The sequence below is a fragment of the Periophthalmus magnuspinnatus genome, chromosome 9 (assembly GCF_009829125.3).
Source record: "Periophthalmus magnuspinnatus isolate fPerMag1 chromosome 9, fPerMag1.2.pri, whole genome shotgun sequence".
NCBI lineage: Eukaryota > Metazoa > Chordata > Actinopteri > Gobiiformes > Gobiidae > Periophthalmus > Periophthalmus magnuspinnatus.
The window spans coordinates 30625284-30697372 of record NC_047134.1 but is presented as its reverse complement, the minus strand read 5'-3'; the positions used below and the strand labels follow the sequence as shown (position 1 = coordinate 30697372).

At 38.5% G+C, this 72089-nt stretch overlaps 1 protein-coding gene across 1 annotated transcript; it reads left to right on the top strand.

Moving 5' to 3' along the window:
• The first annotated feature begins 31724 nt into the window (after positions 1-31724).
• On the top strand, positions 31725-67758 carry htra4 (HtrA serine peptidase 4). The gene is made up of 9 exons (XM_033972602.1): positions 31725-32130; positions 46025-46124; positions 48958-49162; positions 57889-58083; positions 59531-59563; positions 61364-61478; positions 62174-62231; positions 62318-62413; positions 67587-67758. The coding sequence occupies exons 1-9, from the start codon at positions 31725-31727 to the stop codon at positions 67756-67758; spliced, it is 1380 nt and encodes a 459-aa protein (XP_033828493.1).
• Positions 67759-72089: the final 4331 nt, after the last annotated feature.

Here is a 72089-nt window from a genome sequence, read left to right as displayed (position 1 = left end):
TTTAAATTCCCAGAACAATGTCTTCCTTGTGCATAAATTGTCCCAGCATTTTGGATGGAATTTTCAGCTTGATGTCATGAGAAGAGGTATTCTGTTTAGTGTCTGACATTCTGTGCTTCTCTGACCACCATCAATTTCACAACAATTCAGTTTTGCTCTTTAATTGTTTTTTTTATTGCATGCTGCCAATATATCTAAAGGGGTTTCTATCTGATAGTTTATTCTCATATCAGCCTTCTGTCCACCATTTCACAGCATGGCATTAAGCAGTACCTATAACCATGGAGACACGTTTATTCTGTAAAGCACTTTGAATTACCTTGTGTACAAATTGCGCTATTTAAATAAATTTGCCTTTCCTAAGTTACATGTAAGATCTTGTGCAAGAAAAACAATTATAATTGAGTAAATGCAAGATAAAGTGTTTCTTGACATACAGTGGAACATTACTGGCACAGCAAATGTATATATTGTGGACATAAAAAGACGGCAGACCCACACCAGAAAAGTTACATACTGCACCGTTAAATATGCATAATGAGCTCATCTTATTCTCTTCTGACCCACACTCAGTAATGTTTGGGTCAGAACAGAACAATTTATAGGCAGTAAAAGTATACCTAACTTAACTCAAAATGCTTTGTTTCAGTTACACACTTTTACCTGTGATGTAACAATCCTGGAAAATTCAAACTTGCATATTTTTGACTGCTTAGAGGGCAGCTCCTTACTCAACAGGATTCATCAACCAGTGTAAATGAAGCAAACACAACTCCAGGTATGTTTTTCATATCATGGACACAAGATGGTGCGCACTATGAGAAAAATCACATATTGCAGCTTTAACGTACAAAATAGACTTATCTTTCAGCTAGGTACTCCCTTCTCAACTCAGTGGTGTCAAAGGTTTGTGAACAGAACTGATAGCACATTGTGGCCAGTAAAAGTATGACCCACCACAATAAAACAACGCTACGTTTCAGTATTACAGGAAATCTTTAGAGCGTCCGCAGCGGTTGTCTTCTGAAAATGCATCAAAAGTTGTGCATTCTAAATCTTCAATATATTACCCCATATGTATATAAAAGCATCTCCACTATCCTTAAAAGAACCCTGAGCTGTCCCAGAGGATTGTTGCAGAGAAAAATGAGTTTTAAAATCAGCCTGATTATCTTGGAGTGTCTGTATAATTCTGCAGTGGGCCGCGGTGCTTCAGATAGCAATAACACCCGTCGATCTTTGATGAGTGCGACACCATAATGGAGCTAGACTGTGTTTAAGGCTAGCTTATAATAAATCCTCTTCTCACTATACACCACTAAAAAAGAAAAGTACATTTATATGCAAATTGGTGCCGGGTGATAGCACACTGCCAACAGGTATTTGGAAATAAGGAGGTCTTAATGAAATGCCTTCTGCTTGCACTGGTCAATGCATTATAGGCTTATACTTTTACGCACAAAATGTTCAATTATACTTTTAATATTGCTTGCTCACCTTTGGCCAAACTGTTTCAAACTAAAACAGAAACACAAAACCTTGGGCTGACAGGGGACCAATGGAGGTTCAGGTAAGATTTTTACATTGGTGTTCAGGAGAAAAAAAGTTTGATATTGCTTAAACACGTCAAATGTAAAGTAGCTACTTGGAAATGTAATTTTAAACTTTAAATAAATTGGCATAATTATAAAGTTTAATGCGGAAAAGGTGGGATTTTGGATTAGAGAAACAAGAATCCCGTTATGTTCTCTGGGCTGGTACTTCAGAGGGTGTTGACATGTATGCATTTGGGATGTGGGTTAAATAAAGAGCAAATGTGTTAAATGCAACACCGATGTAGGTGTGAGTCAATTGATTAACACAAATGGAAGTTTGTCAGTTTACACTCAGCATGGGTTACATTTGCGAGGCTAGACTGTCATTTCCAAGTGCTGGGAAGTAACTAAATACATGTACAAAAATACATATTCAGAACACTAATTTTGAGTAACTGTATTCCGGTACAATTGCTTTTTGGTGGTATTCATAAAAGTTATTTTCCTTTAACCTCCTGAGACCTGGTGTCCTCATCTGTGGACAACACATTTTGGATTGTTTAGGCCACAGTGCAAATTTTTAGAAGAACAGCAACAAGAACATGTTCAATTTTGAATATTTCTAAGAGTTTAGAATATTAATTTTTTTGTTTATTTTTATTTAATTATTTTTATTTAATTATTTTATTTTTATTTGTTTTATTATTATTTTTATTGTATTTTTATTGTATTTTTTATTTACTTATTTTTTTTATTATTTTATTTGATTAAAGCTCGGGTCTCAGGAGGATAATGAAAGAAATACATTGTGTTGTACTTGATGACTTTAAAACTGCTTTAGTGCGTGGTGACTCCATATTTTATCCTACTCCAATTTGTGAAAAACAAGTGCGTTTTCACACTATTCCAGCGATGTCAACCAATTAACCCGAAGTTCAAAAGATTGATTCCCGCTCGAAGTTCTGTGTCCTTAGGCAAGACACTTCTGCAACCTTGCCTAGTATGAAAGTGGTGTGTGTGTGTGTGTGTGTGTGTGTGTGTGGGTGGGTGTTGTCGCGGTCAGAGGGGTCGATGGTGCAGATTGGCAGCCTCACCTTCGTCCGTCTACTCCAGGGCAGCAGTGGCTACAATAGTATCTTACCACCACCGAGTGTGAATGAAAATGCATTGAAAAGTGCTTTGGGTGTCTCGAAAGGCGCTATATAAATGAAACTTAAAGTAGAAGTATTTCAAGTGTTCAGAAATCCTTGTACCCCATCTACCTTTACCTCTTCAACAGACACATTGTTAGACATGGTTAGAGTCAGAAATGAAGTTTCTTGCCAGCCGTATTGTGTTATTGTGATAGGCAGCCTCATACTGACCTTCTAATGGCTGACCCACAGTCTTGGAACAGATCTTGATCAGATGTTTAAGTCCAGACCTTACTGATGTGGACAAGCAGCTGTACCACACAGCATTACAGTACTGCAGCACACTGAGGATAACAGCAGTATAGAACAGTAGGAGGATCTGACGAGTGGCTCCAAAAGATCGTAGGCGACGGAGAAAGTACAGTCTTTGTTTAGTTTTTTTTTACAGATGTAGTCTATATGATGTTTCCATGATAAAGTGGCATCAATCATAACACCAAGATATTTGTACGATTCTACCCGTTTGATAATTTCGTTGTTGATAATGGTGGGATTTGCAACTGTCAGTTTTGGGCTAAAGACAATTTCTTCAGTTTTCTTTGTGTTTATTTCCAGAGAGTTGTTTTTACTCCATGTGACTATTCTGTTAACTCCCTGTTGGTGTTTATGGTAACGCTCTGAAGGGAGAAGGGAAAAAAAGTGAAACTACAAAATGTTAATAGGTTAATTTCAGCAAATAAGCATTTTCAAACCAATAAAAGTTAACATGGTGATTTAAATATGTTATGTGTTAGCAGTTAATACCCCATAGAAGTAAAATACCCGTTCTTTAAAGAGTGCTCAAGAAATCACGGTTACCTTATTAAGCTGTAAAATGTGACATACCAGTGCTATTGGGTTGTTCAAAAGACCTTAATACGAATACCTATTTTTCAATTTTGTAAATTTTTCCTCACAGATTTCTTATTCACAAAGATTCACAATAATTATAACTGGTATGATGATTGGATAACCCAGATGTCAGTGGTTTACAGAATCGTGACTTGGTTCAAAATGGTTTGCAGAAAAGCACAACAGATGTTCTTCAACTTTTAACACCTCACAGAACCTGCTCAGTTCTGTCAATTTTAAACTGTTTACTTTCAAATACTTTGCACTCGGAACTGAGCCTTGAGCGGAAAAAAAAAACATTTGAGCAAAATTAATGATCACTGGAAATATGTAAATGTCAGCATGTATGTACAGCTGAAACCAGTAGTTTACATACACTATATCAAAAGACACATACTTTTTTTTTTCTCACTGTCTGACATTAAATCAGACTAAACTTTTCCTGTTTTAGGTTAAATAGGATTACCAGAATAATTTCTATTTGCCAAATGAATATTGAGAGATTTTCTTTTTCTTTTTTTTAACCATGTGTGTCTTTTTATATAGTAAATGTAGTGTATGTTTATGTATGTTTAGGCACGTTTGAGTAAATGAAGGATGGGAATGAAACAGGAAACTTGGTCATGGACAGGGAACAAACAAGTGTACAGCTGGCCTAGTTAATATTGGAGGCAAAGGCACAGTGGTAAAGGCCCTTGCCCCACAGCAAGAAGGTCCTGGCTTCAATTCACACCACATACACATTAATAACATGCACATCCCAGCAGGTCAGGATTCTTTCACTCCGAAGTAAACACTTTACTTATGTTTACTTTTAAATGTGCACTATGTAACTTTTTTCTGGTGGATGGTCTGCCACCAGCTTGTCTGCAAGGAGATGTCAATGCTGTGCCTGGAATGTTCCATAGTACGACATATAAGTTATCTATGTTACATTTAAGAAACTGACAATTCCAAGTGTTTTTATGTTCCAAAAATACTCAAGCATACAACATCTCCATGGAGACCTCCACCAGAAAAGTTGGTGTAAATTCCGAAAACCTTCTATTCCCCATGGAGATGATATCGATTTGCCTGGAATGTTCCAAAGTAATTTTCAGAGCAAAACCATACAAAGGAATATTCCAGGAAAACCAATAACACCTCGATGAGACAAGCAGGTGGTTTTCCATCAGAAAAGTTAGACTGACAAACTTTATTGATTCAGAAGGGAAATTACACCTAGATACTTGGTTTGTTTAAATATATCTATGAGCTTAGTATGCACCTGTTAAAAAGCAATTTGTACAATGTGTATTCGAGCTACAGAAACCATATTCATTACTGGATTTTTTATTTTTTTTTTACCATTCATATTTTAAACTCACTCCCATCCGTCTAAGCTTGGGGCAGGTGTGAATATATGATACCTACTGAGTGCCACTGGCCTTCCTGACTACATTACATTACCACATTTACTACTTAAACCAGTACAACAACCACTGAAGACAAAGTGAGAGAAGTATTTTGCCCAAAGACATGACAGCAGTAAGTAATTCAAAGATGTGGGAAAAACTGATTTACTTCGAAATGGAGGTAAACAGTTGCAATCACATTATCAACATGTCCAGTTTGCGTTTCCTTCGAGTTTATTCAATTTTTGTGAAGCAAAACATCTAAAAGTCTCTTTCCCGTCTCAGTTTTGGTGCAGCTCGTCCTTAGCCTTATGCAGTCATGTGATCTGGTATTAAATGTTCTGGTATCAATGATTAACAAGCAGGTGAGGTAGGCTTTTTTTTTTTTTTTTTTAAGTAGTCCCTTATAGATACACTGTCTGGCCAAAAAAAAAAAAAGTTGCCACCTGGATTTAACTAAGAAAATAAGTACGAGCCTCCTCCAGTTGGTCTGATCTAGGTTCAGCAACAGTCTGTGCTCAAAGAATGAGGTCAGCTGACACCTGAATATACTGAATGACCAGGTTATTACATCAATGGATTTTTTCTTCCCTGATGGCACGGGCATATTCAAAGATGACAATGCCAGGATTCATCGGGCTCAAATTGTGACAGAGTGGATCAGGAGCATGAGACATCATTTTCACACATGGATTGTCCACCACAGAGTCCAGACCTTAACCCCATTGAGAATCTTTGGGATGTGCTGGAGAAGCTTTGTGCAGCGTCAGACTCGACCAGCATCAATGCAACATGAAAAAATGTATGCAACACTGGATGGAAATAAATCTTGTGACATTGCAGAAGCGAAATCAAAACAATGCCACAGCGAATGTGTGCCGTAATCAAAGCTAAAGCTGTCCAACGAAATATTAGAGTGTGTGACCTTTTTTTTTTTTTTTTGGTCAGGCAGTGTACATTTCATACAGTGCTGTTCTCTTCTAATAGACAGTGATGGCTTACCAACTTTTTCACTTTAGAGAACACAGTGATGGGTTTCAAATCCACCACCTGCAATAAAACAAAGGGCCAAGTGAAATAGTGGATCCAACGGTTTCAAAGTCTGCTGAAGTCTGCATGTACAACACATCCCCATAATCCAGTACGGAAAGAATGCTCGCTTGTGCTATTTCTTTTCTGTAATTTATTGAGATACAATATTTGTGTCTGTAATAAAATGATCATTTTGATTTTAAACTGTTGCATAATAATAATTTCGAGATATGTTTTTTATAGGATACAATTACCATCTTAAATTCAGAAACTGTCTTCAAAATGGCTGCTCTGATTCTAACAGTTTTCCAGCTCTCCGCCTTTCACAGCTCCTCTCATTATTAAAGCAGGCAGGGGTCAGAGTGGAGGGGAGCAGACGGGAATAGCATTTTCATAATTCTGTTCAAAATAGTGTAATGACTAATAATAAAAGATAGATATGCATCTCCAACACCCACAGAAGCAAGGACCTCTCAGTTTTATTTAAAGCTCCTATATTAAGCAACATTGATATAATAATTTTGTATTCTCTTATGCTCAATTTTGATACTGAGGAATAGACTCGCTATTCAGTACAGATTCTGATACCACAGTAATAATAAAAACACTCACAACTCTTTACACAATAGACTGTGATTTTCAGCATTAAATGGTAGTACTTTCTTTTATATTACCATGTGGCCTTATGTCTGTGTACTCCCTCACTCGTCCAGGTAGGTCCCATAGTGGTCCATGTGCGTACACTAGTCTATGTGTCTTATACTTGTTCTGATACAGCTCAAGATCATTCTAAAGCTATTCAGGAAAAGTTAATTTCTGTTCTGCGAGTGTGACTGTTTTGGTATCGATACTTGCTGAAATGAGTATCTAGTTTCGATATATGGGCAAATATGAAAAGGGTGGGTATAAAATGAAAATAGTGGCGTCTGTGCAATGAGTGTAATGTGCAATTATGGGAACTGTGAAGTGAGTGGAATGTGCAATATTTTGGCTGGTGCAATAATGCGAACTGTGCAATGAGTGTAATGTGCAATGCGTGGGATGTGCAATGAGTGGAATGTGCAACTATGGCAAGTGTGCAGTTTTTATTTTGACCCCTCTGTGACCCCAGATCTTGGGACAACGGATGGAAATTAGCCTTTTCGTTCACGTCTGTCATGTCATGTCTGTTCATTAACATGCTTTGTCCAAACCAAATTAATTAAAAGTACAATACTAGTTTAGTTTCATCATTAATGACATTTCCGTGTTTCTAATCCATCATAATTGCTGTCTTTGCAACGGCCTCTACTTCTGACAAACAACAGACAAGGCGTAGACATAATATGCTAAGGTGCCAAGTCTGCCACATTTATAACTTATCGAGCTAATTGATGCTATCTGGGATGACGTATCTAACCATCTGCTAATACACGGTAGCACCATTACCATTTCCATCTCCTCCTCTTCCTCCAAACTTCAGTCATCCATCTTAATCTTGCTCATCATCACCGTGACACAAACATCACATGCTAATTATCAATGGGCGAGTCTGGCCAAACGATGTATGAGTGGACTCAGACATGACAGCTGGGAGCAAATGACTACTGTAAAAATGTGCTGAGGAAGAGATGGAAAGTACTGGAGCTCCATCTGTTATAGAAAAGAAGTATTCCAGCAAAAGATAAGAGATTTTTATGAGGGTATCTGGAGATTTGAAAAGACTTTAAAGAACGTCATATCCTTGTGGAATTGTTAACTTTTAAACAAGCTTTTCTCAAAATAATGTCTATGTTTGGAAAATATACTTAAACTACACTTCCCTGTCCAATGAATCATTTATGCATTGGGGCTCCCTCTGCTGTCAGTAACAGGAATGAACAATGGGAAAGTAAACAAAACGGTTTTAGGAAATGTGAATGCTATTCTAATAGAGGCATGTGTTTATAGTCAACACAATTTGACTACAGTATGAGTCCACTGATGTCTTATGGGCCCGATTTTTTACCTATGATACAACAATCTGGGCAAAATACAAACTGGATTTGGGTTAATGGATACATGAAACAATGCAAATACAACTTCATGCATGTATTTGATTAGGAAACAACAATATAATATAGTTAAGAGCTCAATAAGTACATTTTGCATAATATGTATCCTTTAATTTCAGATGAGACACTACAGGGAAAACTCTTACATCTCATTCATATAGTCACATGCAGCAGTGTACCACCTACAAATTTCATAAGTCATACTGAATGATTTATTGAACTTTTAACACAAACAATTATATATTTAATAAAATGCTCAAAATAACAATACAGAGGTGTTTGTAAGCCATAAAAGCTCTTTACTGGGAGCCACTCCAAAACAAACAAATCTAGGAAAAAAAAAACATTACTCGTGTAAAAAGGTACAAAGAAACAAAGTATTTCACTCAGATCACTCAGACACTCAGATCACCACAGGTTGCAAAACCAGGTGCTGTTCAAGACAATGAATTTTACTTGGATTTTCTTTTTTTTTTTCAATTTTCCTTGCAGAGATTGTGGTCTTTACTTGCAGTTATAATTTACAAGATTTGGTAGATGTACATCAGGATTTGGGCTAATCCATGGGCCAATCTGACCAACCAAAGTTTCAGACGTGTTTGTTACACAGCAGCAAAACACAAAGATCTTGAGTTATGAAGAACATTAAAGCCTTACTGAGTAACTTTGTAGCCAAAAATATACAAAAATAAAAGTCATTTTTTTCATTATCGATTTTTTTTCCAATGAAATAAGGAGAAAACATGTGTCCTTACTGTGAGAAGCCTTGCATCTCCACAAACCTTCCCCTTCTGTCTGCATGGAAATGTTCTTTTGGTTTTAAAAAGCACATACCATATTTTATGCACTATAAGTCGCACTTTTTTTCAAACTTTGTCCAGGGGTGCGACTTATACTCAGATGCGACTTATGTGTGAAAATATTAAAATATATAATTTCACTTCTAGAATTCAATGGATTAAGTGATTTGGAGTGAGATCGAGAGTTAAATTTGTTAGCTTGTTTTTTATGCTTTAGTTATCTGATTAACTGTTAATATGTTACGTTAACATATCAGACAGTTATTCAGTTTGTTGTCAATGCTTCATGTAGCTGAATAAATATAAATGTGTTATGTTAGCGTGCTGTACTGCTATTCAGCCTGTTGTTCTCTATTTTATTATTATAACTTGCTTTTATAGATAAAATGTCTGTTCTTAGTCTCCAAGTTTGTAAAATTAATTTCCCCCAAAAATGCGACTTATAGTCCAGTGCGACTTATAGATGTTTTTGTTTTGGTTTTTTTGTCATTATTACACTTTTTTTCGCTGGTGCAACTTATACTCCGGAACGATGTATAGTCCAGAAAATACAGTGGTATTCATTATTTCTTTTGTTATTAATCTTTAAAACAATGTTAAGCCAAGTCTTAAGTGCTAATACTTTAGAATGTCATGTTTTAGAAATTAAAATAATGACCAGATATCGAACCAAACATTACTTCTTAGCTTGGGCCTCCCAGTACTAGAATCTGGTGTAGGGCTCCATCTACCTGCAGCACAAGGAATAACCATAGGGAAAAACTAATTCTAGCTAATAATGAACATGCCTCGACATGTTAATGTAAGCATGCAGTTGTAAGGAATACTATTTGATGGCTGAAATACTTAGAACGAGTCATCCAGGGCTTTTACCTGTGACATCACACATATTTTCTGAGGCTCAGAAGTAAACTTTTTACAAAACATTACTGAAATAGGAAACAAAATATAACTCTGTGCATGAGTTTGGTAAAGGACCAGTTTTTTTTTTTTTTTTTAACACGGTTGAAAGCTCTAAAAAACTTTATTGCGCCTGTGCTTAAATATTCCACAGTGTGGCATAAAACCTTTGAATGCTCCCATGTATGGTTTTAACTTTCTGTTGCATGGAAATATGCAGGTGACGTGCCACCTCCAGAAAGTTATGCGCCATTGCTTTAAGTGAGTAGTAAATCTATTCCGATGTGGCTCGGTTCAGTCCCTGTTCTAGCTAATTCCTGATGACAGTAAACAGGGCGGCACATATGTTCTGTTCACACTGTAATGAAACACTGGCTCATACAGATGGGCTGTATAGGACCTCACATATGCACTGCTCTGCTTAGTTACATCTCAGACTTTAAATGTTCAGGGAAAAAGACATGATGCAGATATATGCTTTTTCATGTCTTTTTTAAACTATAATGTACGTTTATCATTATTATTATTATTATTATTATTATTATTATTATTATTATTATTATACGTTTTGTTCACTGCAATGTCGATTTAAAGTGCTGTACCCAATTTTTTCCATGTATTTGAGCTATATTTGTCTTGTCCTAGTACAAATATATTGTAAAAGTAGCTCTGAGGTCAAAGGGCCCCCTATGTCTACATCTAACTATAAAACCTTTTATTATCTGAGAATCAGGAAGTGCATTGTTAGCATAACAGTTGTTGGCAAAACTAAGCTCTTACTTCTGAAAGTTGTGAAAAAAGTTTTCTAAAAAAACATGAAAAACAAAACTAGTTCATTTTAAGCAGTTTGCAGCCGTCCAAAGTTATTTCTCACTTAAAGCGTGCTGTTAGCATGCTAGCTGTCGTTAACATTACTGTAAAGCAAAACTCCAATCTGGCCTCTGAATTTTTTTATTCTTTGAGGGTCAAGAAGTGTGCTGTTAGCATGCTAGCTGTCGTGAACATTAATGTAACGCAAAACTATGATTTGGCCTCTAAATGTTTTTTTATTCTTTGAGAGTCAGGAAATGCACTGTTAGCATGCTAGTTGTCGTTAACATTACTGTAATGCAAAACTCCGATCCTCACTTAGCTTATGCATTCCAAGTGTTCTAATTATTCACTACGATTAGCCTATACGCGCTTTTCGCAACTCCACCAGACCGACCAGAGTGGAGTTTTGCTGTGACAGTAAAGCAAAACAAATACAACAACTAGCATGCTAACGCGTACTTCGGACAATAAAACGTTATCTAATTCGAGGCAGACAGTATGCAGCGAACTTATTTTGACCTCAAGAGCTACTTTTGCGAGATATCTGTACTGAAAAACTTTGCTCAAATACACGGGAAGCCATGTACAGGCCCTTTTAATATGAATTGTCTCTCCCCATAAAACTGCCACATATTTTACATTTCCATCCAGCACTAGACACCTCCACTCATGTTCCTGTCAACCAGATCAAACCTTTCTCGGCTCAGATATCGTCCTATATGCCATGTTTCCTTAAATAGTTGACTTTGCGAAGCGTGCAAACTCCTGAGGATTTACTTGTAAGCTCCGAGCCCTCCCCGCCGAGCCCAGCAAGGCACATCTCTCTCTCCCTTACCTCTACCCGATCCCACGCTGCGAACGCTGGGGGCTCCCACTCTACGACACCCTGCCACGCTTTGGTGCCAAAAAACCCGCACCGCTTCTACCATATTTCTGCGGTATTTTCTTGCATCTTGTCGTCTCTTATTTACCATGTTATTGCTTCGAACAGCATGCTAGTTTTTGGTTGGGGATCAGGGACTTGGCGGTGTAGCTCTTCATGTATTAAGGTCTGGCTGGGGGATTTCTGACAATGTTTGGAGACAGGAATTTCCTCCCTCGGTGCTAGCGTCGTAGCATGGGGGAGCGGTAACTAGGGCTATTCTGCGCGAGAGGCCATAGAAGTTAAAGGTATGACTTATGAATTATGGATGAGTGTTCGTATGAGCTGAACCCCTTCTGGCAGCCTGTTGCAGTTGGATATAAGCCGCATTTCCAAGTCTAAGGGAGAAAAAGGTGTGACACTAAACAAGGAGGCCACAGCTGTCGGTTGCTTTGTCGGAGCATCGGACCCTTCACTAGCGAATAGAGATTTCAGGTGATGCTCTGGGTATAATGTGTACAATATAAAGATATAGATATACAGTGGTATATCTCATTTTCTGTTTGTAGTTGTAGTGAACTGAAGCAGCAGTGGCTTTTGTCAGGGTAGACACGTAATTTTAAAATGGCTGTCCCTGATTGTTTTTTTTTTTTTTTTGTGCCATCATTTTGTCTGTTGTGGAATTCCTAATAGTCAAAAGCCTTAAAGATATAAAAATTAACAGAGAAGTTGTAGAAGTACTGTAATGCAAAACTCTGATCTAGCTTCTGAAAGTTTTTATTTTATTTATTATTTTAGGGTCAGGAAACGCACTGTTAGCATGCTAGCTGTCATCAGCATTACTGGAACCCAAAACTCCAATCTGGCCTCTGAAAGTTTTTTTATTTATTAAAATGCGCTTTTAGCATGCTAGCTGTTGTTAGCATTAATGTAATACAAAACTCCGACCTGGCTCCTGACAGTTTTTATTCTTTGAGTGTAAGGAAATGTGCTGTTAGCATCCTAGCATCGTTAACATTACTGGAACACAAAACTCTGATCTGGCCTCTGAAAGTTTTTATTTTCTTTTAAAGTCAGGAAGTGCACTTTTAGCATGCTAGCTGTCGTTAACATTACTGTAAAGCAAACCTCCGATCTGGCCTCTGAAAGTTTTTTTTATTCTTAAAGAGTTAAGAAGTGTGCTGTTAGCATGCTAGCTGTCGTTAACATTACGGTAACGAAAAACTACAACCTGGCCTCTGAAAGGTGTTTTATTCTTTGAGGATCAGGAAGCGTGCTGTTAGCATGCTACCTGTTGTTAATATCACTGTAAAGGAAAACTCCAATCTGGCCTTTGAATTTTTTTTTTATTCTTTGAGGGTCAGGAAGCACACTATTAGCATGCTAGCTGTCGTTAACATTACTGTAACGCAAAACTCCGATCTGGCCTCTGAAAGTGTTTTTATTCTTTGAGTGTCAGGAAATGCACTTTTAGCATCCTAGCTGTTGTTAACATTACTGTAATGCAAATTCCGATCTGGCCTCTGAAAGTGTTTTTATTCTTTGAGAGTCAGGAAGGGCGCTCTTAGCATGCTAGCTGTCATTAACATGATTGTAATGCAAAACTCTGATCTGACCATTGAAAGTTTTTTTTTAATTCTTTGAGGGTCAGGAAGTGTGCTGTTAGCATGCTAGTTGTTTAGATTACTGTAACACAAAACTCTGATCTAGCCTCTGAAAGTTTTTTTATTCCTTGAGAGTCAGGAAACGTGCTGTTAGCATGCTAGCTGTCGTTAACATTACTCGAACGCAAAGGTCCGATCTGGCCTCTGGATTGTTGTTTTTTGTTTGTTGTTTTTTTACTCTTTGAGGGTCAGGAAATGGGGTGTTAGCATGCTAGCTGTCATTAACATTACTGTAACACAAAACTGTCCTCTGAAAGTTGCAAAATATGCTTATAAACTCATTGTGGTGAATAAGGACACGCATACTTCAATCAAAGGGATCAGTAGCTCAATCCAAAAGCTCCAAAACCAAACCCTAATCCCCAAATTCTTACTGAGAGGAGGAGACAGGATAACCACTCTGCAACAGGAGCATAGGGAGGACATGCACACCCCACTCAGGCAATATTTTAAATCCAACCTACAACTTCTTTACAGATAATTAAATCACTCTACTACCACCAACCTCATCTAGTGTTTTGTTTTAATAGACAATTTCTATCCCAGTCCCATAGAGGGCGCATATGCTGACTTGTCACCCGGTGTTGCTTTAATTGCCTCCCGCTGGTTGTGTTAATCCACAAACCGCGGTGTGACGTCCATATTTGAGGAGGGGGGTCGGCACGTCTTTACCACAGTCGGGCGGACATGACAGGTTGACTGGTGCCGCACAGATGGGCCTGAGACAAATGTGAGTTTTTCAGACAGATTGTGCAGTAAGTGCTCTCTGCATGTGGCCACTGGGAAAAGCAAATAATGCCAATTAAAAACACTTGTGTCTCATTCAGGGGACTTTATGAGAGTTAGTATCGGATATGACGTTCCATGTGTTTAAGAACAAACTTGTATTATGTTTGTTTTGTTCATTTCTGGTTTAATTATAGTATTAGGTTGTGGTGTTTAAGGTTCAATATTGCACAAAATGGATTCTTGTGGCTGTGGCTAGAGTGTGGAGTGAATGAATAATGCTACGTACAACACTGTAGATGTATCGAAAGGTGCTATACAAATCCAATACATTATAACTATTATACATACATCACGGAAAATAAACAATTGAGTTACACATTGGGGACATATCTTGCTTAAAATACCAAAGGGAATACTGCCTCCTTCATTTTGCAACAAGAACGCATCCAATTTGATGTTTTGGAATATAGATGTATACAGGTTCAATCATTTCAAACACTGTATCCAAGGGCAGGAGTGTCCAAACTACGGCTCAAGGGCCAACTGTGACCTCCAGACCTGCTGAAATGGCCCAATTGATCATATGCTGTACTTTTTCATGTATTTCTACAACTATAACCTCAATAACATCACATTGTATTGCAGATCTAAAATTAATGTTTCCTATTAAAGCCTTATTAAAGGTACAGCGGCTCTGTCAAACTTGTCAAACTAGCTGTATAGCGGTGAAAAAGTTTGGACACCCCTGGACAAGACACTTCACACTTTTACCTGTGTAATTACTCCTGCTACGTCTTAAGATTATGAAAAACAAAACTTTATTGGATCTAAACGAGCCATGCCTACACTCCGCGGCACTGTTTTGATTTTAATTAATGATTAACATAGAAATTAAATCAGTACATTTAACACATGACAAAGACAAATAAGAAAGTTCAAGTCACCGTAAACAACTCACGATATTATTCGAAATATAAGCTATAAAACATGTGTCAAAGTGTTTTTCAAAGCTTTGGATGCAGTTTTACACGGTCTTGACCTTTTTTTCTTTATTTATTCTTTATTTGTCAGGGATCATGTGCAAATGAATTAATCTTACAAAAGAAAAGATGATTTGTTAGCCATTGCGACTTAACGACTTAACACATTAATAATACACGTTTCATTAAAATTACATTATCAGACTATCAGTTCATCATTAACTTAAGCAGTAACATACAATAAAATGTCCCCATGTCCAGAATGCTATTTTTCCTACAGTCCATACTAATATAAAAATCATAATGTGCAGGTTTTTACAGTGAAACAGAACAGTACAAATTAATTAGACTGATGTCGACAAATTTGATTATGTAAAAATGTAGTTAAAGAAGACGTATCGGGCCGTACTTTTCCTGTTATATAGTTAGTATCAGTTTATATTTGTCCATTTTAAACTGGAATCTTCATCTAAAATAACTCAATAGTAGAAACTGATTGTTAATTTACAGGTTGAAATCTCTGGAGGCGATTTCTGCGAGCCCCTTTATGCTACATCACCACGTCTCCTTTAAAAAAAAGACCTGTTGTGCTTGTGTCTAAAAGTAGTTATAATCTACGACGCCCCCGGATCATTACGTTAGAATTTGGACATTTTAAATCACAACTTAATAAAACCGACGAGTCCGCTGACTTCCGCGTTAGAAAAATGCGGTGCCCGATGAGAGCTGACGTCGCCGTAAACATCGTCGCAACAAAGAGGCGTGTAGCTGTCGGCCCTTCCTATGGATAGATCACGCGAGCGAGCAGCATCGTTAAGAAAATAAAGCTGGAGAATGAAGTAAGTAGAGGAGTAGGTGTACACCAGATGGGCATCAGGGCTAAACAAAAAATCGACTAAATCACAATCTAGTTTGTTGCAGCGGTTGTGGCATCTCGTGACCAAAATTCAGATAATCCAAATTAAAAGAAAAACAAAAACATTTCATCTTTTAATCATGTTATAGTTGTTTCCTGCTCGATTTACCTTCTCAGGGTCGTATTTGGAGTGATTCACGCACGTTAGAGCAATCTTTAACCGCTTATTTTCAAGATATTGCTGATCAATCTACATTTTCATCGCCATTGCTTATTTCATTCTCCAATTTTATTTTCTTAATCAATGATACGTGTAGGATTCGACAGCACTGCGTAGTCATTTTGGTACAAATGGTTGTCGTGATGACGTTTACGGCGACGTCAACTCCCACTGGGCACTGCTTCGTTCTAACATGGAAATCAGCGGAATCGTTTCTTTCTTCTTTCTTCTTATTTTAGATGAATGTGCAAATTATAACTTAACGATCCGCGGGTGTTATAGGCTACGTTTGCACTGCAGGCCAAATCCGATTTTACCCATATGTCAGTGTGAACAGCTCAGTTTGGAGTTTTTCAAATCGACCCCGGCCTCGTTCGTATGTGTCATAAATCCCATATGTATCTAATATGACTGCAGTCTGAACGCTCATGTTGGATTCATGCCATTGACGTTTTGGCGTAAAAGTTGGGGAAAGGCGATCACGGATGTAAGTTATTAAACAAAGTCGATGTCAGTGAAGCGGCTCACATCAGTGTCCGGCGGCTCCGACTCCTCCCCCACACGCTCCTCCAAATGGAACTGGCAGAAAAGGCCCCACAGACGGACACAACCAAAATCTTGCCCTCTTCCTTCTTGATATGCGTCGCAAAATCACTCAGTTAAGTAAATGTTGGCTCCGGTTGCTCAAATAACCTGAAAAAAAACAAATGCACCAGGACTGAGACTAATCGGGGCCATTTTTATGTCCACAAATACAATGCGCTGCGTCTGACGTTGTGTGTTATCGTGTTCTGTCGTGTTTCTCGGCCGCATTCATTCACATCAGAGATAGATAGCAGTGACATTTTTGTTGGAATGTGACTGACCACATAAAAAAAAAGTCTGAATTGGGCCACATACCGTGCAGTGTGAGCGCAGCCATAGATAAATAACCAGACACAAGCGCAGATCTTCTTTGAATTTGTCAGTTGTAATTAACCTCCTGAGACCTGGTGTCCTCATCTGTGGACAACACATTTTGGATTGTTTAGGCCACAGTGCAAATTTTTAGAAGAACAGCAACAAGAACATGTTCAATTTTGAATATTTCTAAGAGTTTAGAATATTAATTTTTTTTGTTTATTTTTATTTTATTTTTTAATTTAATTATTTTATTTTTATTTGTTTTTATTATTATTTTTATTGTATTTTTATTGTATTTTTTATTTACTTATTTTTTTTATTATTTTATTTGATTAAAGCTCGGGTCTTAGGAGGTTAAACTGGCTTTTGACATTTAACTTTTCACTTTCCAACATTTTGACAAAACTGGCACATTTGAAAACATTGAACTTTATGAGCTAAAGTTGAGAAAGTTAAAAAAAGTTCCTTGTGTCATTCAGATCACAGTCATTTTCATCCCCAGCAGGACGCCGGCCGCACACAGTCAGTTTAGTCAGATATGGTGCAGCTTAAACTCCATTCAAATGTCCACTCCGATGAGCCAGACCCACATCAGAATGCCAGAATTTCGCACGCTATTTTGTTACTATTTTCCACAAAAATCCTGTTTACAGCTCAGAATGATGGTAAATATCCCCACTGAAGAAGATTTGAAATTTTCAGTGTGTTTACTTGATTCATGTGTTTGGTGAGATTGCTCAAAACATGACAGAAGGAAATGAAAAGCGTGAAAAGAAATAGTATACCTGCTAAGTTGAACATGATGTTAAGTATAGGGATTTTAGAAACACAGAGGAGCACTTACATATTCTCAAGGTTTAACATGTACTCATTTTTTCCCCATGTATTTGAGCACAATGTGTCTTGTCCCAGTACAGATATATTGCATAAACAGCTCTTGTCCACAAAATGCTGTCTGCTTCTAACTTTTTTGTTTTGCCTTTTATTGTTTGCGAATCAGGAAGTGCGCATTAGCATTAGGCATGAGACAATATTGCAATATGGTGTCACTATTATCCAGGACCAAATAATTGCTATTAAAGAATATATCACGATAATGATCAAAGTTGCTGAAAATTTAAACATGTTATGGAGATTAATACTTATAATTTTAATATTATGAATAGGTTCTGTATTTTAAAAAACAGTTTTCAGTTTCTGAAAACGCTCGGAAACTCAACGCAGTGAATGAAAAACTTTAGACCACTGCAAAACATTTCAAACAAACTATTTCTGTTTGTTTTTTTTGCGGTTTTAACCTCCTGAGACCCGAGCTCTTGCATGAGATACTTTATTAATTTCTCTTTGTTATTTGGGCTGACTGGAACCAGATGAGTCTAAATACAAAGAATTATCTTTTTACATTATGTAGTTTCTGAGAAAAAATTATGTAAATCAAATGTCCTCATATGTGGACATTTTCATCATTTTGATAAAACATTTGAATAATGATTTGCAAAAACTATTTATTAAGACCCTGAACACAGCAACATTTGTCCTGAATGTAAAAACAAAATGTGAAACAACAATTGTGCCTCTTGGAACAATGTGTCTCATGTGAAGAGCTGCAGACAGGAGCAGGAAGAAAAACAAAAAAATTAAAATAAAATATTCTAAACAATCTAAACTGTTAAAAAATGAATATATATTATATATTTGCATTGTTGTTGTTCTTGTATGTTGTTATTCTTCTTCTAAAAATTTGCATTGTGGCCTAGACAACCCAAAATGTGTTGTCCACATATGAGGATGCCAGGTCTCAAGATGTTAAGACAGTAAAAGTAATGTGCTAATGCCATACTTTGGAACATTCCAGGCAAAGCAACATCTGGAGGAAAAGAGATGTTTTTAGTAAAAATAAATAAATAAATAAAATAATAATGATGATGATGATGATGATAATAAGCTTTAAAGTTGCATAATCAATGGTAGTAGCCAATTAGTAAACAATTAATCACAGTAAATAATACAAAAAATACAAAATACTATAACTTATTCAAAAATGACCATAGTAAATGGAAGTACTACCTAACGCTGCTCCTTCATTTCAGATATAAATTCTTGTTAACAGGTCTTCCTTGTAAAATTTTATAACTGCATTGCTGAGTCGGAAGGTCATTGATTTCTATTGCCCAGCCCACATATCGCCTGAGGGAGAGGTCATATTTTTATTCATTCATACCTTCATAAATACAATCAGCATGTCGTATTATAAAGAATTCACGGTCCGGTGTCACATTGAGGCCAGCACCTTTCCACCGCATCAAGTTTTTATCTGCATGAGATTTTTAAATGCAGTCGTTATGATAGTAGCTTCCTCTGCTAGTGGCAGGTGAAAAAAGCAATAAGTTTTTAAGCAAGTATTTAAGTAAACTAAGAACACTGAATAATATCCTTCTACTACATACTACTTCTATTACTACATATCGCTATATTCTACTACAACTACATACCACAATACTCTACTACTACTACTGCTACATATCATTATATCCTACTATAACTACTACATACCAATATGTATATTCTACTACTACTACTACATATCATTATATTCTACAATTACTTCTACATACCACGATATTCTACTACTACTACTACTACATATCACTATGTTCTACTACTACTTCTGCTACATACCACTATATTCTACTATAACTACCCCATACCACTACATATATTATACTACTACTACTACATATCACTATATTCTACTACTACTACTATATACCACAATATTCTACTACTGCTACATACCATTATATTCTACTACTACTACTGCAACATACCACTATATTCTAGTACTACTACTACTACTACATACCACAATATTCTACTACTACTACTACTACTACATACGATTATATTCTACTACTACTAACAGTATGCTGCCGTTACTATGTACTATTACATACAACTATTTTCTACTACTACTACTACGTCCACTACCTACTGATGCTATCTACAACTATTAACCACCACTAAAAGTAGTAAAAAGTATCACCAGATACTTATTGAAACTTGCCAGGCAAATCCAGAATGATCTGTGTATTTTTTTACAGAGGGTTATCCGTCTGGTCCCCACTCCCTCCTCCTAAACACAGCCGTCTAATCAGATTTGTTTATTTCAGTGACACTTATGAAATTGGCCACCCGTCATTTTCAAGTAAGTGAAATTTTCTCTCACCTCAGATGAACAGAGTTTAGTGCTTCGCTCAGTGACGCAGAAATCTGCAATCCCCTGTGATATTTTTTCACATTATTTTTTCCTCGTGAGCAGCCATATTTGTTTTGACAAGGACGGACCATGCGTGTCTCTGATTGGCTGATTCACCTGTCAATCACACCCATGTGAACTCGAGCAGATTCACCAGTGACCACTGTTGGACAAGTGTGCATTCTGGATTCCAGGCAACGTCAATACTAAAACTAGTTTGAAATTTTAATATCATGACAACACTAAGTACTATGACTACTGCATATTACAGCATACTGCAGGACAACAATGGCACGGTTGGTCAAGCGGTCCATCCATAGGTGCAGGTAGGTTCTGGAGATCCAAAGACGGCCAGGCAAAACATTTTAATTACCACAGTAAAAAAAAAATAAAAATGAATCTACCAACTGGACAAAACATCTTCACTCCTACAACTTTTTGTCCATTTGAAACATTTGAATTCCTCTTCTTACTTGAGTAATTTCTTGGACCACTACTTTGTACTTCTACTCTATAATCCATCCTCAGACCCAAAGCAAGCAAAAGAAACAAAGAGAACAATAGTGCGAAGCCAGTAGGGCCATTAAAGGTTGAATAGGGCCATTAAAGCTGAAACTGGAGACAATAGCTGTTTACAGTTTCAGTGTAGTTAGCTCCTCAATTTAGACAGATTTAAAGCAGCGTCCACCAGCGATCTGACCAGAACTGAAGAAGCGGCTTGGATGAGCAGCGAAACGTCTTCACTCCCGCAACGTTTTGTCCAGTTGACAGATTTAACTTCGCTGTTGCTGTACTTCCACTCAAGAAGTATTATATTTGTCCTGCTCGAGTACAACTTTTGGCTACTCTACCCACCTCTGACGATGCCAAAGTGCATTGTTGGACCCTGCAGCCTGTCAGATAAACACCAAGGGCAAATGCGCTTAGTCATGGATCTTTGGCTCGCTCCCAGGCCACTCTTTGTGCTGGCTGATTGATGCTCCATAATCTATTAAGAGGATTTGAGCTGATTTGAAATTGCGGGCAGCAGAATTAGCCTTCTTAATGTCAGCGAACGGCGGACATCTTGGACAGGAGGTGAGGGCGACTGAAGTGCAGATCTGTCGTTAGCAGAGTGGTTAGCTCTTTCCGGCTGGACGTGTGCTGATAAGGGGTAAATAACCACCGCACGCTGCAAATTATCAAGTAGCATCAGGTCGACAAAGGATTAAAAGCATTAGCAGTGGTCTGGTGGACAAAGTCATGCTAACAACAACTAGGGCATTGCTAGATATGGAAGGGTAACATTTTGTCTTAATTGTACGCCTATAGATACCTGAGATCCAAAATATACATTACTTCACTGCTTTACAAACATATGAGTCTGGTCACTGGTGAATCGTGATGGGTGAAACAGTGGATTTCTGTAGAATCAGTGGGCAAAGCACTAAACTGTTCATTTGAGATGAGAGAAATTTGATTTTGTTTGTAAGTAATGGGCGGCCGGCTCCTTCATTTCACATGCATCACTGAAATGAGCATATCTGATTGCACAAACATGTTTGCTCTGGCTTAAGATGTGATGGAGAGCGTGAGGACCAGACTGATATCCCTCTGTATGAAAAAATATCATTCTGGCTTTGCGCGGCAATGTTAAAAAAACAGATAATTTCCTTACTTTGCATTTGTACTGAGGTTTTCAAGCGTGACAAGCCTCTCGAAGAGCTACACACGTTACAAAACTCATTCACTCCACACTACTAGTATAGCCATAGCTGTCCTGGGGTAGACTGACATAACCGAGGCTGCCAATCTGCACCATCGCACCAAGATCACGCACACACCACATTCATACATGCAAAGTGGGTGAAGTGCGTTGCCCAAAGACACAGCAGCAGCACGCACATGGCTTTATGAGTTCTATTCATAAATGCATTCATTACACAGATATCTGAGTTAGACTACCAATTATAAGATGTTTCAAAGTAACACAAACATGACTCTCTTAATTATGGGTTCAAAAAGATGGTGACGTTTTCTGTTCCTTTGAATTTGATAAATAGTTTGTGTAACCTTTGAAGTATAGACTACTCAACTTTAAATTAAAGTGAATTATTTATGAACCTCTGAAGATGAGGTAGACAAAATCTGAACGCTGTCCACCATATTTCATTCCCTCATAAGGTATATTTTAAAAAGAAAGGAAATGCTGACACTATATAAAATTCTAATTTCAGACCAGATTTAGTTCATCCACTGGTCCAAGGAGCAAACCTGATATTTGTGACGGAGCTTATCTGAAACTGTATAGCTGCACCCTACCACTATATTTACATCCCAACCACAACAACCCCGATGTAATAAGATCGCGTATAAATACACATTGCACTGAAGAAAAATGTCGGAACCTTCCTTTTACAATACCTCAGATACCTCATAGTCCAGTGGGGCCAATTATTCCATTTGACTTCCATTTTCAATTTGCCAATTAGCTTCAAAAGAGGAGGTGACATGGTTTTGTGGTCCGCCCCAGATGCCCTGGATATCTAAGATGACTGACCTTCCCAGCATGCATCTGGGCTTGGGACAGGAGCAGTGGAGCTTCATGTGCCCTCCCTGACACACTCTAGTCCTGAGCTAAAAGAGACAGGAGAAGAGACGAGAGTGGACCAAGAGGTAAGTGTGGATCTCTACTGCCCCCCGATGGCAGTGGAGGAACAAACAGTGAACCTCCACATTGAAAGACAGGCAAATATGGGGAGAGAAAGAGAGAGAGAGATGGGATTATTCTATTCAACTATATTGTATAACTAAGGGTCTTTGAGAGTTCAAGCCCAGATTTATAATTTTTTTTATTTGATAATTTCCAGAGCCTTTTAAAGAGGGGGTATTTTACTTGTATGGGGTATTAACTGCTAACAAGTAACATATTTAGATCACCATGTTACCTTTTATTGCTTTGAATCCGCAATCTTCCCCCAAAACATATTAACATATTTAATACGTTTCATTTTCATTTTGAATGCTCTGAGTCTTCCCTCCCTGTGCTCTCTGCTGCTGAGTCACCCCCCCTCAAGAGCACTATCACTACACAATCAGCGCGCATTACTGTGTGGGAGCGCGGATGACGAAGGCTTGTGGGCTGAGCATTGCACAGAATCTTACAGCCCAGGAGAGATCGCTAAATTATTCAGACATGCATGCAAAACCTCATCGCGGATGTTTTTCGATGTGTAAACAACGTTATAACATGGCGGAAAGCTAAAAAAAAATAATCGATTTTGCATTATTCCCCTCTTTAAAGAAGTGTTTTATTCACTTAAATCAATCAAACAACACATACATGCTAAAAAGGTCAAAATTATTATGTTGAAGTTAGTTAGGTATAGGTGGCTACTCACACTTCAGAGCAAGAAGGTTCCAGGTTGCCCGAACTTTTCTTTCGGTTCCCTCTATCTACCCAAAACATGCACAACACGTAAACTCCTCTTGCTAAGTTGGTCCTGATGAAGCCTTAGATCTTGAGATGAGTTCTCCAGGCACTGTTCTTCATAGGTGTGCTGTGCGTTAAACTATATGAGGATTAATAAAGTATACTTTGTCCTTGTTCATTCCTGCATTCAGTCTAAGCCTATTCAGCCTATATACACTTTTGAAGAAGTCTGAAAAAAGCTCGTAGAGTTATTTCTGGTTTTGTCCTTGTTTTATTCATCCAGAGACCTCAATCATTTAAATAAATAGCAAAAGCTTAAAAGGAGTAAGTATAAGTATGCTTTGTCAGGGCAGTTTGAGGAGAGTAATTTCCCTAAGGACAGAAGTTTTCCTCCTGTGACCTGTAGCCTGGAAAAAAAACAAAAACATTCTCTGTGACTGAATAGGCATACATTCTGTTTATTCAGTAGTTGATTCCAGAGGTTGTCTTGCATACCAACAAATCATAATCCACAACCACCCTGATGCCTTGTGGGTAATGATGAGAGAGGGGGGCCAGACAGAAAGTGGCATTAATGACAGCCTGTGTCAGAATTCAATTGGCTGATTATTTTGTTATGATTATAGTTGGAGAGTGTCCGCACGGTAAATGTATTACATTTAACACAAAGCGTTCTGGGTCCTACATCAGAGCCCTCAGTAATGACCTGACATTTCCATAATGGACACTGTAACTACCACCCTCGTTATTCTACTTTTTTTCTTTTTTCACATCCATATAGCTCTTGTCATTCTAGCAGCTCCCTCGTTCGCTGTACAAATCCACCGGAAAACTCATAATTCATAAGCTCATTACAAAGGGTGAGAATTAAAAAGATCGCTTGTGTTCTTTGTGCAATTTCCGGATGGGGAGCAGCTTACTTATGAAAGTCAAGAGCAGTTTGAGCTCAGAAGTGATTGTTCTTGTTCGTAACTTTGAACATTTTTCTCCCAGTGACTTTGAGGAGATGTTGTCCTTCAGTTCAAAACGTTCAGATAAGTGGGTTGAGAGACTAGGCTCAGTGCACTTAACCTAGACTTGTGTAAAAGTATGAGTCAGCTGCTTCCTTTGCAAAAACAAACAAACAAAAAAAATCTGTTTTCTGTTTCTTTTTTTTTTTCTTAAACCCAGTACACACCAATCCACCCTCCACCGCCTACCTACTTAAGAGTTGCTACTCGCCACTGCTCAACAATTACAAAAGTAAACAGACTTTGTGTGGTACCAAATACGATGACATGGAGAAGGAAACTTAGTTTTGAGTCAACCTGAATTAGTTAAGCTTAAAATACACATAAACAAGGAGGAAACTTCTTATCATGTCAGCACAATTGTTGAAACTTGTTTTATTTTGATAATTTGATTTGAACATCTGAACAGGAGCATTTTGGAACATTTGTCATCAGTGCACACAGTTCTCAGGATCTTTCTTAGAATACTTGACACAGCTCTCATTCAGAAACGCACATGATCAGTGAATTCAGTTTGTTCTTTTCAATACTACAGGTGTGCTCTCATAAGATAAAAGATTGTGACGCAAACCCTGCCACTTTCAATATACTTTAAATACTCAAACAGAACAGCAGAAAACTACAATTTATGAGCATCTGAAATCTCACAACAAAGGATTCCACACATACACTACCTGGACTAAAAAAAAAATTCACCACCAAAAAAAAAAAGATCGCACACATTTACGGCACACATTCACTGTGGCATTGTACCGATAAGCTTCTGCAATGCCACAAGATTTATTTCCATCCAGTGTTGCATAAATTTTTCACCAAGATGTTGCATTGATGATGGTCGAGTCTGACGCTGCACAAAGCTTCTCCAGCACATCCCAAAGATTCTCAATGGGGTTAAGGTCTGGACTCTGTGGTGGACAATCCATGTGTGAAAATGATGTCTCATGCTCCTGATCCACTCTGTCACAATTTGAGCCCAATGAATCCTGGCATTGTCATCTTGGGATAAGTCCGCGCGATCAGGGAAGAAAAACTCCATTGATGGAATAACCTGGTCATTCAGTATATTCAGGTGTCAGCTGACCTCATTCTTTGAGCACAGACTGTTGCTGAACCTCGACCTGACCAACTGGAGAAGACTCGTAACTATTTGCGCAGTGTAATCCCGGTGGCGACTGTTTTTGGTCAGGCAGTGTAAATCAAACAGGGAGAAGGGTTTTCAGATTCTATAATGTGATGATGTCACACGACCAGATGGGACAAGAGACAGTTTTCCCTATTGATTACACTGTACTTTGCCATAAAATGAATGTTGAACCTGATCATTTCTATTAGTGACTAGACCCTAGAATGTGATATTTTACAACAGAAAACTGCATTTTACAATAATTCATTTTAGCTGCCCTCCATCTGTATTACATATTACTGTCTTGTAGAATATTGTGATGTCATCTGAAACTCACCAATAGAGACATCCTAGACAATACACTCCTGGGACCCTGAGAAAAAAGTATATTGTAATATATACATTTTTGTAATTTTTTGTCTATTTGGAGGTAAATAAACACCTTAGCATTTTGATCATTTTATTTTTATTTATAATTCTACAGCATGTCCTCTGTAATGGAGCCTGGGAACATTTTGGTGTTAAATCCATATAAAGTTAACAACCTGACAATAAGAACAATTTTGATTTTCACCATCTCTAACAACCCCCTACAGCTGCCTCAGGCTCCCTTTCTTTTCTTTGATTTTTATTATAGTGCAGCCACAAACTAACTCCTACTGAGTTCATTTTTATCCCAGATATAACAGTCCCATATAATCCAGGATATATCCAGTGTAAATGTGTGGTGTCATTTTCAAGAACTCATTATGTATTACAAATTTAGTGTTGCTGTATTTACAATTCTGACTACTCAGTTTTCTTCAGCATTAATATTTTTTGATAAAATACAGTAAAATGTGTAAATTTGTTTTGTTTTTTTTAAATGCTTCCATGGCATATATCACATCTGCCATCTACTGGTCAAAAAATCAAATAAACTTATGAATGGGGACCTTTAAATTGGGTATTATGCATGATCAGTTTCTAGCTTTCTACCATGTTATACTCTTGTTCCCTCATCAAAAACATCCCTTTTAGATGTTAGATGCATGTTTCAGCAATTTTGTGATCTCTCCCGGGTCCTATTCAAACCCACCTTGCGGTTAGCTGCAACATTCTCTGCAATGCTCCGCCCACAACCCTACATCACCCATGCTCCCACGTGACAATTCTCCATAAATATACAAAAAAAAAACAGTATACAAAACAGTACTCAACAAATTCACAGACATAATGTGATGTGCAGTAGTTTAATTAGCGGAATGCACTCTCATTATGTTGTGACAGTGCTCTGAAGGTGGAGTGACTTAGCACGGAGAGCAAAAACGAAAGTGAAACATGTCAATATGTTGTTTTAATATAATATAGCACTTTCAAAACAATAAAAGGTAACATGGTTGGGTTTTTTTCTGCTGTTTGATTTGACTTCCTTATATTATTCTAAAATATACATGCAAAATCTTAAATAATACACAATAAATGAGGACGGTAAAGGTCAAATCCCTCTTTAAAGTCGGTGAATCCTGTGTTTTTGTTGGAGTGATTTTGAACCTGGTCTTTGCACAGCAGCAGTGTCAGAGCTGGCAGTCACTCCACTTGGCCTCCGCGCCCGGGCTCCATCCCATAATAGATCCTGGAAGACAGTCAAACCTATAATATCACGCCACGTACCTGAACCTTCGCCAGAGAGAGGGGGAGAGATTTAGGGATGTGGAAACTAGATTTGAGATGGGGTTAAAAGGGAAAGAGAGTAAGACAAAGATGGAGAGAGGCGGGAGAAAGGTCGAGAGCGAGGTGGGAGGGAGCCGTGGGGTGAGAGGGAAAGGGGAAGAGATGGGTGGGGGGCAAAGGATAGAGAAATAGGGAGAGGTAGAGTGAGAAGGGGGAGGGAGAGAGGGCAAGAAAGAGGGGAGAATGAGTGGAGTGCAAAAGTGAGAGGTGGAGGGAGATGGGAGTAAGTAGGAGATAAGTACTGGAAAGAGAGAGAGCAAGAAAGAAAGCAGGAGAGACAGACAGAGGGAGGAGAGAAGGGTGGATGGAGAGAGAGAAAGGGAGGGAGAGAGAGAGAGAAAACAAAGATAGGGAGACATGGGATATAAAGAAGGAGAGAGATAAAGAAAGATGTGGAGAGAAAGCAAGAAAGAGACAGTGACAGTGACAAAGGGAGAGAGAGAGAACGTGGGAAGGAGAGGGTGGCAAAGACAGCAAGATTGAAAGAGTAAGGGAATAATAGAGAGATATTTGGGTAAATATGGGAGAGTGAAAGAGGGAGAGAGGAGGAAGAGATTGGGAGAGAGAGCAAGGAAGACAGACAGTGAGAAGATGGATGGTATGGAGAGAAATTATGAGAGGAGGGAGAAAAAAGGGAGAGATAAGGATGTAGGGGGAGAGAAGGAGAGCAAGAAAGTGGGAAGAACAGACGGAGGTGGAGAAAGAGACAAAAATTAAGGTTAGTGAAAGAGAGATAAGTAGGGAGGAGAGGGAGGGAGAGGAAGAAGGAGGAACATAGAGAGAGAGGAAGAAGAAAGAGACATAATGCAGGAGTTAGAGATGAGAGACAGCAAAAAGGGAGGGAAACGGAGGAAGAGAGATAGAGAGACAGGGTTAAGACAGATGATGAGACCGTGGGAGGGTGAGAGAGAGAACGCGAGAGAGGCAGTGAGGGGGCATTACGTTAGCATTAGCATCGGGCGCTCGTTACAGCAAGCGCACCTCTGTATGTTTTAATCATCGCAACCAATTACATTCACACGTCAGCCCGTTATAGAGATGTGTCATTAAAGATACATACCAAATTAGAATATGACAAGTAGCGGACGCGACAAATGAACATAAAGCCTTTCAAATCACTCAGGCAAACTTTGACACAGTGACGTCTGAAAAATGGGATAATAACAGTGTGTAATTGTGTGCGGCGCTCCAGTTGCTATAAAATACGGTATCTATTAGAGGTGCTGTCAAAAGTGTTTTTATATAACCATATTAAAATGAAACAAGCTCGAGGTGATGCATCTGTATAATAATAACCATGCTTTTTTTTTTTTTTCTCCAGTGTCTGTAAAAGTAATTCTAGTAATTGCAATCTTTACCTTGTGGCTTTTGCTACGTTTAATTAGTGTCTTGGTCATTGACACAGTAGCAGTATGTTTTGCTAGTGTTGGTGATCAAACCTCAAACCTTACAGTTAAAGGGCGAACATCTCTGCCAGCTAAAATATGACTGCTCTGTGTTTTGAATAGATGTCATTATTGCAAGTAGGTTGTGGGTTCAATTTTCAGATCTGCCTTCTTAGTTTTTGTTGATGGAGAATCTATCTATAGGAAAAATAAAGTGTAATAATAATGAATCTTTTTTTATTTTTACCAAAATACAATATATGGCTGTGTTTACTGCTCTGAAAAACTTAAAAGCACGCGTCCTCTGAGCGGATATGGTATATGCTTTTAACTTTCTGTGGCCTTGTGTCTACTGTTTGGCTTTGGAGCACATCGCTATGGCCCGTAAGTGTCTCCACTGTCTAAAGTGACACGTACCTCCCCGTCCGAAGTGGGTCCTGGAGGGTGCTAACTCCCAGAAGGGGCCAGTCTGGTACAGCTCCAGGCGTGGTTAAAATGAGGTGATTGGACAAGAGAGACTGCAGAGTCAAAAACAGGCTCAACTGCAGGCTGCAAAAAGTAGATATTTCCACGCCTAAAGCATGGCTGGAAGGAGGTGCACCAAACAGACCCGTGTCTAGGCGACCCGAAACAAATTAAGCCACTGGAAAAGAGGCTTATTTCTAGGTAATCAAGCTGATGTTACTGTACCTTTTAATCTTAACTGTACTTTTGTTTGTAAAAATGTGAAAGAGGATTATTGTCTGTCTAATTATTCATACACTTTTTTTGTTTGTTTAACTTCTAAGATATTTCATTCTATTACATTTACTTTTTCTGGCTAGTATTTCTGACTTAGAGTTTGCTCAGTTGTTGCCTTGTCTCTTAAATGGATTTCAGCTGATTTAGCCTGGAGCGGTTTGATGTCAGGCTTGTTAAGAACATTCTCTCAGGTGTGAGACAGCAGGTATGTCCCCTTGTCCCAGTTTATGAATAAAAACTGACAAAAATCTAATCAATGCAACACAGATGAGACATCACAGCAACTCCACATGACTCACCTGAAGAAGAAAACAAAATAGTTTTCAATTTGTTCATTATGAAATATTAAAGGCCCATTTTGTGACTTTTCAGCCAAAAAAGACTAAAATTAAAGCTTTTCTTTTTTTGTTATACTGAATATCAACACAAAAAAACATGTGTTCTTACTGTAAGTGGGCTTGCATCTCCACAAACCTGATTATTTGGCCTGGAAAAGGACCTCCACCTGTTTATTTCCACAGAAAGGTCATTTCTTTTACTATAATATTCCTCAGAATGGCATAAAATGTATCTGTCTCCATAGAGAATGTGTATGATTTTAACTTTTTCTTCTTTATATCCGTGGAATCATGCAGGTGACGTGCTACCTCCAATAAAGACACTTTTCAGGCATCAGCTGTCATCTTCAATCAAAACTGTGGAACTTTGGTCGTACATCGCCTGAATGAGTCCATGGAAACAGATGTTCAAATAATACTTCCAAACATTCTCCATAGACATTGATACATTTTACATATGGCAGCGCATTTTATCTAAAGCAATGACATTTCCATTGCAACAAGCAGGTCCCCTTTGAGTCAGGTTTGTGGAAATGCAAGCCCGCTCATAGTAAAGATGAATGTTTTCCAAGGTTTTCAGTGCAAAGAAAAACATCCATAATCCACATATATGCCTTTATTTTAGTCATTTTTCGTGGCCAAAAAGTTACGCGATGCGGATTTCATCAAAACATATTAAGCGTATCAATTATAGACTTTTTCGCACAACTTTCCTATGAGTCAAGCTTTCTTTTTTATCATCAATCCAGACTTTGCGATCAATAATAGCGTTAGATCGTTGCCCCGGCTTTCCTCAGAGAAAAGATAGACTCGATGTAACTATCTCACCATTCCTCAAATACTCCAGAGCTCAAATACAACAGGTGAACTGCAGGTGAGGGAGAAAGAGTGAGCGAGACCAGCGAGCGATCAATACCAAGTCACTGAGTCGTCCTAACTGAAGCAGACAGTTAATTATGGCATCTAAGAGACACAGATAACAGCATCAGAGGAGCACTGAAGATCCAGAGAAATGCCTTTGACTCGATGTTCAAGTGAATCTATAGCGACGGCGATGAAGGGCTGGCGGTAATGGACTCTGTCTGGGGGATTCATTATCTATCACAACATCCACATGAACCAGAAGAATAAGATTATTAAAGACGCTGTACCTGATTTTTACTGTCTTGGAAAAATATTTATTTGAAATCCTGTGCAGTCATCCAAAATTATTCCTCACTTGCCGTTCATATTCTTCCACGTATTTTTATTATTTTCCCATATATTGGAGCAAAATATGTCCTGCCCCAACACAGATATATTGTATAAGCAGCTCTCGAGGTAAATAAAAAAGTCAGTCCGTATCGAATTAGAAAGAGTTTCATTGTCTGATAATCAGGAAGTGCACGGTAAATATGCTGGTTGTTGCTTTACCGTCTCGAAAAAGAAAAAAAAAAAAGAAAAAAAACAAACCTCTGGTCCCTGACAGTTGTGGAAAACGCTTATAAACTCATCACAGTGAAAAGTAAAGATGTTCAGAATGTATAAGGTAAGTGAGTAATAACTTTGGACCACTGCAAAGCGTTTAAAATGAACTAGCTCTGTTTTTCACGTTTTAATATGAGCTACAGCGCTTTTAAGTTACTGATATGACACATTTTTACAATCGCAATAAAATAATACTCATGGATAGTCCTCCCCTTAGGCTTTATACTTATACTTGCTGTTGTGTTAACGATATCAAACCCCATAATCTTGAAATTTGGATGCGGCCCAGGTAAGATTATGGGTCCTCGGCCTTGAGGCATTTTTACATGCAAATTTTTATTATTTTTTTTTTAAAGTTATAGGGGTGCATTCCTGTCAGCTCTGAATCAAACCTGAGAGGACATGCTGTAACTAGCCAACCTATAGGCTACAAAAGAGAAGAGATGGAAAGCTTTAGTGACATTTAAAGACTGACAAACCTGCACGGAGCAAAAATTTGGTTGTAGGAGATCAAGCTAGCATCATTTAGCTACAATGAAATTAGCTGCTTGTTTCGCATTGCTAACAATCGCGTACGCCAGGTTGTTGGGCAAAAGGGAAACATGCCAGCAGATGTGCGACGCCGCTCAATGTCCGATCCCGCCGCAAGTGTGCTACTACGGACGCGTTAAGGACTTTTGCGGATGTTGCGTTGTTTGCGCTGCCGGAGAAGGGGAAGACTGCAGGGGACTGGCCTGTGGAGAAGGACTACGGTGTGAAAGGAGAAGCCATGAGAGGCCGGGAGTCCGAGTGTGCGTTTGTGAATCCAATGGGGCCATTTGTGGTAGCGATGGAAGGACGTATCCGAGTATATGCAGGCTACGAGCTGAGAACCACAGAGCAGAGATGGAAAACATGCCGCTGGTCACGATGGTGCAGAGAGGAGAGTGTCACGCATCAGGTAAGGTGGAATTCAACTTATTTTTTTTTTTTTTTGTGTGCAATTTTAAGATTTCTTTGCTGTGTTATCATTGTTATTGCAGTTGAAGTTGCATTTGAGATTTTAAAACACGCAAAATGAAAGTTCTGATGTGTTACTTTTTGATGGAAGGCTCAATACCTGGAAATAATAGTGTTTTCTTTGCCTAAAATGTTCCACAGTATGGCATTATATGTGTATATCTCCATGGAGACGAGAAAAAGTCAGATCTGTGGAGAGGCAACATGGCTCACAGCAAGAATACATACTTTTCTTTAGGTATTTATGTTTTTGCAATAAAGACACATGTAATTAAATCAAAGCTCAATAGATATGTTTGGAAATCCCAGACAAACAGCACCATCTCCATGGGAACAAGCAGGGGGTAGATCCTTCATGAGAAAAGTTACATGTTGCACCTTTTTTTATCTGCATCGCAATTCCAGCACATGCAATAACTTTAGAGCTTGAGATCCGAGTTTGAAATGTCAATTGCTAATACATTTTATGACACAAAAAATCACAATTTTGCATTGTAATATAAATATTACAATACAAAACATGCAGTATTTTGTATGCTTATTGTCTGTTCAGAGTACAAAAGCCTCATTTCAAATCCTCTGACTTCGCCTAAACCTTCCCAAGGCCCTATCTGTCCTCCCCTCTCTCTCTCTATCTCTCTTTCTCCCCCTCTCCTCTATCTCTATCTGTTTTTATAATGCATTTTCACTTCTCTTCGTGTCCTCCCACACACAGGAACAAATCCACAGTCTACAGCAGGTGCACACAATCACCGCGCGGCATCAAATATAAAAGCGGAGGAATAAAAATGGAAATGGAAAATCCCTTTTAGGAGCTGGGGCGCTGCGTGCTGCGGTTGTCATGTCGTTTAAGGCACACTAAAAGTTTACAGTGCCACCAGATCCAATAAGAGAAGTCTATGGAGGGCGCTTGCATTATAAAGAGTGGGAGGATGGGGTTAGCTCAGTGCATATAGTGTTTTTTTTAGTGCATATTACGATTGTCAATAAAGTGGATACTCAGATGCTAATCGATACTAAAACTAGCGTGAAAAGTAGATACTCACTTGAAGTATTGATACTGAAATAAACATTCATGAATACTTATACTTCTAACTGGCTTAAAACCATATAATAAATGAACTACTGTTATTTTTCTCGCGACAGTTACATTCTAAATTAGCCCGTCCAGCAAGATAAATTCTCGCGTTATTTGTAAGTTCACAATCTCAGCAAGAATCCATCAGGCCTGGCTTAAAGCTGGTGCGAGATGAAATGCCCAAACTAACCAAAACATACATCAGCACATACTTTTTTTGTACTTTTAGGCAAAATACGGGGCAAGTGCTTTGAGTATTTGTGGACAAGTAAGACGTCTGTGCTCTATCTCAGCTGGTCAAACCAAAATGATTGATTGATTACTTGGCTTGTTCTGCTCTTGTGACATTTCAAAACCAGCTTCAATCAGCTTCAAATTTGCTTTGCCTTGGTACAAATATGTGGTAAAAGCAGCTGTAGAGGTCAAAATAAGACACATGTGCTGTGTTTTTAACATCTACGAACCAGAAAGTTGTATTGTGTTGAATAATCAGGATGCTAGGAAAGTGAGGAATTACTAGTTCTGTTTTTCACAGTGTTTAAGACTGTAAACATCAGGTACTGCTATCTTTTTACATTTATTACCATCTACAAGCGCTACAGGTTTTATACAGGCAATATCAAACTTGGAACCATTATTCTCTATGGGCACTTCATTGATAGTGCAGTACATTTGATAGCAGAGAGGCTCATTTTATTCCATACAATACATTCACATGGGTTTTCTGAGGTGGCCATAGCCTAAGGTGTTAAAAGAACCACTCATAGTCATTGCAGTGGTTATTTTTGAAAACGATTGCAACTCGATCGAATTATGAAAGCCCACAATAAGGATAAAGGAAGGAAGAAGAAATTGTATTGGACTAAATGGTTTCAAAGGGGTGGAAAACTGGCAAAAACCCAAAAAAGGAAGAAGTATTGGTCGATAACCCTAGAAGTCCTTGCTTTACAACCCCATTTCAGGTAAATATAGACTTTTTTTTTCTGTACTCATATAAAAAAAAGCCTCTTGCATTTGATCCATCATTCATTGTGATTACATGGGACAAAATAAACGATAAGGCCGTAGTTGTCGGTTGCTGGTGTCTTAGTTGATCAAAAGTTTTATGTCTCGACTATCTATTTTATTAAGATTATAACAATATAACTTTTGCTGTCCAACTTCTTCCCATCGTTGAATCAGGGAGGCCATTGAAATGCAAAAAATGTGCTCATTGGACTGTTAATCAGGATGAAGGGATGTACCATCTTTCTCGCACCTGGGATACACTTTTGAAGAAGTTGGACAGCAGGAGGCGTTGTCGTCCTAGTTCTCCAAATAGTAAAACAGCGCCAACGCCTCATGTAGACCAACTCCGTCACGTCAGGCGTAAATCAACTGACAAGACACATCACAGCAACATGTCACAATTAGCATGTTTGTTGTCATGTTGTTGACAGCAAAACTTCAACGCAGTGAATAATTAGGATGCTATGAATATGTTACATATACGTGTGGAATACGTTAGAACCACTGAGACTGACTGAATTAAACTAGTCTTGGTTCTCATATGTGTAAACTTCAAGGCCAAAATTGTCCTTGAGTGAATTACTTTGGTTGCGCTATATTTAATGCAAGAATATATTGTTACTCTTAAGAGATTACACTGGTTTTACTGTCAGAAATTAGATTATTATTTAATTTCATATATTATTATTATTATTATTATTATTAATTTATTTTTTAATCTTATTGTCAAAAATAGACTTAAAGGGTCAACTTTTTTTAATCAAAAACATGCCTGAAGAGGTTTTAGATGTCATCGATGCATGTTTCAGTAATTTAGCGATCTCTCCCGGGCCCTATTCGAACCCTCCTTTTGGTCAGCTCTGAGAGTTTGTCCAAAGCTCCGCCCACAAGCCTACATCACCCATGCTCCCACACAACAATTGTCCAAAAGCATGATACAAAACAATACACTACAACTTCACAAACCTGATGCGATGTGCAGTAGTTTTATTAACAGGATGCACGCTGATTGTAATCTGATAGCACAGTGAAAGGGGAGCGAACTTATTAGATATGTTAATATGTTGTTTGCGGTGAATATAGCATTTTCAAAACAATAAAAGGGAACATGGTGATCTAAATATGTTACGTGTTAGCAGTTAATACACCATAGAAGCAAAAACAGGCAGATTTATTACAGAATTACCAAAGGTTTGCAAGGAATTAAATTAAACTAAAACAAATTACTCATTGAACCTAAAAAGCCTAGCGCAGTCTTGCATATCCCCGAACCAAAAGCATTTAGTCATGTTGTTATTTCCCTAATCCACACTGCGCTAATCTCCATTGACAGGCAGATTTTTATGATTTTAATTCATTACTCCAGCAAATCCCAGTCCTCCGCTTGTGTTCGACAGGTACGCGGCTGACCTGCTCTCACCCTGACCTCCGCAGCAGCCTGTACACCCCCCCTCCTCCCCCTCCCCTTTCTTCTCACGCCGAGCGCAGCGCATTGTGGGTAAAATGAGAGCGCCCCGTGACTCTGATCATGCGGAGGTGTCAGACCTGTCAGCGTGTTGCATCAGTTCCTCCTGCTGCTGTGAGCGCTGAGCTAACACCAGGCCATGTCGAATATATTGTGTGTTCGTGAGCGACTGCAACACTGGAATTTGGTTATTTTCTAAGTGATACTCAGTGGTCTTTGGTATACTGTGTCAAAGAGGGTTAGCTACAAAGTTTCTGGTGAGGGTCCATCACCTGCTGGTCTCCACGGTAATGATGTTGGTTTGTCTTGAAGGTTATGGTATTTCTTTAATTCCAATATTGGGGCATTGGGGATTTGATCTTATCCATCTTCCACTTGTTGAATTACAGTTTTTATTGCTCAAAAATACCTTTAAAACTGCATTCTTACTTGGCTTTCCACATATCTGATTTGTAACTTGGCCTGATGATGTTATGTGCTTGTTTCCATGGTGATTGATAAGTGCAATGCCGTACTGTGAAACATTCCAAAGCAATATTTCCATGGAGCCAAGCAAGTGAGACACAATTTAGATCACCATTGTTAACTTTTATTGTTTTGATGATATATTCACTGAAAATGACATATTGTTTAGGAGGTTTCACTTTCGTTTTTGACACGCCGAGTCTCCCCTCCCTTTGCTCTCTTTGCTCTCTATGTTGTGATAGCGCCCCTTCAGAGCACTATCACAACATAATCAGCGTGCATCCGCCTAATGAAACTACTGCACATGGCGTCAGGTTTGTGAAGTTGTTGAGTACAGTTTTTGTATCATGCTTTTGTATATTTATGGAGAATTGTCGTGTGGGTGCATGGGTGATGAAGGCTTGTGGGCGGAGCATTACTCAGAACATACATAAGGAGGGTACGACTATAACCCAGGAAAGATCGATAAAATATTCAAACATACATGAGCGATATCTAAGACCTCTTGAGTCATGTTTTTTGATGAGGCAACAATGTTATTATATGGAGAAAAGCTAAAAAATAAATAAATAAAATAAATATAAATGAATAAATAATAATAAAGATTTTGCATCATAAAACCACTAAGGTTAAAATTGTCATCAAGAACCAGTATATATTGTATCAAAGTGAAATGGGAGATTGTCAGGAACTCAGAGCGCTTTACATCAAGGAATCACCTACTCACCCTTTTACACACTGTAGGCAAGATGGGCCAAATGTCTTGCCCAAGGACACAACACAACAACATTATACCATGGATGGAGGGAGGATCTAATTTGAGCTGGCACTTCTTCTGAGCTGAGTCACAAAATGTTCTTTTGAGAGTGAATTTGCATATTGCCAAACTTGCCCATACTCGCTTCCTTGGTGCAATACATGGTAAATCCACTGTGAGGGTGATGCCCCCTGGTGGCAGCAGAGAAAAAGCTTTCTGATTATACCAGACCGAGGCTTACCTGTGTAGACAGAGGCAGGAAGAGGAGGAGTCTCTGACATTAAATGCAATTCAACGCAGAGGTTGCAAATGACCAGCGCTGAATCTGAATGAGGAAAAGATTTACTGCCATTGTAAATTAACAAAAGTCACAAACTAGGAACCTGCTTTGGCATTATGGTGCAACATAAAACAATGTGTAATGATAATAAAAAATAAACTATAATACAATATAAATAAGGGCATACATTAAAATAAAATAAAGTAAATAAGTGCCATTCATCTACATGATGCAAGCTGCTAATTCCAAGTACTTTTTCTGTCACCACAGAGTGCATAGATCGGCCTAAGGTTGGCTTTCACCGCACTCTCTGTTCCAGACAGCGACCGAGAGCCGTTTACTGAGCTGTTGGTTTACTGTTGAGTTCACACTGACCCAAGCAGACCGCGATCGAAAGCCCTTTTACATCAACCCAAAGTAGTCATGTAAAAACACTCTAAGAGAGAGGAAAGTTACTAAGTCTTACTTTGCTGTGTGGGAACATGCATCCACTGACAGCTCCATGCAAAAAACCCTGAACGCAAGGTTCAGGACATTACGTTCACTGTTTCTCCTTTTGACCTTGAATATTCAAAAGACATTTTGTTGATTCTCTAACAGCATAACCTTGTAAACAACATTTTGAATAAGCACTCCATATTCAGTAGTGTGAAAACCTTGTCATGTCAAATTACAATAAAGCTTTTTTATGCACCCACATTCAACTTCTGCAGAAGAGAAAAGAAAAGGATCAAATAATTGTCTTCATTCAAATCTATCAATGACACGTATTTCTTTTAAAGTACTAAAGTAATTTTATTAGTATACAAAATTAAGGTGAAAGATACATGCATTACAAAGATACATGAAGTTTTACAATCTAAAGTGTTCGATCCTAAAATGTTTGTAGCAGTGAAGCAGCTGATGAGCAGATTGTGAAAGGGCCCATATTATGCTATTTTCTGATCTATGTTATAATATCGTTTCCTCATCACAAACATAACCGGAATTGTGTTTTGTTTCATTCACACATGTTTAACACACAAACCCTGCATAATTAGGCTGTTCTTCTCTCAACACTCTGTTCCACCCTGTGATGTCATGTGGCAATACAGGAAGTGCTCAGCTGTATTTTTGAATTCCATACACTAGAATCATTCGATTCTAGTGTATGGAATGATTGCAACCCTGGAATTGCAAATCGGCACTGAACTAAAGGCAAAAGGAGCTGTTAACTTGTAAACCACCGCTTCATGGTAAATGCATCGGTTAAACCCCATGTATTTGTACTTGTCTGTATAGATGTATTGTAAAAGCAGCTCTTAGGGTCAAAACATTGCCAGTGTGTGGTATCTGCATCTAATTATAAAGCGTTTTATTGTCTGAGAATCAGGAAGTGCACTGTTAGCATGCTAGTTCTAGTTAGCATTATGGAGACAGCAGAACTCCACTTTGGTCTCTGAAAAATCTGAAAACCTGAACTCGTCATGTAGAATAATTAGGGTGCTAGGAATCATGACCACTGCAGTTTAAAATAGGCCTAAACTGTTTCAGTTTTTAAGACAGTTAAATCAGGTACAGCACCTTTAAAATCAAAATTATATTACACACTGCATGGCAACAATCCATGGTGAACACTGTTAGTGATACATGTATTAACAAATGGAGTAAGTGATACTTAAATTTAGCCGAAGGAGCTGTCTAGAATGTTTTATGGCTGGAATAATTGCTAAATAACCAATCGCGCAATCAGAGACCCACGTGTTTTGACACAAGGCATCATATCCCATTATAAATGCAGATGGAACACACTTCCTTGGTTTTCATTGTATTTTAAAACCAAGCAACATGACAGTATCACAGTCATGACATATGCTGAAAATCCTGCTCATGTTTAGCTCGCATTAGGGGACAGATTGTGCACACAGTATGGGCAGACAGACAAGTCATTACAATGTGCTATGACATTATCTGTGTATGTAATCAGAGGAAGGTAGTAGTAGGCCTATATGAGATACAGTGGCCCCTCGTTTATCGTGGGGGTAATGTTCTAAAAATAACCTGCAATAGGCGAAATCCGCGAAGTAGTCATATTATTATATATGTTTTAAGGCTGTAAAACCTCTCTCCACACACTTTATACACTTTTCTCAGACAGGCATTAACATTTTCACTCATTTCTCTCTTGTTTAAACACTCTCAAACTTCAAACCTTCGTAGATTATATCCCCCTTCCTCAATGATCACTTTAAATGTGTTGTTCCCGTGCCTCTGCTCCAGCAGTATCCACAGAGGCAGCCTCTCCGTGCACAGAAACACTTTTGAGTCCAAAGTGCTTCTGAAATTTGTCAAACCAGCCCATGCTGGCATTAAATGGGCTTGGTACTGCATGAAAAGTACTCATACTGGCCTGGGCTCTGCATCATCGTGCTCCTCGCTGTCATGAATGTGATCAGTGTCAGCAAAGGTTTCAGCACTTCAGAGTCACTCTGCAATTGAACATTTATGTAAATTTGGCTGAACACATTCTGTAGTGTACAGGAGACACAGCACAGAGGAGACTGATGGACAATGATCTATAGTCCCTTCGCCAATCAGGACACAGAACACAAGTGTAATGCAATGTAAAAAAAGCACTCACAACTGCACTAAAAAAAATCTGTGAAACAGCGAGACCATGAAAGGTGAACCGAGATACAGCGAGGGACCACTGTACACACGTACATTTACGCAATTACATTTACTCGAGCTACACTACAGTAAAAAGTTTGGGCACATGTTCTCATTCGTTTTGATTTTTCCTTTATGATGTACAGTTTTTATACATACAGAAGACATCAAATATATGACACAAGATGTATGGAATTAAAGTAGGAAAAATAAGTTACATAATTAATTAAACACAGCTACATATTTTTTAGCATTTAATTTTCAAATTCCTCAAAGTATCCACACTTTGCTTTGTCAATAGAGCTGTAAACCCTTGAACTTCTCTCAGTGAGCTTCATGATGAACGTCATAAGTGTTTTCCCGTCGCAAGTGTGCCATGTCAGGGTCAAGGAATGCCAAAAGTGCCAAGAAGTGATCAGTGTAAAGGGTGGCTGTTTTTGTTTGTTTTTTTCATCTAAAACAATGACCTATAACCTCTATAGGGTTAATGTGTTTAATGCCACACAAAAGAACACTCCAAGAAATCAAAATCATCTCCATGGACACAAGCAGGTAGCAGACCCCCTACCAGAAAAGTTACTTAGTGCACTTTACATACAATTCACATCTCCTCTACCCACCTGGCTGCAGTCGTGAGCCTTGGCATGTCTTTAAAAACGAGAAAGGGAGAAGGTACGTTGCACTCCACAGGGTTGACTGCCTGGAGGGAGCGCATTGTTGATTTGTCGGTAGCGCTTTCAGAGGAGGAAAAAAAGAATGAAAAGCTTGGGTTTGTGCCAATAGCCTCTGGCAGTACCCACACATCATTTGCATTTAAAGCCGTCGCCGCGGAGACAAGTTTATTTGTGCAGCTTAGTAAACACGGCATCAGTCACCGGGAAGCGGCCATTTCAGAGGAATTACGAGGTAAAAAATGGATTACAAAAAACGCAATATTTGATCAAAGCCTGCTCATCTACTTTCAATTGACTTTAGGGGTTGGAGTCCCTGTGTCAGCAGCTATGTGCCTGAGGCGGATTAGATGAGTGAATGACCAGAGTTGCAGTTCCTGTGCTAACCTTGTCATATGCACTTGAGCCTTGTGCATTTGACAAGGTTACCGTAAATTTCGGATTATAAGCCGCTACTTTTTTTCCACGCTTTGAACCCTGCGGCTTTTACAGCAGTGCGGCTTATATATGGAATTTTACTGGATAACGGCCCCTGGGGGGCGCTCTCTAGCTGTAAACATAAAAGTGAGACAGACGTGGGGAAAGATTCTGCTCTGAAGAATTCACTAGTTTTGATTTTGAACGATCATTTTGCGCATCATGAAATGGATATGATGCAGTTTTTAAGATAAAGAAACAGAAAGGAAACAGAGCAGGGGTCGGCCTTTAACACGCAAAGAGCCATTTGGACCCACTTTCCACATAAAATAAAACACTGGGAGCCGCAAATACTTTTTGACATCTAAAATGAAGATAACACTGTATAATAACAATAATGTAACGGAATAATGTAGGTTTTACTTTCACGGACAAGCCTTCTACACGTGGCAGATAAATATGGCAAAAACAACTTAAGTGCATTAAAAAATACAACTCACCAAACCGCTGCATCATGCATCACGCTGATTATGTGATTATGTCTACTCTACTCCGCAGTTTCTTTAAAAAAACAACAACAAAAAAACTCGTAGCGTATCGTTTAATCCCAGGTGCTTATTCTCCATGTGCCAAAGCAGTTTTGAAGGTTTCATTGCCTTATTTGCTTTTCCCGTATGTTACGCAGAGCGGACTGTGCGCGTGAGTCACCTGTAGCGACAAACCCAGATTTTAAGTAGGCATTGTCTGTTAAATTTATCTTTCTTTTTCTTGGAGATCGTAGTCTCCTCTTCTGGCTCCTCAGTTGTCCTTTTCCCCTTTGTTAAAAGCTCTCCAAAGACTTTTGTTTTGGCTCATTTTCACTCGCTTGTGGCTCTACTTTTGTGCGTCGTGTCTGATGTGTTATACGTGATAAGTCACCGCGGAGACAAGAGCAGATAATAAACTTGCTACTACATCAAATAGATTTCTGTGGCGATTTCCAGCAGGATTTTCATGATACATCTACGGACGAGCTTATTAGTGTGTCATTAGGGACGGGCGAAAGTTGCTCCTGACCCCTGTGCGCACAACGTCTGAAAATCAGGGCTCTTTACGCAGGACTGTGAGCTGTGTCTGTGTCAGTTCCCAAGCCACGCAGAGCCGCAGTATGAGGCGGAAAGAGGCGCATACGGCTCCGGAGCCGCGAGTTGCCGACCCCTGAAATAGAGCCACTGCACGTAAGCTCGACATCAATGAATCCAACTTGGTCAATGTAAAAAGACGACAAAAGTTTTCAGAGGAAATAAAAGCAGATTTTCCGTGTTGGTGCAGCTTTATTTTCTAAACCTGCAGATGTGTTCATCCCGTGTTGATGTCGTGTTGGTGCCAATTTTCAGGCACAGTTTAAAAAAAGCGTGTCAGTGCACCGTCTTTCTGTGTAAATATCTCATGTTACAATATGAAAACCTGCGGCTTTTATTCAGGTGCGGCTTATATATGTACAAAATTGATTTTCTCTTCAAATTTAGCTGGTGCGGCTTATATCAAGGTGCGCTCTGTAGTCCGAAATTTACGGTATATGACTCATTTCACCAAAACAGGTTCACATAATTTTGTTTTTATCAAAAATCTTGCCTAGTTTTTCAAGATTTTTAGTTCGGGTGAAGTTTAATTGTACTTCCTGTTGGAGAATACACAGCAGATAAGACAAATGTAGATGTAATTCCACTACTTCCTTTCTTTTTCTCACAAACTGGCTCTTAGCCGATATAAAACTTTGACAAACATTTACCACTCGTCCTATCTCAAACCAGGTAATAGAAAAACATGAAAACATGTTATATACACTTTAAGGCTGGCCAGTTTATCCATTAACTCCCCAACAAATTTCCAGATTGTCTAAAACACACAGAGCTGTTAAGATGCTAAAGTTAAGGGCGTTGCACACTGTGTCTGTGACCTTGAGCAAGACATTTCACCCACCATGTAAATCAAAGCGTTGGTGTATAGCACTTGGGCGTTGGATGATGCTCAGAGAGTCTTTATTTCCACGTGGGATCCATTAAAAAAGGATACAACAAATCATCTGGACAAGGTTTGTGTGCCTGGACGTACAGGTACTCAAACCTAATGTATTATAAAGGATAAATTTTGCTAAACTGACTTTGATGATATTACTGCTTCCTTATTTAACAAAAAAAAAAAAAAATGTTCAAAATCCCTTTTTCCTGCCAATTAAAACTACATGATTGTTAACAATTAAGGGCTGCAAGGTTAATTGCAATGCAATTAAAATCAAATGCTTGCCATTTGTAGATAATGAATTCATCTTTGGAGAAGATTTTCTATTTGCATAGGGTTTTAGTTCAAATTTCAGACCTCTTCAAACATGTTCTGAAATGCATGGGATTCTTGTATTAGATTAGCAGTTCATATTTCAGTATTTGTACAAATGCTGTCTCACTTTTATACATGTCTCACTTTTGGACATGTTTAAAAAGCACATGTAGATTGAAACACATCTCACATCACCCATTGTGTGATAAATGTACACATTTATATATTAGTAAGTATTAAGTATCTATTTGAAATAACGTTCTTGTCACCTTAAAAATCTCCACTTCACAGCAATCACCTTATGTCCACTGATATAATGTCCTTTGTTCTGCATAAAGAGCAAAACATTTTCAGTCCGATGATCTGGTCTCTATAGAAACAGGAGATCGGAGCTAGGGGCCAATTAACGGTTTCCTTTAAGGGCTCTGCTTTGACTTCGATTCTTTTTAAGAGTGTCATTAAGGTGACAGGCCCGTGCTCTTAAGTAATATGGACTTTTACGGACACACAACGTCTAGACATAGATGTAAAAGAGACCAAAATTGGAAGACTTTCCATTATGTTGTCATTTCTGCAAAACAGGTCAATATCAATTATTATGTCAGTTTTAATGCAAAATATATAACCTTGCCTGCTTTAAGGGACCCATTAAAGCTTTTAAAAATGTCCCGCCCCAAAAGATATGTATTTGACCTAAAATCTGTCACTTAAAAGTTGAAGTTATTTAATAATGTAGCAAGGAGACAATGAAGGTGATTCTCAAACAGCCATTTTCGCTAGCTTGTCATTTTAAAAAGCGTAAATTAGGTTTGCAGTTTCAGTCCAGACTCTGAAATGATACATTGTTAAATTTGCAAAGAGGAACAGGTCTGTCAACCTTTCACTTTGGGAATAGTACTAGCAGAATGAGTTGAAACTTTGTAGACAACTTTGAGAGCCAATCAGACCTAACACACAAACTTAACAAGGAAAGAGTAGGGTGACTGGATTATCAAAATGAAAAACTGGCACATAGCTGGGTTGGGATGTTGGTGTAAATAACTGACTCTGTTCTTGACTCACTTGTGGGTCAGTATATAATCTGAGGGACTTCTGTCAGTGCATTTTTTTTTTTTGCCTTATGCTCATTTTCAAGCAGGGTTTTCTGCATTTTAACTAAACAAATTACAATCTGTCATCTCCTTTACAGCTGGCAGGTATAAGATTGGTCAAAATAGGGACACCTGGGACATTTCTTGTATTAAACTAGAATAAATCACATTTTTCTTTCGATTAATCTGCTGGGACAGAGGACACAGGGCTCAAAACTGGAACTGTCCCGGGTAAATAGGGACGTCAGGTCAGCCTAGGAAAGACAGTTTGGTAATTGAACTAGGTACCATGAGATGAGAAAGTAAATCACCTTGTCGTTATGTTTCCTTGTAGATTGATTATACAGCACAGTTAATATTTAGAATAAGAACTGTATATTAAAGGTTCAATATGTAACTTTTCCGATAGGGGGTTTGCATCTGTATTGGATTCACTCAGTAGGTTTTGTGCTAACGTTTTGTATGAAGTGTAAAATGTAAAATAAACAACCTCTTCACATTAATAAAAGTAAAGATTCGTGTTTACTTCAGTTTATGGCATTGTTTTAATATTTAGTATGCGTTTAGCGTTGGCATAGAGACACAAATATCTCCCTTTCTAAACAGTGCCCCCCAGGAAGTTATTCACCCCATTTGTTTAGTCTTTAACATCCTCCTGCAGCTCTCTGTCCACTGCCTGATTTTTAAGTGTTTATTCATTTTACTACAACCCGGCAAAAACCCCACAGAGACAGAATTGCTCTTGTGCACAGAGCCAAGCCAATTACAGGTATATTTATTTCTACAAATTCTTGATAAACATGTACCCTTACTACTGTGACCAGGCTTGCCTCTCCACAGATCTGACCTGCAACTTGACCTGGCTTCAAATACTGCCTTCACACTGTCGAACATTCCAGACAAAGCAATAATATTTCCATAGAGGCAGGTGGCAGACTTTACACCCAAAAAGTTACATAGTGCGCCTTTTTAAAATATTTATAACATCAATCTATCTATTTATTTCAACTTAGATCTGGATTTGCAGAGTGGTTAACAGTTTCGGAATTGAATAGAACCGGGATGCCTCGCGTGTGCAGTTTTGGGTTTTATTGCAAAAAACATGCATGTATTTTGGGTAAATTACATTCACCAAATAGGTCCCATAGCTCGCATCACTTTATGAAAGATTCATACGTAAAACGGGACTAAACACCCAAACTCCACCCACAACCACATTTCAAATAGAGCTGCTAAATTGGGAAGTACCTGTGGAATAAAGATAAGAGAGAGTGGGGAGGAGGAGCAGGGTTTGCACATATATAGAGCAGTGTGATTGTTCTAAGAGGCATCCACGTTTCAAACTCCGCCTCTACAGCCTGGTGCTTTAGAGTCAGAAATGCCGGCAATCCTTTGTGATGTCGCATAGTACCTAAAATTGCAGAGGCCACTGAAGGCAGCACAAACTTATCTATAGGCATTTTAACCACAAATTGACGTAGTTTGTACTAAAATCGCCAAAAATGATGAGGAACAGTAGATAATGCTTTTAAAACACCATATACACAGTTTAGTAGTGAAAAAAAAAAAAAATAAGTGTTTAGTTCCACTTGAAATAATTCCCATAACTGATAATGATTTCTCTCTGTTCTTGTATAGGTTTACAGGATCTCTTGAGCATGCGTTACAAGTTTAACTTCATCGCAGACGTGGTGGATAAGATCGTCCCAGCTGTGGTGCATCTCGAACTGTTCCAACGGTAAACAACTATCTAGCACTATCACTATAATACGTTTAATACCTTCACATATCAGAGGTTTTTTAGATTGTATGTGCTGTTCTTAGTCCCAGGTGGAATCCAGTACTCCTCTAATGTATAGTATTTTAAAGGTGCATGATGGAACTTTTCTGGTGGAGTGTAACGCAACTAGGGGCTAATTAGGATCTGACTGCAATGTTGACCAGATGTAGGTACGGTAGGGAGCCAGTGTGTGTGAATAAATACAACAACAAGGAATCTTAGTCAAAAATAATATATATTAAGTTCAATATTAATTACTTAGGCAGGTATGCAATAATAATAATAATAATATATATATAAAATGGATTATAAATATGAAATTACTTTATATATTCAGTAGATATGATTAATACAAAAAACAAAATGAAATGCAACAGAACCAAAAACAAATATGTCCCGTTCCAGTTCCAGGTTTGAGTATTTGTTCCAAAGGTTGTGTTCAGTGTGTAATGTCTTTATAATCCAAAACTTGTCATAATCCAAGAAGCAGGAAAATGAAAAGGTTCGTTTGTTCCTACCAGTCTATGAAGGAAAAGGGTAGCTCGCCATCCAGGTTATTGTGAGGTTATCGTTGAATTCAGTGCAGGGGGAAAAAAAACCTGACCTAAAAACAGGGTCAGTAAACCAAAAATAAAATTAACATACAATTAAAGATAATTTAGCTTAAAGTAATTCATCATTACTATAACTTCAATAAATAAATAACGAATAAATACATGCCATACATGCAGTATATATAACCAAATAATTCTTGTTACATAAAAATTAACTTATCAATAACAAATAATTCCAATAAACTAGCTTTGATTTTAAAAAGCAAAGCAAAGTAAAGTCAGGTAAAGTCAAGTCAAGTCAGGTCAGGTAAAGCAAAGTAAAGTCAGGTCAAGTCAAGTAAAGTCAAATCAAGTAAAGTCAGGTAAAGTCAAGTCAAATCAAGTAAAGTGCACTTTTCAAATTTCATTAATAAATCAAATGTTATGGCATCTTAGCCTAATTCATTAAAAAAAGAGAACATGGAGCTTCTAATGCTGCGCATCACATAAGAATGCTCCATTCAAAACATCGTGGTTACATTAACTCAGAGTTTAAAAAGTAACCAAAAGCATCGAACCGGATCAAATTCAATCAAAATAAAGCAATAAATTAACACTAGGCTTTATGGCAAAAGGTTCGGCTTACGCGTAAATGTAAATAAAGTAAAAATTAAACCAAAAAGACCGTTCTTGGTCGCGCCGACCGCATTATCCTACATGCTACCGTTAGCATTAGCCCCGACGCATGTTAAAAGGGAGATCCGCAGCTCCGCAAAACATGCGTAACTTTATGGAAAATCAATTAAATTGCTTACCGTTGAGCGGATAGTGATAGCGGTAAGTATCTGTCGAGTCCAAATGTAGTTTTATGTATTTTCTTCAATGAAATTGCCGAGAGAATCAGCGAGAATCAGCGAGAATCAGCCACAATCAGCCACAATCAGCCACAGCAGGAGCAGCATGAGACAGATCTTGGCGTCTGACGTCACCGCTAATAAAGGAAATTGTCCCGCCACAACCAACTCCTCACCGGAAGTGGGACATTATTTGACACGGGTTACAGGAGGGTCTCCATGGAGATGTTATTGATTTGTGTTCAGCTTATTTATGTCTATGGAGATTATCTGATTTTCTGATTTTCAAATTGGTACTGAGTGTCTATTCTGTATCAAAATAATGAAGACAAGCATGTGACGCCATCAGGTGAAGTTACAGTTCAGATCTGTGGAGAGGTGAACTCGCCCATAGTAAGAATACACGTAATTCCATAGTAATAAAACACCTGCAACTGAATAAATGCAAGATAGACCAGTTTAATTTCATACTGTGGAACATTGCAGGCAAAGTAATAACATCTCTATGGAGACAAGCAGGTAGCAGACGCTCCACCAGAAAAGTTGCATAGTGTACCTTTAAACCATCCTTCAATCTTGTGCATACATTGATACATGTATTTAGTGGTTGCCTTGTAAGTGGAATGTGGACAGTGCCTGAAAGTGTTGTGTGAATATTTGAGGTAGTAATCCAAGAGATGATTGACAGAGATGGGCAGCCACTTTTGAGTCAGTCTGTCCCATGGCAGTTGTAAGAAGATATGTTATCCAATTATCTCAACACTAGTGATGTAGCGTTAAGACAGAACAGTACATTCAGAACGCTGCTGCTCGGGTCCTGACTAGAACCAGGAAGTACGAGCACATGTGTCCTGTGCTCAGGTCTCTGCACTGGCTCCTGTGGCTCAGAGAATAGACTTTAAAGCAGCTCTGTATGAACAAGTCTCTCTATGGCCTAGCACCAAAATACATCTCCAACATGTTAGTGCCACATGAACCATCTGACACTTTGAGGACTTCAGGGACCGACCTCCTGCTGGTGCTTAGAGTCTGGACTAAACATGGGGAATCAGCATTTCAGTTTTATGGAGCTAAATCTGGAACAGTCTTCCTGAAACCTGAAAATGTGAGACAGGCCTCTACTTTGACTATATTTAAATCCGGGCTCAAAACGGTTCTGTTTAGCTGTGCATAGGACTGAAAGGTTTTTATTCTGCACTCTTCTCTAAATGTTAATTCTATGATAATTATTTATGTTTTGATTTGTTTGTATTGTGCTTTTAATGTCTTTCTTATTCTGCAGCACTTAAAATTACTTTCTGCATGAATTGCGCCATACAAATAAACTTGCCTTGCTTTGCCCAGTGCTATTGAATGTTGTGGTGTCATCTCAAACCTAACCATTCTAACTCCATGTCTATCTAGAGTTCCCTTCTCCACAGATGAGGTGTCCGTCTCCAGCGGCTCTGGTTTCATCGTGTCAGAGGACGGCTGGATCGTCACGAACGCTCACGTCCTCTCCAACAAGCAGAGAGTCAAAGTGGAGCTGAAGAGTGGTCTGCAGTACGATGCCACAGTCAAAGATGTGGACCAGAAGATCGACATCGCACTCATCAAGATAGAGCCAGAGGTAAGAGCTATATGTAATTTACGTTTTGTTTTGTTTTTTTATGTGGGCGCTATGGCAACACAAATTAGTATTAAAATTTGTTGATTCCAAATTATTCTACAGTAGCTGACTGGGCCTGGCCTCTTACCATTAAAAAAAAAAAAAAATAATAATACAATAACGACTGAACCTGGGTTGCCAGAGCCTTAACCTGCAGATAGAGTACATTTGTCATTCTCAGTCTATGGACAGGCCTCATGTGAAAGCTCAGAACCTCCAGAATTCACTCACTGAGCTTCAGAGGCTGCACTAGCACTGACTCATGTTTGGCTGCAGGTGCTCTGACCTTTTAAATCAGGTTTAAATCAACTTGATTTCAGAAACCGAAATGGGAGTGTCATGCGCGGCTCATTTTGCTTTCTGGTTGGCTAATGGTCTCGAGAAAGCAAACACCACATTATTACATTAACAACCATCGTGTCCAATGTTTCTGGGGTTTAATATCATACTGTTTATTCCAGGCAAAGCAATAACATCGTGAGTTATTGCTTGAGTCAAGTAGTGGGCAAACTCTTCACCAGACAAGTTGTGGTAGGGAAATAATAATTATATAGAACTCAAAGTACTTTGAGTGTAGGGCAAAAGCGGCTCAAGTGGTAACTCCCAGCTCTGACAAGTGCACTATCGTTGTGTCCTTGGGCAAGAAAGTGTAACCACCTTGCTTGAGTATGTCTGAGTGGTAGTCAAAGTTTCCACTGAAGCAGAATGGTCAGTTAGCCCCAGGACAGATATGAAACCAAATATGAGGAGCGAATGAATAAATCATTTTAATTGGTTTAAGATTACAGGTTTAATAACTAACTGAAATGTAAGATGTAACGTTTAAGATATGACGTAAACATGTTCAAATCAAATATAGCTGTTACCAATAACAATCCTACTACTGATTTATTTTTTACAACAAAAACAATGAACTTTTTTTTACATTTTTTTTTTTAATAGTAAGTTCCTTTAAGTGTTTTTATTGTTCGGACATATAAATGATATACTAAGAACAGAAGAACACGCAAACTCCTCCACATGATTTGGGAATTCAACCTGAAACGCTGTACCACGACATATGGATGACAAATTTTAGCCAAAATTGTGTTAGTTCTCCCTGCATACGGCTGGCACCCTTACCTCGCTAAGCCGCAGGTTCGTTGATGATAATAACGCCAGATGGCTCTCCACAAATTTGCCGTTTTATTTTCCGGGATGACTCAAGAACTTACTGTGATGTTCCAACATTAACCAGATGTTTGTGGCTCCAACAATTTGCACTGCTCAGAGGCACTGCAAAAGTAATTTTATCTGTCCTGGTTCTTCACTAAAAATCACTTGCTACTCTCTCTGACTTGGTAGCTGTTGGTGCTGCTACGGAAAGAGGCGTGGGTCAAGCAATGTGTGTGATCATGATGTGTAGTACAGCGGCAAAGATCTAAAATATCTGTGCATACAAATTACTGTTTAAATCCAAATAAAAGATACATACTAAAGATTAAAGGCGCTGTACCTGATTTTTACTGTGTTAAAAAGAGAACTAGCTTATTTTAAATTGTTTGCAGGGGCCCAAAGTTATTCCTCACTTTTCTAACTCATTCCTAATTATTCAACTACAAACAACTAGCATGCTAACACCGCACCAGCCTTACTTTGTGATTTGCAGATGATAAAAATGCTTTATAATTAGATGCAGACAGCACACACTGGCCCCATTTTGACCCTAAAAACTGCATTTTATTTAAATTTAAGTTTTACGGGAAAAATATCTGCAAACTGTGAGACCAAGAAAAAAGATTGGTCATTAAATTTGACACTAGTAAACAATGTCTTCAGAAGAGACAAACTTAAAAAAAAAAAAAAAAGGTTAGTATAGCTTGAGGGGAAGAAACGTTGATGGTCAATCTGATCACAAACGGCCCGTATGCCCTTGAGCAATACACTCCACCCTTCATGTGTGGTTGTGTTTGTTTCTATGAGTCTGGACAACTTTGGCCCAAGAACTAGCTCATAACTCCCTCAAATGTAGGCTGAAATGATAAAAAGATAATGAGAAATGTTGGATAATTCGCCTGCAATAGTGAGTGATTGTGGTGGTTGGGTCTATGAGGTTGATTAATATGTTTGTCAAGCTAAAATGGGAAAAAAAAAGTTAATCTTAACATTGCAAAAACTGAAATCTTCATGAGTAAAACAACATTAGACTAGTAGATTTAAAAATAGTACTAACAAAACATTGGTAATCTGCCAAAGGGTTCGATAATATTACCTTATTCAAATGCATATTCTGCACGTCATTAGCTCCTTTCAAATCATCAAGTCAGTAAATCATAATCATTTTTGCGTTGAAGAATGATGTACACCAGTTCTAGCTCAAAACATAATCAAATATATATATACCAAGGCTACTATTACATTCCAGGCGCGCACACCACAGCTTGAGAATTCCACTTTTGCTTCAGCTTATGTGCGTCCATAATTGACAGATGTAGAATACGATGGTACTATCTTTAAGTGGCACATTCCTGGACGATAAGAGCTTCCAGCCCAGCACCCGAGGACATGGGGCTGGTGTAAGTCTCGTATTAAACCTGCCACATGATTATATCGGACAGGAACGGGCTTGTTAGGGCTTATTTTTCTTTTACAACACTTTTTAGGCAAATTTGGAAGCAAATCCGAGTTGGCGTGTGTTATGGAATACTTGGACATAGAAAGCATTGCATGTTTCATTTTGAGGGATTGAAGCACTGGAATTTCACCCACTGGGAAAATGATGGAAAAGATTTGTAACATTATTCATTGTTATTCATTCATTTAATTTGCAAGGCATTTTAGAAATTCAAATGATTAAGTAGAAGTGTGTAAAACAACTTAAAGACCACGATTTTTTTTCCGATGCTTCAGTGCAAATATATTACGTAAGCAGCTCTTGAGGTCAAAACAAATCTGCTGTGTACTGTATGCGTCTAGTTACAAAGCATTTAATTGTCAGGTTTGGGGCGACAGTGGTTCAGTGATCAGAGTGCAAAGTTCACATTAAACACGTTCAGGGGCATTTAACAATTGAGATAAGACAGAAATGTGAAGCTATAAATTAATACAAGAATCAGATGCATTTCAGAAGAAGAAATTATGCTGCTCCATTTGCTAATTACAACCATTAAAATTGCAATTTGAATGACTGTGATCCAATTTGCAGCCTTAATCCAATAATGAGTCAATTTTACATGTCCAAATGTGGTGTGTTTGAGTGTGCCTTACAGTCTCCTCGTGGCCCTGGTGCCCTCCCACTCACAATCACAATCACAATTCGATGAAGTGCTTCAAACACAAAGTGATCAGATCCGTGCAGAACTTTGCAAATGAAACATGAATTAAATTTACCACTTTGCAGGTGATATATTTCCAAGAATGATAATAATTCTTGTCATTTCCCTCAAACAGGAAGTGAAATTCAAATCTAATTTTACAGTAATAAGAAAGAAGATGAGCCATTACAAGTATGGTAGCTAAGGTGGACAGGTGAGATAAGGAAAGGCAGGTGTTGAGAACAGAACGGTAACGCACAAAACTAAGATTCTGAATTCCAGATGACTCCCAGAGGGTAGACGATGAATGAAAACACAAAGCAGCCGACACTGCGACAGTCCATGCATTACCACTGTAGTTTGACACACGGGCTATGGGGCTGATGAGCTTGGACTTTGTGAGTATTTAGTTGTATTTTAGTTCTCAATCATCATCATCAATGGTGCAGTGAGATGAGTTTGTCTGTTTAAACTGCAGAGCTGCGGGCCCACCCCTTTCCCACTGTGCAAAGCATGAAACCCTCTGATACAATATGGCTTATCTGAAGCATATTGTTGATATAAGGAAAATAACAAGATAAAACAAGATTTACAATGTGGCCTGTGTGAAACATTATCAGGACATATAATTAATTTGAGCTTATGAGCAGGCTACAACCCAACACTGTTACTTTATGTTTGTAAATGTCATATTTGCATTAATTAACGTGCATCACTAAAAAAAAAACATATATACCGTAAATTTCGGATTATAAGCCGCTACTTTTTTTCCACGCTTTGAACCCTGCGGCTTTTACAGCAGTGCGGCTTATATATGGAATTTTACTGGATAACGGCCCCTGGGGGGCGCTCTCTAGCTGTAAACGTAAAAGTGAGACAGACGTGGGGAAAGATTCTGCTCTGAAGAATTCACTAGTTTTGATTTTGAACGATCATTTTGCGCATCATGAAATGGATATGATGCAGTTTTTAAGATAAAGAAACAGAAAGGAAACAGAGCAGGGGTCGGCCTTTAACACGCACGCAAAGAGCCATTTGGACCCACTTTCCACATAAAATAAAACACTGGGAGCCGCAAATACTTTTTGACATCTAAAATGAAGATAACACTGTATAATAACAATAATGTAACGGAATAATGTAGGTTTTACTTTCACGGACAAGCCTTCTACACGTGGCAGATAAATATGGCAAAAACAACTTAAGTGCATTAAAAAAATACAACTCACCAAACCGCTGCATCATGCATCGCGCTGATTATGTGATTATGTCTACTCTACTCCGCAGTTTCTTTAAAAAAACAACAACAAAAAAACTCGTAGCGTATCATTTAATCCCAGGTGCTTATTCTCCATGTGCCAAAGCAGTTTTGAAGGTTTCATTGCCTTATTTGCTTTTCCCGTATGTTACGTAGAGCGGACTCTGTGCGCGTGAGTCACCTGAGCGACAAACCCAGATTTTAAGTAGGCATTGTCTGTTAAATTTATCTTTCTTTTTCTTGGAGGTCGTAGTCTCCTCTTCTGGCTCCTCAGTTGTCCTTTTCCCCTTTGTTAAAAAGATCTCCAAAGACTTTTGTTTTGGCTCATTTTCACTCGCTTGTGGCTCTACTTTTGTGCGTCGTGTCTGATGTGTTATACGTGAAACGTCACCGCGGAGACAAGAGCAGATAATAAACTTATCACTACATCAAATAGATTTCTGTGGCGATTTCCAGCAGGATTTTCATGATACATCTACGGACGAGCTTATTAGTGTGTCATTAGGGACGGGCCAAAGTTGCTCCTGACCCCTGTGCGCACAGCGTCTGAAAATCAGGGCTCTTTACGCAGGACTGTGAGCTGTGTGTGTGTCAGTTCCCAAGCCACGCAGAGCCGCAGTATAAGGCTGAAAGAGGCGCATACGGCTCCGGAGCCGCGAGTTGCCGACCCCTGAAATAGAGCCACTGCACGTAAGCTCGACATCAATGAATCCAACTTGGTCAATGTAAAAAGACGGCAAAAGTTTTCAGAGGAAATAAAAGCAGATTTTCCGTGTTGGTGCAGCTTTATTTTCTAAACCTGCAGATGTGTTCATCCCGTGTTGTTGTCGTGTTGGTGCCAATTTTCAGGCACAGTTTAAAAAAAGCGTGTCGGTGCACCGTCTTTCTGTGTAAATATCTCATGTTACAATATGAAAACCTGCGGCTTTTATTCAGGTGCGGCTTATATATGTACAAAATTGATTTTCTCTTCAAATTTAGCTGGTGCGGCTTATATCAAGGTGCGCTCTGTAGTCCGAAATTTACGGTACTTGACACATACTTTTTCACAAATAACTCAGGTTGACAGGAAATTCTGGCTGTCATCCGGAATTCATATAACCTTAGTTACAAGTATAACAGTTGTTCTGTTTCATTCCTTCTGACCTCTGTAAATGGATGACTTAATACCAACAAAGTCACCAAGTTCAGACTGTGGGGCAAACACAGACAAATAAAGTGGCTGATTCATATGAAAAGCAGAGACTCTTTTAGGCAAGAAAAATGGGCTAGGCCACAAGATGACACCAGACCCATCAGAATTCCAGCAAATACAGTTTCCAGCAACTGACAAGGCATGGAGCTCTCGAACCTGCTTCACAGAGGAGATTGCAAGGAGGACGGCTGTCTCAACTGACGCTTACCTTAACTGTGCCCCATTAAGTAAGGCTTGGAGGAAGCAGACAGAGAGCACATTTTAAAAACCGAGTGACCAAGGAGTGTGACCCCACCATCCGACCATCAAGGATTGATGGGGCTGAAATACATACACTGCAATAGTTGAAACAGAGAGACCATTCTTAAACAGTGTCTGAAGATAGTACAGATAGTGCTGCTATAGATCAGTGCTCCGGGTCCATAACGTGGTCCCACACCAACCAACAAATAGTGTCCAACTATTGTTATTGCCAGAGCTCTTGTAGAGGTAGTTTAGAATTGTCTAGACCACTCCATGCTCACAAGAGGTCAACATGGAGTCCAACCCTTCAGTGGCTACAGGTCCAAGTGAAGTCGCTTTGGGTGAGGATGCCAGATGCTTCCTCCCAGCTGTGATAAGAGATCCTTCGTCTAAGGGAGAGGTCAAGGCGTCCTGTTGAGCAGCTTCAGGAGCATGGGGAACCATATTCTCCCTGGCCAATAAGACGCCAGTCTGTTTTAGCTCCTGGCTACCATGTGCAGCAACAGGGTTCAATCTCCACTGCCCTGGTTGTGACTCCTACTTTGAGAGAAAACCCCCAGCCCACTTCTGCACACCTGGCAGATGTACTGCCCTGATCTTCTGCAGATGAGGCAGTGCTCACAGGTGGAGCTCCTGAGCTCCTGAGCTCCTGAGCTTCTGCCAGTGAGTGAAGGAAGATTGAGTGCTAGATGAAGAGCTTGCAGCCCCACTACATATATATGTGTCTCTAAGTGCTTGATCTCGACTCTTGCATGGTAGAATTCATACTCCACAGGCTTGGAGTACAAATGCTGCAGCCACACATCTGATGAATACCTGAGGGGCAAGAGAATAAAGAGGAGCACCTTCAACTGGTATCCTCATCCTCTGACAGCAAGCTAAAGGAATTGTCTGTGCCGTGGCACCCCGGGTGTGTGAAAGTAAGCATCTTTCAAGTCGACAATTGTAAACCAGTTCCCTTCCATGACAGACTGAAGAACATTTGTGGTATGTAACATGTGAAACTGTAGCACCTGGACATAACGATTTAGGCACCTGAGATTGAGGATAGAATATACAGGATATATAGAACCCCTTTAACTGCTCTGAACAACTTCTACGGCATCTTTTCACAGAAGTTCCTGAATCTCTGAGAGCCATCCATTGACCTTGATCTGAAACCAAAGGTGTGGGACAGAACTCCAGTATGTGAGAATGAGATGCGAGAAATGTAGAAAGAAAAGTGTAATGGATGCGTCAGGCATATATGGGTTTTCTGATGTCATCCAGGGCACGTCCACGACATGACTTACTGCTATTTAATTTCAACCTATGTGCTGTGCACACATGTAGATATTCACATACAAAGCACCGTCCCCTGGTGGTGAGAACAAATGAGACAGAAGCTAACTTTGTGCATTCTGCTAGTGAGCACATTATCCAACTTTTCAATAAGCCTGCATTTTATGTTAGATAAAACGTATTATTCTGTGGGAATGATCCATCTTCAAGAACAACCCAAGGTAACAATGTTCACAATGTGAAAACCTTGAGTGAAAAAGCAATTAATTAATAAAAAATATGTACTTGTACTGAGAATGTGACCACTAAAGAAACATGGTTCATGGTTTTGGTGTGTCCTTGCAGATTCTATTCTCAATCATGCACTTAATTTTATGTGTATTTTAAGTTGTGATTGACCATTCCACTTGATTAAAGTATTTATAAATTCTAAAAAAAAAAACTGCAAAATTCCACTCTTTCGTCTCTTTCGTCTCTTTCTAACAAAAAAGCCCCCCAAAAAACAAAAAAACAAAAAGACTAATTGAAAAACTGAATTGTCATTTGTCTGGTGGAGGGTACGTCATCTGCTTGTATTTATTCTAATTGTGAAATGAAAGGAATTGTATGGAGCCTGCGCTCTTACAGATTTGAAAAGCATATTACAATTACAACTGAACCTGGTTTTCCAAAACCTGCAGACAGAAGACACTAAGGCGCTATGGCAACACAAATTAGCATTACAATTTGTTGATTCCAAATTATTCTACAGTATTTGACTGAGTTGCATGGTAATACAATGTAGCCTGAGCTCTTACCATAAAAAAAATAAATAAATACTACAATAACAACTGAACCTGGGCTGTCAGAGCCTTGACCTGCAGATCGAGTACATTTGTCATTCTCAGTATATGGACAGGCCATGCCTCATATGAAAGTTCAGAACCTCCAGAATTCACTCGCTGAGCTGCAGAGGCTGCACTAGCACTGATTCATAATTGGCTGCAGGTGCAACCCAACCCAAATGAGAGATTAATTCATTCTGTTTTCTGATTGGATGATCTACAACATAAATAACTTGACCATCATGTCTAATGTTTTTGTAAATAAGAGTAAGTCACCATTACAATTGTTTACCTCGTACCTGCAGACACAGATAGGGCATGTTTATGAAATTTACACAGTTCCTTTAAAGGTACACTATGTAACTTTCTGGAGGCTTTTATTTTTCTTTATTTGCTAGCTAAATGTTTACGTACAGGGGCTTAAAACAACAAATCCCACTATAGCATTCTGATCCCTCTTCCAGGTCACTTCTAATCTATATCTAGCTAGAACGTTATAATGTCTCTTTCCAGGCTCTTTCCACTCCATCTGAAATGACAAGTTATATCATTAACACAACCTATCCACCATACCCTCCCCGTCTATCCCTCAGAGCCCCCTGCCCGTGCTGCGCCTGGGCCAGTCCTCAGACCTGCGTCCTGGGGAGTTCGTGGTGGCCGTGGGTTCTCCCTTCTCCCTCCAGAACACAGTGACCACAGGCATCGTCAGCACAGCACAGAGGACCGGACAGGAGCTGGGCTTTAAGGACTCAGACCTGGACTACATACAGACTGACGCCATCATCAACGTGAGCAGCACCAGTCTCTTTGATATTCAAGGACTTATTATGCATTATTTAGGCTTTCATTAATATTCGCTACATTCATTTATTTATTCATGTATTTGTTCATATATTTATTTATTTTTAGTTGTCGCCACAGTAGAAGACAGAAAAATATAAACAAAATTGTAATAATACTAGGGTTTGTAGCAACCAATAATGCGGCTAAAAACATAATAATTTTGGCCAAATGTAATTGTATTTAGCAGATAAAGTAATAACAGGTCAATAACTATGGTGAGCCAATAACATGATTGTTTTGTTGTTTTAATTGTTGTTGACGTCTTGCTGATAATGTAATGTTACTTAAATTATTGGTGGGTTATAACATTATAGCCATCATTTAACAAAGGATTTCTTAATGAAAAAGTAATAACTGCAACCAATAACATACAAAGAACATGTTTTTACTCAAGTCACTTTACGAAGATGTTATATTAGAGTCTATTTTTAGTTTATTTTTAAGTCTATTTTTAAATGATTTTAAGCTATTTATCTATTATCTTGTTTTATTGCATGTACCATTTTCCTTCTGTCCTTTAACTGTGCGGTGCAATACTGGAATTTCCCCACTGTGGGACTAATAAAGGCATATCTTATCTTATCTTATCTTTTTAGTGCTATTTGCTTGACCCCTTCCCTGCCTGGCCAGATTACTTCTCAACATTGATTGGTAGAGGTCTTAAAAATTACATTTGTAAGATTTTTAAGAACTTTAAGATGAAGATGAATCTCAAGTACAAAATTGCTTCATGTCACAGTGCAGCACTTCTTCCGCACTGTGGAGAGAGTTGGAACAAATATTTGCTTGTAGTGAAGTTTATTATCTGCAGCATAAGGGCTCTGTTAGTAGAATACAGCTTGGTCTTTCAAAGCACAGAGGAACTTCACGGATTACAACTTTGAAGCATAAACTGTCTATATAGATGGACATAGTGAGCCTGCAAACCGTCGCACTCCACTTTGAACATGAGCACGATTCTCTTATCTCTGTAACTGTCGCTGCAAGGCTATTAATTCTGATCTCAAAATGTTCGTTTTAACCCAATTTACATAATTCTGTTTTTTTAATTTTCGTATTTTGATCAATTTTGAGCCACATTTCTGGCTCTTTGGTTGCACCCATGGATTTCCAAATATGGATTTGGGTTCCAGATTAGCCACTATAACTGCTATGGATGTTTTCACACTCCCTAAGTCCACTTCTATGTGCAGTTTATGTTTACAGCGAGCAGATACTGTTTTAGCCTCATTTACACTGCTTCACTTCTTCTAAAAAGTAAAAAACTCCAAAGTAGTTCCAAAGCGCCTGAATAATTTATCATATCAGACCTTTAATATCACAACCGTTCACAAACAAACTCACAAAACATTCACAGCCAACTTCACTAATTCTATTTTTTTGTCTTCACAGTATGGCAACTCCGGCGGCCCGCTTGTCAATTTGGTAAGAAGATTTATGTCATATGTCAGAGGGATAATACCATTCATTTGCATTTGGGCTACGGTGTGACAAAGCTGCTTGTTTTATTAATGGCGGTGAAGGCTGGGGTCGTGTTTCTTGTCAGTTCGCGTCTCCGTGGTAACATTTCTTCGCGCTGATTAGAAAGGCCCTTTGCATAGCGGCTGTATTTTCAAATTATCTTCACCGGGCATTTATTTATCAAGCTTGCAGCCCTGAGCATCTGTGAACATCCACTCCTTCGTAATGCGCGGTGAGCTGTGTTTCAGTGTGGAGGCTTGGGCTGTGGGCAGAGGGGCAAAGTTCGTCTGGATAACAAAACAACTGTGAAATATTAAAGTGCAATAATACAACTGTTTAGCGTGCTTATAAATGCTTGTGTGAAGTAGTTGTTAAATCCTTCCTTCGTATTTTGAGTGTATTAATGAAAGATTTTTGGAACGTTCCACAGTGTCTAATCAAAACAATCGATCATGAGCTTGTTCAATTACACGTTTTTTATTGCTTAAAAGAGACGTTGAAATGTAATAAAGCAATAATCTGTATATGAAGACGCATTTAAAGAATTTTTGGATAACTTCTGGTTGTATTTTGTATTTAAATAATAATAGTAGTCTCATTAGGTACAAATTTATTCATTTTATATATTACGAAAATACAGTGGTTCTGAAAGGTAAAAACGACAAAGAAAGTAAAGGATTTGTATATACCAGCACTATAAAAATATGATATTCTGTATTTGGACAGTAATCACAGCTCCTACCACAATAAGTAAGGGATAAAGTGTCATCTGCGTTTGACCCATCCTTCAATAGGGTCACCTGTCTGGAGCAGTGCGTGATGGCAGTACTAGAGCTAGGATTGGAGTAGCCTAACTTAAGTTTTGGGGGTAAAACTGGATTGTATTCAGAGGAAACCCACCCAGACGTCAGAAAAACATGCAAATTGACTTCACAAACTCACTAGAATCTACCTTGACCCTCTCTGCTTGCTGCGTTTGGACCACAGACTGTATATATAAATGGACATACTAGCTAACCTGCTAACTACTGTGCTCCAAATACTGCAGGAAGTGAGCATGGACGTGCTTCCACTTCCATCGACTCTGGCTCCAATTCACTTTCTATTGAAAAACTGTCACCGCTCTCTGTGTAACTGCTGCTGTCACACTCGTCATTTTAATCTTAAATTGTTTGTATTAACCCACTCTACATGATCCTGGTGTTTTTATTTCGCTATTGTGTCCGTAAATCAAGATATGAACATTAATAGCAGACAAATCAGGCGCCTTCTTTCCCAAGGTTGCTCCTGGTAGCGTTGGTAGTTTTGATTGACAGCGCTGCTAAGTGCCTTTCCCCTGCCAAACCAGCGGTGCGGGCGTAAAGGGCGTTATCTTCAACACTCTTACTCCAGATCGGCTCTTTGGTTGCTATGATAGAATTCCACATATGCAACTTGGCTCCAAATTCGGGCGTATATAGGCTGCTATTTAATTATTTAAGAAAAGGGGACTATTTTACTCAGGAAAAACAGCTGAATATAGTGGTTTGTGCATTTGCATATGGGAAAGATGTCCATATTTTTTTCTGAAATTACTGCGTACCCCTCAATGGCTCATAGTTCTATAGATATCAATAGACATGTCCCACCTGACCTGGAAATCAAACCAACTGCTCAGTCGACATGCCACCTTAAGCTTTCACACAACAGCAAGCAGTGTTTTCTTCTTTTCTCGTGTAATATTGTTGTATTCTATTGACAATGTTGAGTGTTTGTGTGTGACAGGACGGAGATGTGATTGGAGTGAACACTTTGAAAGTAGCGGCGGGGATCTCCTTTGCCATCCCGGCAGACAGGATACGCCAATTCCTCACAGAGTCACACATCAGACAGCGCAGTGGTGAGGGATCTGATGAAAACAGCCACTGTATGAATCTATTTTGAATGTGAATGGGTTGTGCTCACATGGCGTCACAACATTCGAGAAGTACATTGTTGAATTTGTTTAGTTTAAAATTGAGCTGGAGGACAGGTCAGAATTGGAATGTGCTGTTTAACTGCCAGATTGCAGATTTGTTGACCTGTTTTATGGTTAATATCTCTGTAATTTCTGGGCCTATCCACATGAAACAAAAACGGGCAGAAAGTGCAACATTTTCTCTGTCAGCGTAAATAAACAAAACTGCTCTAAACATGTGATTTCTGTCAGTTAAAAGGACTTTAAAGGGCCCATATTAACACTATTTTCTGATCTGTTACAATCATCAAAACACACAAACGCTTCTCTCAAAATGAAAACACTCAAAAAAACACCACTCCAGGTAACTTTTTTTGGTTAAATAACAACATTATAACATGGCTTAAAGCTTACAAGAGTCAATTTTGAGTAATATAGACATTTAAAATGATTAATATTGCAAGTTTGTGAACCCAATGCCTAACAAATAATGATTAGGGCTAATATTTGTCAATTTCTATTTAGATATTTCTTTCAAAAACTGTAAATTTCCCATAGAGTTATATAGGTCTGTGTCCACCAACTCAGATTCTACAAAGTGAACTCCACCTAATTATTTGTATGTACTGTAATTATAGGGAATGCTCCGTCAAAAAAGAAGTTCATCGGCGTCCGGATGCTGACGCTCACACCAACGTAAGCAAATTAGGTGTATTATGATTAGCAAAGCACATGTGTTGCCATTATGAAGTGAGTCACTAAATTATATTTGTTTTTTCTAGTCTCGCTGCAGAGCTAAAGAAGAGAGACAGTTCATTTCCAGGTGTTGACTCAGGAGTGTACATTTATGAAGTGATCCCAGGCACAGCTGCAGCCAGGTTAGTCTACAGCCCTCTATATAAACAATTTGCATTTTTTATTTGTTTGTTTGTTCATTTTTGTGTGACCAGACCATAAAGATTGGGGGAAAAAAATGAACTCATATTTGAAGGTATGGTGAAAGCAAAGTCAAATGTTCAAATCACTAAATATATCTATGTAAAGCTAGTAAATAATGCATTTTTGTGGCTTTAATTCCCTTTTAAACATGTTTTTGGTAAATATGGGATTAATAAAAATAAAATAACTAATCAAATAAAATAATATCTACATTTGAAAAACACTCTTAAACACACTAACTCTGCCAATGGAGCCATGTGTTGCTGGTCAAACATAATTTGACGCAGAATGAGTACAGTGATGGTTTATGGTCTTGAAAACTGCACAGGAGAAGCCTGGATTTTTTTACTCTGATGCAACAATCTAGGCAAAATGAAAACCCAGAACATTTCTGAGTGCTCAGAGAAGATGACTTTGGATTAATGGAACAAATGTGAATGAAGCAAAATACAACTCACAAGTTTGTTTTTGATAAGAGGGCAACAATATGACATGGTTAAAAGCTCAAAAAAGTCAAGTTTGTGTATGTGTCCTTTGAGGATCTTGGAAAAATCAACTACAAAAAGGGAAAGAAAAAAGTGTTTTTATTTATTTTTTAAAAAGCACCTCTAATGCCATGTATGCTCCTAAAAAATATGTGTGGATAGATAGACAGACAGACAGACAGACAGACAGACAGACAGACAGACAGACAGACAGATAGACAGATAGATAGATAGATAGATAGATAGATAGATAGATAGATAGATAGATAGATAGATAGATAGATAGATAGATAGATAGATAGATAGATAGATAGATAGATAGATAGATAGATAGATAGATAGATAGATAGATAGATAGATAGTGTACACTTGTAAAATTTGTCCACAGACTTAGTAGCTGTTTTGCATGGTTTAGAGTTGGATGTGTGCATTTTTGTCCATTTCAGGACTGGTGGACAGGTTTGACTTTTAAGAGGGAGAGAAAGACAGACATGCTCACGTCTTTTAAAACAAAAGGAATTCTGGTCGACATCAAACAGATCATAAATAATTAACGATGAAAGTCTACCAGATGGCATGATCCATTGAAGGTGCACTAGGTAACCTTCTTTGATGGGGGTTCATCACATGCTTGTCTCCTTGGAAATGTTTCTGCATTGCCTGAATTGTTCCACAGTATGGCATGAAGCTTATCGACAGTATCTTACATTTATTTAATTGTGTCTATTGCAGAAAGATTCACTGAAATGTCGCAGTGAAGGTTATGGAAGGGTCATGTTACTTATGGTCGAGTAAAGATATCACATTTTTGTAGAAATAAAACCGAAGGGGAGTTAAAATCGTGCAAAAATCATGCAAAAATTGAAAACAGTATAAAATAATATTGCATTTTATTAAATACAATGTTTAACAATAACAATAACACAAGTGTCCATAATGAAAATAAAAATTAGATAAAAAAAACAAAAAAACAAACTATAATAAAATGGGCAAGTAAATAAAAAGTTAAAAATGTATAAAAATCTGGAGGCGTCCAAAGGGTAAAATCGCCCAGGTCAATATCCATTCAGCTTGCTCAAGGGACCTGGCGCACATAAACACAGCAGAGGGGCAGAATAGGGCAAAACAAACGATTCTTTTAAAATACCATACTGTATATAGTGACCCATAAGGCTTGTGGAGCAGGAGGGACATTCACACCCCCAGCAGAGCTTCTCACTCTGCTGTTGCGTTGGAGAGGGGGGTCTTCGTGCTGGCCTGTACATGAGGTCATCCTCGGAGACCCATGTAGGATGTGTTGCTTCCAGACTGCTCTCTTCGGCAGCACCTAACCAGGTAGACACAGGCTAGCACAGCCCAAACAAACTCATCACCTTAAGCAGACTTTGTGAGCCCCATTAGCATTTCTTGGACTTATTATTACACGCCAAACAAGCAGGTCTCTCCACCCTGGCGCTACTGGTGCTTCGCCCTGTGGTGTTCTTCCTCGACCTGCTGCGTGTGGTCCCCCCCACCAACCCAACTCGTTCCTGACAGCCGCATCCAAAGTACCAAGCAGCGCCAGTGCCACTTTATGTTCCCGGTGTGTCTCGTGTCAGCCAGTTGGTAACCAAGAGCAACAGATAGGTGGGTGGGGCAAAACAAATGTTAAAGATGCATGTGATAATACAATGGGGTAAAAGCCACACATAAAATAATAACTGCAAAAGTGAATAACCCTCCCCCCATCTCACAGAAACATGCAAGATTCCTGTGAGCTGCTTGTCTCCATGGAAATAGATAAGTGAATTGCGCCATTAAGGAACATTGGCAAAGCAATAACAACTACCATGTCCCCAGAAGTTAAGTAGTATTCTTATAGTATGGTATTTTGCCTTTACATACAGTGTAAAATCATCTTTGAATTTACTTTACTTACATATTTGCTTGCGTACCTCTTGCATCAGATCTCATTTGAAAGAGAAGATTACCCACAATTCCATCTGTGGGAAGTGACTGTTTCTAAGCAACAGGAACAGAAGTAAAGTAAAATACTCCAAAACTGTTGCCTTGGAATAAATCATTGTTTATACTGTGTGTAGACAACTTCAGTGACTCAAATGGTGAAAAGTTAATTACATTTTGTTAGCTTGCTTTGACAAAGTGACTGCAAAAGACTGAATTGCATTTGCTCTTTCTTTATGTAGACAGGTGTCGTGTACGGGACTGACATTGCACAACAAATCTGACGCATTATATGTATTGTCATTATTGTCACTTTCCATGTTTTAAAACTTACAATAATTGCTATCTTCTCACTTCTCTAATACACAGCTTGTACTGGCAGCAGGGGTGATTATTATTCAATTAACAAGCCCCAGGTAGAATTGGCAACTTTTTTCCAACATGCTAATAGAAGCAGTTGTAATGAACATGATTTGATGGCAGAAATGTTCAAATTTTGAATTATGGACATAAAAACAGCGCAGGAGACTTCTGGACTTTTACCTCTTATGTCACAAAACTGGGAAATTCAAAATCACTTGTTTTTACACCTAAACAAGGATTCATCAAACAAGCACAAATAAAGCAAAACACAACTCTAAGTATACGTTTTAAGAGGGAACAATGTTATAGCATGGTAATAGTTCATACATTTCTCTATAGGCTGCATCACAGGAGCGGTTGGGGGTAGCGCTGACTACACCTATAATCAAACTGGTCGCCCTGCCAGGCCCCGCACCAAGAGTTTGGACCACAGCTCATGTAACGAACATTGCACAACCTGCATTACATAGGGCATCCTTTTTTATATATTCATTGTTATAAAGGCTACAAATCTGTTAGTGTTTTACCCAAGGACACAACAATAGCACATGCACTAAATCAAGGAATTGGACTGCAGACATTTGGGTTGTGTTGTGTGCACCGCTGATAGTACTATTTGTAGCCATGGTGCATTTGAGAAGCCAATTGGTTCAACTATGAGAGCCAAACACACCTCTAAAATAGTTTGCTGTCACTGGATGAAAGCTACATATTTGAATGCAACAAAAGCTTGTGGAAGTAGCATGGCCTTAAATTACAATTCGATTCAATATTATGTTTATATTATTATGTTATTATTATGTTATTATGTTTATTATGTTTATATGTTTAAATATAATATGTCTCAATATTTAACATTAAATGAATACAAACACTTCTGACTTTAGTGTATGTGATCTGCCTGTCTGCACAGCCCCATCACTTTCTCTGAATACCTGCTGTGTAAATGTTAGCTGTGTTAGCATGACTAAGCCCTGATCCTTGAACACGCAGCATTTAGTCTGTCCCGCAGGGTTCGTACCCCCAACCTCTGGACATGAACAAACCTGCCTAAAGGTTACCAGTGTTTGCCTCCACGCTGCAGCTGGAACACTCAACAGATCTGAGGTTTTACTGTGAATGATGGATTGCAAATGTCTAGGAATGTCAGGTTGAATTGATTTTATAATTAATCATTGTTAGAGGTGTCACATCTAAACCTAGAAATAAAATAATATTATTTATGAAAAACAAACATGTTTTTAGGTTTAAGAAGCAAGCAGGGACAAACTGATTGATTTTGTTTATTTATTTATTTTTTTCTTTTTTATAATTTAAAGCACTGTGCCTTTTTTTTTACTTTATTATTTTACCATTTACATTTTTGTTTAATTTACAGTTTACATTGTAAATTACAATATTGATATAAAAGTGCTCAATAAAAGAAATGGGTTTACTGCCTCAAAACAAATTTTTCCAAAGGCACCATGGATGATTGTGTTACATCTTCCATCCATGTTCTTCTACTTTATCTGGGAGTTTAAGCAGTGATGGCTAGCCTCCCCTCACCCCGGACTCCAGCTCCTCTGGGGGAATCTTGAAGTGTTATCAGGCCAGTCAAGAGACATAGTCCCCCCAGCGTATCCTAGGTCATCCCTGGAGCCTCCTTCTGGTGAGACGATGCTTGGAACACCTCCCCAGGAAGACATCCAGGAGACATCTGGAACAGATGCCCTGGCTCCTCTCAATGTGGAGGCGGCAGTGGCTCCTCCTGTGTGACTGAGATCTTCACTATCTCTAAATGAGCTTTTCCTTTCGACTCAGCTCCTTCTTCATCAACTGTCCAATACAAAATGAAAGCCATCAAGACATCATCTGTACCCTTCGACCCCAATCCCCCCCCCTCCCAAATTCTGTCCATAAAAACAATGAACAGAACTGGTGACAAAGGGCAGCCTGTGCGGAGTTCAATATGCACTGGGAACAGGGCTGACTTACTGCCCACAGTGTGAACACAGCCCCTGCTCCGGTCATACAGGGACCGGACAGCCCTTAGCAAAGGGCCCTGGGCCCCATACTCCGGTACCAGTCAGCTGCTTCAGGAGTCAACAAGGCTTGAAGGATTTCATAATAGAAGGTTTTGTCTTGTTTTATCCAAGAAAATATTGATTTTGATGTTTGTTTTAACAAAGCTGGACACACATTAAAACAGTTTTTCAGTATTTTCCTTGTGGATTCATATAAACATGTACAAGTTTTCTTTCATGTTTATGATGCGACAAACTGCAATATTCCTCTCCCATATCTGACCTAGTGCCATGTTTGTTCTGCTCTTCTCCAGGGCTGGGATTCAGAACCAGGATGTGATCGTGTCCATAAACGGGCAGGATGTCCATCGCACACAGGACATGACGGACAAGGTCCAGAACGCTGCTGCTCTGTCTCTCACCATCAGGAGAAAAGAGGAGGAGATCACTTTGTCCATAGTGCCCGAACAAACTGACACAATATGAAACATGTTTTTAAAAGTAAATTCAATTTACTATTAAAATTTTGAGATGTTAAATTTGATCATTATTGTATACGTTTTGGCAAAATAATACGTCAGCCCTTTCATGAGCAATTCTTTTTCAATTTCTTTTTTCTTTTTTTTTTTCCTTACTATTTTTGGTGAGAACATGTTTTTTTATGGCCTAAGATACAAATATTTAAATGATGATAGAATTGTGACCAAAAAAAACAAAAAACAAAACAAGCAAAAAAACTCAAAACCAAACAAGAAAAAACAATATTGTATGTGGAAATAGCTGGTCTATATAACTCAGGATAAATACTTGTGTAAACAGTACTTGATAAAGCTGATGTTATGTTTGTTTGTGGGCATTTTAAGATAACTGGCCAGTAATGTTTAACTTTAGTGGTATGTCATTTACAGTGTTTTATCAGCACATGTTTTGTACAAAACTGTAAATAATAAATAAAGACTTAATTTAGATAGTAAATATGAGTTTTGACTTATCTGAAGTAATTTTTTTTTAGTATACTTCAATTATTATAAGGATATTAAGGTCAGCTAATGAAGAAATCATGAAGAAAGACTGAACTCAACTGAACTGAAGCATAATAAGTTATTAGGGGGCTATTGCACTTCTATGCCAACTGCTAACATATAACATATTTAGATCACCATGTTACCTTTTATTGTCTAAATTACTCATCATTGAAACTACTACAGGCTGAGTGTTGGACAGAATCATACTGCTAACCATAAGGACGATTTGAATAGGGCCTGGAAGAGATCGCTAAATTACTCAGCCTGTCCATATCCTGAGAAAGACTTGTTTGTGTCCTATATATGCTTGAGTATAATTCTTTAATGGTATTATTTTAAGCCAAATTGAGCTTTTAGCCATGTTAGGACACTGCTATCTCTTCAAAAACATACCCGGAGTTCTGTTTTCTTTTATTCACACATATCTGAGTAATCCTTTATTATTAGTCTATTATTAGTCTACATCATTAAAGCTCAACATGCTCTGTTCCACCTTGTGATGTCATGAAGTGGTAGTTTTCAAGTTAACAGCTGCTTTTTTACCTTTTGTTCAATAGAGACGGGCTAATCCAGGGCTGAAAATTATCCAAATGATTCTAGTGAAGGTGTATGGAGTTTGAAAACACAGAGGAGCACTTCTCGTATTACCACCTGACAAGTGTTTTCAGATTGAGAGAAGAACTATGCAGAGTTTGTGTGAATGAAACAGGTATATATGTGATGAGGAAACAACCTTATAACATAGATTAAACACTAGGCCCTAATCTAGGACCTTTAAGTCTTTGTTCATGTTTTATTAAGGCTACTTAACGGTTATTATAAACTGTAACTGTAAATTGTCTTCCGCATTTGACCAACCCTTTTATGGAAGTTATGGCACTTCCCAGATCTTAATACTTTGATTATAGCTTTATTTCTCTCTTTTCTATTCTAAGTAGAGTTCGCAGGTTCCTTGTGGTGAGTTTGCCTGTCTCATTAGCAGGTAGCCAACAGCAGTGTCTGTGAGCTGCACTAAATGAGCTATAGCAAAGAGCACTGAACTGGAGACTATTAAAAATTCCCTTTTTTTAGTTCAAGTCCCTTAGCAAACTACTTCTACATTAGCCCATAAGAAATGCATATATATATATTACGCAACTTGTTTCAAATGTTTTAGAGAGATGAAAATTGACAACATTCACAATCCAGTCAGACGCCAAGAGTGATTTAGAAGAACACCGTGTCCCAGACGTTTAAATTTTTGTCATTTTAAATACAGCTTTTAATAATTATTTACACAATCTGGGAGCCCAATTGATACTTTGCAGTGAGATCACGTTGGAGGTGTTCTACATGTCTACATGTCTATGAGGGAATTTTCAGCAGTTACCATAGTGACGCAATGCATAAATTACCATATACAGTCTTTTGATGGTCTGAAAACTCCAGAAAAATTACAAAATGGATTTTAACGACACAACACATGTTCAGGAGCCTGTGATCAATACGAGTGTTCATAGGCCTGTTTAGGTGTTTGATTTTCAGCTAAAAAGATGAGTGTGACTAACTGAAAACTGCTGGTTCTCTTGTCTCCTGGCTCAGCCCCTCCATCCTCTGGCTCCTGACTTTATCATGATGCCTTCAGGGCTTCGATTTATGCTCCGATACAGAAAACAAATCGCTTTTCAAATTCTTTTGTGCCCTCAGCTATTAAATTGCTAAATTCTAAGGGTAGTGTTTCTTGAAGTTTTGCACTGTATTGTGTCTATTGTTCTTATATTGTGCTTTGAGTTCCACTTGTGGACTGTAATGGACTGACACACTGTGTGTGTTTGCATGTATGTGAGAAGTGAGAACAGCTCTGAGAATGCTGCAAATGAATTGCCTTCTGGGATCAATAAAGTTTTCTGAATCTGAATCTGAATCTGAATCTGGTTAATGTCTATGTAATCCCTCAGTCGTCCAGGTCTGATCCATAGCAAAAACTCCAGAGAATTTTCAGACAGTATGAGATTCTGGTCTATTTCAAACCTGCAAACACTTTAAAACAGAAGCTGGTTTATCCAAAGGACAAACCCTGAGCCATAAATAAAGCAATGTGGAGTGCAGTGAGCTTTACATTGGAGAAAATAAACAGCAACTCCGTAAGAGAATGTACCAAAACCTCTGCAAGAGCAGCTTGGGACCCCAATCTGCTGCTCATCTATATCTCAAAGCCACTGTCTACTTCTCTGAAGATGGTGAGGTACATGGAAATGGTTTGAGAGGGGAGTTAAAGAAGCCTTTCTTCTTAGGAAATACAATCCTTCCTTAAACAGGAATGGGACCTGAGACATAATCTCTCACAGATCTATAACTCTACTCTATAACCCAAAGCAAACAGAAACAAAGAGAACAATAGTGGGCCTGTATAGATTGAATAGGGCCATTTAGGCTGAAACTAGAGACAATAGATGTTTACAGTTTCAGTGTAATTAGCCCCTCCCTTCAGACAGATATAAGGCAGTGTCCATCAGCAATCTGACCAGAACTGAAGAATCTTTGATGAGCAGTGAAACGTCTTCACTCCAACAACAATTTGTCCAGTTGACCGGTTAAATTTTGCCTTTGCAAATGCTGAGTAATGCTAACCTAGCTAGCTTGTGACTGTAATGTTAACTGAAAGGGACTTGTTTTGCAACTCAATTGTTGTAGTTTCCAGCCAGCCAGTTCTTTATGGTCAGATTGTGCTAAAATAAACCTCAGATTAAAGTCTAAATCAGGGGTCGGCAACCTTTAACACCCAAAGAGCTATTTGGACCCGGTTTCCCGGAAAAGAAAACACTGGGAGCCACAATAATCTTCCAATTTAGCACTACAATTTAAAAAAGAACTAACACCAAAAATACACTTCAATTAAATACTTATAATTTATTTTCTCAAGCCAGGCTGAGCTGCAGTAAAAGGTTGAAAGAGTCGCCTGTGGCTCTCGAGCCACGGGTTACCGATCCCTGGTCTAAGTAATAGACTAATAGAGCTTCAGACACAGCAGTGCCTAAGTTAGCGTCACACCCCCTGGGAATGTTGATGACATCAGCTGCAAAGCATCAATTATTCAACAGCATATTGAAAACAATCTTGACATTTTAAAAGTTTGGACAAAACAAATAAAAGATTAGTACAGATGTAATTATGTCAAACAACTATAAAAAGTGTACTCCACTCGCTCAATAAAAACAGATAAGGCAAATAAATAGAACCGTGAAATTTTGTGCAAGATCAATATTATATACAGTATAGCAAGAGTCCAAGGGGATATGGGGTAATTATTTTAGTTTGAATTGCATTTGGAAATCAATATACTGAAAAGTTGTTTTAACTACAGAAACAAAGCCTGAAGAAAAGCCCACACAATTTAACTGTTTATGGTAGTATGTCTTTATGGGTTGTTGTTTCTATGGGCCTTCAGGGGTGTGCGCAATGGCAAAGAGCACTTTTATAATCTATTAGTATTATCTCTTAAAATAAATGTGCTCTTTTCCTTCATGGATGGTAGCTCAGTTGGTAAAGCGTTTGGCCACTAATCTGAAGGTTGAAGGTTCTAATCCCACTCTAGACAATCCTACAGTTGAATGCTGTTGTTCTGTACTTGGGCAAGACACTTAACCCACCTTGCCCCTGGTGTCGGTGTTGGGTGAACGGTTCCTTGATGTAAAGCATTTTGAAGGTGGAAAAGTGTTTTATAAAAATGCAACCATTTACCATTGTTTTGCTTGAGAAGCTCCACATTATTATAAGCATCGAATTTAACTATCACAGTGGAGACCAGAAGGT

Coding starts and splice junctions, on each gene's coding strand:
- htra4 (XM_033972602.1), top strand. CDS start 31,725: ATGAAATTAGCTGCTTGTTTCGCATTGCTAACAATCGCGTACGCCAGG. Junction 46,125..48,957: donor CATCTCGAACTGTTCCAACG/GTAAACAACTAT, acceptor ATGTCTATCTAG/AGTTCCCTTCTCCACAGATG. Junction 58,084..59,530: donor AGACTGACGCCATCATCAAC/GTGAGCAGCACC, acceptor TTGTCTTCACAG/TATGGCAACTCCGGCGGCCC.